Source organism: Salmo trutta, chromosome 1, assembly GCF_901001165.1.
Source record: "Salmo trutta chromosome 1, fSalTru1.1, whole genome shotgun sequence".
NCBI lineage: Eukaryota > Metazoa > Chordata > Actinopteri > Salmoniformes > Salmonidae > Salmo > Salmo trutta.
This window is the reverse complement of record NC_042957.1, coordinates 62,011,508-62,083,596: the sequence shown is the minus strand read 5'-3', so window position 1 is coordinate 62,083,596 and position 72,089 is coordinate 62,011,508. Positions and strand designations below refer to the sequence as shown.

General features: G+C 41.8%; 2 protein-coding genes and 1 pseudogene across 4 annotated transcripts; 1 reads left to right on the top strand and 2 right to left on the bottom strand.

Moving 5' to 3' along the window:
* Positions 1–20,924: 20,924 nt before the first annotated feature.
* On the bottom strand, positions 20,925–45,002 carry LOC115204463 (CD97 antigen). Its single transcript, XM_029770061.1, has 19 exons — positions 44,618–45,002; positions 37,736–37,813; positions 35,931–36,113; positions 34,790–34,942; positions 34,420–34,641; positions 33,975–34,103; positions 33,760–33,803; positions 33,489–33,593; positions 32,284–32,437; positions 31,865–31,984; positions 31,501–31,691; positions 31,121–31,285; positions 30,434–30,628; positions 29,872–30,089; positions 29,670–29,736; positions 29,480–29,571; positions 29,139–29,307; positions 28,197–28,298; positions 20,925–21,929 (listed from the first exon to the last, which is right to left on the bottom strand). Exons 1-19 carry the CDS (start codon positions 44,646–44,648, stop codon positions 21,888–21,890), a joined length of 2,460 nt encoding a protein of 819 aa, XP_029625921.1. The 5' UTR covers positions 44,649–45,002; the 3' UTR covers positions 20,925–21,887.
* Positions 45,003–61,739: 16,737 nt separating this feature from the next.
* LOC115196436 (alpha-(1,3)-fucosyltransferase 9-like) lies at positions 61,740–64,377 on the bottom strand (annotated as a pseudogene).
* Positions 64,378–67,830: 3,453 nt separating this feature from the next.
* Positions 67,831–71,696, top strand: LOC115204446 (alpha-(1,3)-fucosyltransferase 9). Of its 3 annotated transcripts, none has more exons than XM_029770048.1 (2): positions 67,831–67,898; positions 69,205–71,696. In XM_029770048.1, the coding sequence occupies exon 2, from the start codon at positions 69,210–69,212 to the stop codon at positions 70,254–70,256; it is 1,047 nt and encodes a 348-aa protein (XP_029625908.1). In that variant the 5' UTR covers positions 67,831–67,898; positions 69,205–69,209; the 3' UTR covers positions 70,257–71,696. The 3 variants fall into 3 exon arrangements, with proteins under 3 accessions (XP_029625908.1, XP_029625890.1, XP_029625899.1); XM_029770030.1 differs by lacking the exon at positions 67,831–67,898 and adding an exon at positions 68,036–68,148; XM_029770039.1 differs by lacking the exon at positions 67,831–67,898 and adding an exon at positions 68,036–68,148 and having other exon boundaries at positions 69,189–71,696.
* The last annotated feature ends 393 nt before the right edge of the window (positions 71,697–72,089 follow it).

Below are 72,089 nucleotides of genomic sequence, written 5' to 3'. Positions count from 1 at the left end.
ATAGCCCAAAAACCCTGGAAAACACTAACCAAACACCCCTTTACATAAACACACACCCCGAACCACATAAAACAAATACCCCCCTGCCACGTCCTGACCAAACTACAATAACAAATAACCCCTTTACTGGTCAGAACGTGACAATTACAGCAGCACCACCATATAGCTGATATACTGCATAGATTATTATGTTTTGATGACTTTCTTGATGGAAAATATCTTAAAATGAGAGCACCTTGCCTGTCCACAATGGAAAGTGGCACTCTAACACCAGTCTGATGTTGTTGACCACAGCTTCAGAACTTTCACTAGTGTGTGAACAACGTGGTACTGTATTTAAAAACAAACTTTTCAACAAAATCTTCTCATTGTATGAGAAGGCAAAGAGGCCTGTCCTATTTGTGGCTGAGCAAACTTTCCTTTTCGGAAATCATGATTTACATTCTTTTATTTATAGAATTTTAACAATTGCATTGAGTCTCTTTCACCCACTCTCTCCATCTAACCACTCACCCCTCCCTCCCTCCTCCTCCTCCTCCTCGTCTTTCTTTTCCCTTCAGCCTTCAACGTCATTGCAACGGTTGGAGTGGTAGGCCTCTATTAGAGTCCTGTCATTTGTTTTTATCTGCCAACACCGCTTCCCTCTGACACCATTTATAGGAGCCATAATGTATTCACTTGTCCAGGCATCTTGGTTAGACATTTACAAACCTCGCCATGTAACTCTGTGTTGTTGTTTTTGTCGCACTGCTTTGCTTTATCTTGGCCAGGTCACAGTTGTAAATGAGAACTTGTTCTCAACTGGCCTACCTGGTTAAATAAAGGTTGAATAAAAAAATTAAGTAAAATAAAAATGAGATGCGAAACCTGGGATATTTTGAAAGGATAGTATGAGGCAGTATGGCTATAGGTTACATATAGTAGGACAGGCAGTATGGCTATAGGTTACGTATAGTTTGACAGGCAGTATGGCTATAGGTTACGTATAATAGGACAGGCAGTATGGCTGTATGTTACGTATAGTATGGCAGGCAGTATGGCTATAGGTTACATATAGTAGGACAAGCAGTATGTCTATAGGTTATGCATAGCATGACAGACAGTATGGCTATAGGTTACTTATTTTATTATTATATATATATTTTTTTTTATTAGGCAAGTCAGTTAAGAACAAATTCTTATTTACAATGACGGCCTAACACAAGGAAAAGGCCTCCTGCGGGGACATGGGCCTGGGATTAAAAATAAATAAATAAATACAATATGAATATAGGACAAAACACACATCACAACAAGAGAGACACAACACTACATAAAGAGAGATCTAAGACAACAACATAGCAAGGAAGCAACACAACATGACAACACAGCATGGGAGCAACACAACAACAACATGGTAGCAACACAACATGACAACATGGTAGCAACACAATATGGTAGCAGCACAAAACATGGTACAAACATTATTGGGCACAGACAACAGCACAAAGGGCAAGAAGGTAGAGACAACAATACATCACACAAATCAGCCACAACTGTCAGTAAGTGTGTCCATGATTGAGTCTTTGAATGAAGAGATTGAGATAAAATTGTCCAGTTTGAGTGTTTGTTGCAGCTCGTTCCAGTCACTAGCTGCAGCGAACTGAAAAGAAGAGCGACCCAAGGATGTGTGTGCTTTGGGGATCTTTAACAGAATGTGACTGGTAGAACGGGTGTTGTATGTGGAGGATGAGGGCTGCAGTAGATATCTCAGATAGGGGGAAGTGAGGCTTAAGAGTTAAAAAAAGCATCAACCAGTGGGTCTGGTTGAGTGAGTTTATTAGCAAGTGCATCGGTGATGTTGTACCCACAGCGTCTATTAAAACATTCCCCAACCAGAAACCATTCACGCAAAACTGAAAGCGCGAACCACTGCTTTTAATCAGGGCAAGGTGACCGGAAACATGACCGAATACAAACAGTGTAGCTATTCCCTCCGCAACGCAATCAAACAAGCTAAGCGGCAGTATAGAGACAAAGTAGAGTCGCAATTCAACAGCTCAGACACGAGAGGTATGTGGCAGGGTCTACAGTCAATCACGGACTACAAAAGGAAAACCAGCCCCGTCGCGGACCACGATGTCTTCCTCCCAGACAAACTAAACAACTTCTTTGCTCGCTTTGAGGACAATACAGTGCCACTGACACGGCCCGCTACTAAAACCTGCGGGCTCTCCTTCACTGCAGCCAACGTGAGTAAAACATTTAAACGTGTTAACCCTCACAAGGCTGCCGGCCCAGACGGCATCCCCAGCCGCGTCCTCAGAGCATGCGCAGACCAGCTGGCTGGTGTGTTTACGGACATATTCAATCAATCCTTATCCCAGTCTGCTGTTCCCACATGCTTCAAAAGGACCATCATTGTTCCTGTTCCCAAGAAAGCTAAGGTAACTGAGCTAAATGACTATTGCCCCGTAGCACTTACTTCCGTCATCATGAAGTGCTTGAGAGACTAGTCAAGGACCATATCACCTCCACCCTACCTGACACCCTAGACCCACTCCAATTTGCTTACCGCCCCAATAGGTCCACAATCGCAATCACACGGCACACTGCCCTAACCCATCTGGACAAGAGGAATACCTATGTAAGAATGCTGGTCATCGACTACAGCTCAGCATTTAACACTGTAGTACCCTCCAAACTCGTCATTAAGCTCGAGACCCTAGGTCTCGACCCCGCCCTGTGCAACTGGGTCTTTGACTTCCTGACGGGCCGCCCCCAGGTGGTGAGAGTAGGTAACAACATCTCTACCCCACTGATCCTCAACACCCATGACTGCGTGGCCATGCACGCCTCCAACTCAATCATCAAGTTTGCAGACGACACTACAGTGGTAGGCTTGATTACCAACAAAGAACTGTGGCTTGTCAGCCAAAACCCTGACAAACTTTTACAGATGCACAATCAAAAGCATCCTGTCGGGCTGTATCACAGCCTGGTACGGCAACTGCACCGCCCTCAACAGCAAGGCTCTCCAGAGGGTGGTGCGGTCTGCACAACGCATCAACGGGGGCAAACTACCTGCCCTCCAGGACACCTACACCACCCGATGTCACAGGAAGGCCAAAAAGTTCATCAAGGACAACAACCACCCAAGCCACTGCCTGTTCACCCCACTATCATCCAGAAGGTGAGGTCAGTACAGGTGCATCAAAGCGGGGACCGAGAGACTGAAAAACAGCTTATATCTCAAGGCCATCAGACTGTTAAACAGCAATCACTAACATTGAGTGGCTGCTGCAACATACTGACTCATCTCTAGCCACTTTAGTAATGAAACATTTATGTAATAAATGTATCACTAGCCACTTTAAACAATGCCACTTTATATAATGTTTACATACCATACATTACTCATCTCATAGCCGAATGGTAAAGAACATCTAGCCGCTCGAGAGGTTACCTAGGTTACCTATAGTATGACAGGCAGTATATAGAACAACACCAGTGGCTGTTCACATTGAGATGTGAATTTAGAAGTACTGTATTCGGTAACTGACACAGACAGCTGTGTTTAAATCATAGGCACACACACACACAAACACGGTTTCCTCTTGGATTTTATCCACCCTCCTACACAGGAAATTGTGCTGAGAGATTGAGTGGGTCAGGTATTGTATCTCTCTGTCTGTTTCTGGACTCTGTCTCTGGATTGCAGAATTGCTTTTTTTACAAAGTGAGGCAGAAGATGAACTCAGAACATAACATGTGTCAGAACACAGAAAATGAGTCAGAACATCAAGTGTGGCAAATATTTATGAAGAACAATGATTGATGGTTAAAGTAGATAATTAGCTAAAATGCAAAAGTTGTCCTTGATGTGATTCGAACACGCAACCTTTGATTTGCTAGATGTTCGTGTTATACGCCCACCAATCCACTCCGAACAACCACCCTCCTTTCGATTTTGCCTCAAGTGACCTTCTGTCTGATATAACCATACCAAACATAACATATTGTACTAATTTGAGTTTCCTGGAGTGTTCATCACAAAGCCCTGACCCAAATCCCATAGAAAAATTGTGGGCAGAACTGAAAAAGCATGTGCGAGCAAGGAGGCCTACAAACCTGACTCAGAGACACCAGCTCTGTCAAGAGGAATGGGGCAAAATTAACCCAACTTATTGTGGGAAGCTTGTGGAAGGCTACCCGAAACGTTTGACCCAAGTTAAAAAATGTAAAGGCAATCTACCAAATACTAATTGAGTGTATGTAAACTTCTGACCCGCTGGGAATGTGATGAAAGAAATAAAAGCTGAAATAAATCAGTGATAACACTTTAAGTTGTTTTATAAATAGAACATATCTGACATTGTATTCCAATTTGAAGTTTGTTGTTATTTAAATGGTTGAAACCACATTGATAACAGATTTTGATGACAACTACACCAAAAATCAAACATTTTTTTCTATTGGAATTTTGTTGTGCTTTTAGATGGTTTTTAGATGGTTGATAACACATTGGGAATTCCACACACTTCTGGCTGTCTTTTTGAGTGGGTGAATATAGGTTGAAATCTCATGGATCAACGTTTCAACCAAATATTACACACATTTCCACGTTGAAATTACGAAGGTATGTCCAGTGGGGTGATTGTGTTCCATCTGAGCAGGTCTTAGGTCTTTGTCATTCAACAGTGTCATATTCAGTCTATCCTTATAGTATTTCAGTCACATATACATGGCCAGTACTGCCCATCCCCCACCAAAATTATTTGACCCTGACAGGCTTGTTTTGGTGGAAGATGCATTCAAGCAAGCAAGGGATGGCCTTATTCTGCTGGGTAGACACTTGTAAGTAGCAACATTGGATATGTTTATTGATTATTGGTGTTATTGTTACAGCTTGAATGTGTAGTTATTGCTATAAATGTTAGTTAATAGTGCATTCAGGATTCATAGAACGCCATTGTAGCCGGTAACATAAGACACATTATAATGCGAACACAAAGTTCAGATTGAAATATTTTAAATAACAAAAAGCGTCTGACATGTAAATATGGAATTCTGTCAGCTCTGTTTATTACATTTATTTTGGTCACAGAAAATGTATAACTTTATTGCCGGAGAAAATTGAACTCGAGATGCTAGTCTGCCAAGAGACTCAACTAGCAATTCCATCACTTCCTGTAAATTGCGCTTGCGCAATGAAGATTCAGGCAGAAGTCAATGGAAAATGGTCACATTCTAAGCTACAGGAAGTAATCTTATTTTGAGTAAAAGTTGAGTATCATGTTTTTCTATTTATTCTAGCTCGCACAAATCGGAGAATCTTCTATCAACTACTTTCCATTCCCTGTCCACTGTCATAAAAAACAAAAAACATGTTTATTTCAGCCTGTTCAATGTGAATTGTTCAATTGCATAAGCAGGTGGAAGCATATTTTATTGGAAACATGTTGCTGTGATAATGTTCGGCCTGTCTATCTGTCTTAGGGCTGGCTAAGGCTACCACACATTTTGGGGCTGTTTTTCTTCCGCTGGTACCAGAACATTTAAGCCAAAAACCTAGTTGCCTCTGCCAGCAGGCTGAAACTTGGTGGCAAGTGGATCTTCCAGAAGACGATGACCCCAAGCACACATCAAAATCTACAAAGAAATGGTTAATTGACCACAAAATCAACATTTTGCAATGGCCATTGTTGATGAACAGTTACTTGAGAAGGAGACCAAGTCAAGACGCTGGACCGGGTGGATTCAATTATCGTAAGGCAGCTTTATTAAGAGACAAAGATATTTGGCAAAACGTGCACGGACTCGTTCTTTTAGCTCTTATGGAACTAGCGGAAGCGAGCGCCTACACATAGTGTGCATCTATTTTATACAACATGATTGTAATGTAATGACGTATGTTGAGTCTTGTAGATTCGTCCTCCTGACTGGTCGATGAGTGGAGTGACGATCTGGTCTCGGGTCGGGATCGACTCCCCATTGGTCCATGAGTGTGTTCTTTGTTCCGCTGACCCAGCCCTCTGGGATGGGTTTGTGTGTGTGTGTGTACTTTGTGCTGAGTCCTTGTCTGTGTATCTCTGTAGTCACAAGATATTATTGCGAGACTGGACGTTGACCCCTGTGATCAGGTCATTTCCTGTTTTATCAGTGCTGTGTAAGGTCTAATTCGGCCAATCTGTTTCTGGGTGTGCGTGTATAGCTAGTATCAGTTCAACACAGAATGTGTCTTTTGTATCAGCAGATAAGTGTTGCGCAATAGACCAGCTTATCAAATATATTTATAACAAATCCCCCTCTTCACGTCTCCTAAGAGATGTGACAATTATATATATGAATAGGAAAACAAGGGCAAAATTTGCAAGAGGCAAATTTTGTGAGTCCCCTTCTTCACGTCTCACAAGAATATGTAAGTAGGTTCTGCTTCCTCAACAGTAAACCAAGGATCATTGCCCATAGCTGGATTCAGTGTCCTCCGGGGTCACTTCCATCAAAGGCATCATTCCAGTTGCCCATCTGCTCCGTTATCAATCTCTCCAGAATCCTGGAAATAAGACCTCTCGCACACGGGACCAAACAACAACCACACAACACAAACACTCTCATACCGGTGAAGGCAGGCCATAATACAGTTCCTACAACACTTTTCCATTTCCCAAACATGGGCTGTGTTATCAGGAATGTACGTACAGCAATGAACCTAATCATTCTACCTACACCATCCTCCTTTGCCAATAACATATCGAGAGTCAGTCTATTTTACCAGGTCATGAGGGGGGTGGCGGATAATTGGTCAGAGAACCTCTTTACTGCATCCCCGGTTTCATTCATGAATATATTTGATTCATAGCTTTGTATTCATCTGGAACTTCCCTGAGGATGCCACTAGCATCCATCTAGACAAAGCTACTCCCATCCTGGTCAAAACTCCTCCTGTACCTACTTTAGCCTCCTATAACTGGTCTCTTATCACTAATTCAAACTGGTTGGACCAATAACCCCAGGGCGCAAGTTCCTAACCACCCTTTGTGGTAATTCCTGTCGTATGCGTCCTTCGCTGGTACTAGCCCACCCTTCATCAGTTATAGGTGCTATGAGGTTACACATTTTCTCCTGTGCTTTCAAACCTAAGTCAGTCACATTAACGATTACCTTTCCAGCCATTAAAATCATCTTAATTCTCGGTGCCATTCTTGTATCTATTACACTGGTGCTCTTCAGGAATCCAGGTGAACCGAGGTGTGTTGGCTGAGCACTTCAATCTGGCCAACCCCCATTCCTATACAGTTGTCTTCTTTCCCAGGAAATTGTTTAATGTTTACCTTAAATCCTACATCTTGATCTTCTTTGACTCCTTATTCTGTAAGTCACTCATCAGTGTATTATATAGTTTATCCTCTACTTTTTCTCAATGACAACGGTATCGTATGATTTGTACCAGAAGGTGGTGGATCTGAATGTATCAGTCAGATTAGACTATGATGCAGCTCAGAGTCTAAACTCTTTCCAAAAACCGCCAACCCTCTCCTGCCCTTAGTCTCTCTGCTAGGTACCACCCCATACTCACACCTCTAGGAGCACACACAGTGATGAACGGTCGGGATAGGAAATCTTCGTTAAGGAGGTAACCCCCGGACCCTATTGGTATCGGTTCTTCTCCTAACTCTGTGTGTGATCAACAGTGTTCATATGTGTACATACCTCCTTGCAGTGGGTAACGTGGACCCAAGTGACTCTCTCAGCTTTTCTAATGGCAAAGGCAGTGGTTTAACAGAACCTGGTATGGGCCTTCCCAACTGTGTTGCTTCCAGTTTTTTCTCCTCAGGGACTGGATCCACACCCAGTCTCCTGGTTGGATTGAGTGAATCACCTTCTCCTGTAATTCACCTGTTGGACACAAATTCTTGGACATACGGGTTTGGTTAACAAACAGTCTTCTCATGTGCTCTGCTAGTATATCTTTAATTTCTATGTCTACCTGTTCTGGTATCTCTAACTCTGGCATTCTATAGGCTCTACCTGATTAGCTAAACTGTCATCCATCATTTAAAGAGATGGCTCCTAGTAAACCAACTCTAGGGATAATATCTTGACCTAGTATTCTAGCTACCATAATCATGTCCACCAAGTAAGTTGGGAACGCTTCTACCCATTTGCTATACTTATCAGTTATTGTTAAACACCCCTTCTTCCCCTCAATTCGGAATAGTTCAATAAGTCCATTTCCAAATGTTGGAATGGATATTCTACAAAAAATGTTTTTGTTTAAATAATTATCCTAACCTGTTCTATCACCTGCTCTACCATGCTCTCTACCATACTCCCCCTATTTATACATGGCTCAAGCCATGTATCAATTTTGCTGCATATCTAAACAGTGTCTTTGGTAAGGTTAGTAAATTATCCTTATGTCAGCCCTTCTCTTGTAGGATTGCCCCCTTTCATTTTACACATGTCCAATTCTCCCTGGGGCATTCCTCCTTAGCTACCCTGTAACAATTCTCTATCAAGTGTCTTATCTTCTTTAAGATTTAACTACTTTCCATTAAATTATCATATATTTTCCTAGCGAATTTTACCAAACATAAACTTCAAATCAAAACTAAAATACATGCCTGCCAATGGAGCCGATAGTCTCTCCATGAATTAATATCCTAAAGCTAAGTGAACCAAATTCTCTTCCTATCTACTCCTGCTGGCCCCCTTTCTTTCTTCCTGCTACTCCCCAACCCTCAAGGTTACAGCAGTGCAGGGGAGGATCTCTCTGTCTGCCCTTCTATCTGTCTCCAGCTTTTTCTCATAACAGTAAGTATCAAATCTGGGTTGTTTCCAAATATTGACTAAATGTCTCATTGTCTCCTTGGTTGCACTCCTGAACTTTAGAAAAATCAACCCGTCTAGATATTGCATATCTACTTAAATTTATCTCGATACCCTCAATAATCCTGGATCACCTAAAGATGTCATGTATCCCTGTCCTGTTGACATAAGTCTACCATTATTAAACTTATTCACAACAAAATATAGTAATACTAGTATATCAATTTCACAGCCTTGTTGTGTTAAATCTCTTACACTGAATTCAACAACAGCTGACTTCCTAAGGGAAAATAAACGTATCTAGATCATGTAAAAAATACCCCTGCTACTGGTCAAAATATTTTCAAATCACATAATCAGATCAAAATGACTCATCTGATTTACTCCACCCAGAAAAAATATTTTACCCTTATTGTTCTAGGAAAATAGACTTAAAGGAAGCCTACCCTTATTCTAAGGCTTTACCCTTTTAGTCCTATCATTGGTTCAAATTATCAATTGTGTCTAAGAGCTTTAACTCCATCATTATTATCAGTTCTACAAATTCCCTTAAAATCAATATCACCAATGCCCTTAAATTCACCATCCAAATGGCTTTTCAATGTGGCTGATCAGACCACACAGGAAAAGTCACCAGAGGGGTTAAAAAGTCATACCACCCTTTCAGAACCGTGTTTCTTACTACATTAAACAAATTAAAGCTAAGAACTTTATCTACATTTGTATCCCAGGTTCCCAGAACATCCCTTATCAAAAGAATTTTGTGTGTTTATTAAAACTCAGAAAACAAAACTTCCAAAATGCCATGTGTGTATACCCCTTTAAGATATCCTGTCCCTAGGATTTTTTCCAAAGACAGTTAAGCGCTCCTTTTTCCATAAAATAACCACTTTGTCAGCATTTCCTCATACTACACCTATTCAAAAACCCAAACGTTAACTACAAACCAAACCTAAAAATACTTTATAATTCCATTATACTCCCCCCGGTCATTAGTTTTAAACTTACTTGAACATGCGCTACCCTTGGATACAATACTGTACTTCAAACCTATTAAACTCCCCTACTTTAACATACTACTTAACTAATTTAACCCAAGATTGCTTAAAACCTTAAACCCCTTCAGTTTGTCTGCAAACCGGCCCATTCTGTTTGCTAAGAATACCTTGCCATTATACACAACTGTGTTTAATGTGCACCGTCCCTGTAAAAATAAAATTAACTCCACCTGCAATTCACTTTACTAACTTAATATTTTTCCATGCAATGTTCAAATCCCCACCAGTGAGAGTTCCTAAGGATACTCCGGCAATGATTATGAAAATAACAAACAGGGGAGCTGATATCCCCAGCCTCTCCCAGGGAGGGAGATAACCCGACCCTGGGCGTGGCGCCTTAGGTCGTGGAAACGGGAGCTGTGGTCCCATTTTCCCCAACTAAGGTTTCAGTGGTTGGAATCGAATTTTAGGGCGCGCAAATCGGCCCTGGTTTCAGTCAAAGTTCTGAAAGGGGTTGGGGCCGGAGTGCAGTGTGTAAGGTGGTGCCAAGGCGCGCCTGATTTGCCTTTGACCTGGACAGAGTGTGAAGTAACTTCCTTCACTTCGTACGGTCCAGTCCACCTGGGTTCTAGCCACTTTCTCTTGTGGACTTTGACCCTCACCCAGTCCCCAACTTTTACCTTCAGTGGTGGCGAGTCTCCCGACAGCTCCCCCTCTTGGACCTTGCGGATCTGTGTGGAGAGAGCTGCAGACAGTTCCGTCAGTTTTCTCACATAGTCAGACATTCCAATCCTCAGCACATCAAGAGGGGGCATATGACCTCCCTCCCTTGGTGGGCCAGGCATGACTCTCCCCGTCATTATCTCATGGGGAGAGAGATGGGTCCCCGCCCCTGGCGAGGCCCTCATGGCCATCAGTGCCAGTGGTAGGGCTTCCACCCAGGTTAGCTTCGAACCTGCACATACCTTAGCAATCTTAGCCTTAAGAGTTTGATTTGCATGTTCCGCTAGGCCCTGAGATTGTGGCCTGTACACTGACCCGAATTTGTGCACAATTCCAAACCTTTCCTCCACCTGTCTCAGGTGTTTATTGCTGAAATGGGATCCGTTATCGCAACGGATTTGTCTCGGAACCCCATACCTAGGTATGAGGTCTCTTTGCAGCCATTTGATGACTGATTTGGCATCTTCCCGTGCCGTTGGTATTGCCTCTACCCACCTAGAGAACCTGTCTACCATTACTAACAGGTACCTTTTTCCTCCCCCCACGTTATCTGCTCCCATGTCTGTGTAATCTATACTAATGTCTTGGAAACAGGCATTGGGTACTGGGTAAGCATATCTGGTTTTTTATATAGAAGCGCCCTTCTAGTCTCCTCTATAGCCCAAACTCCTATTCTCAATTCTGCTTCTGCCTTTTCTCTGTTCTTAGTCCCTTTTTTCTTAAACATATGCTTTCTGTTACCTTCTATCTCACCTTCTATTCCTTTCTGAACTGCCTCCTTCAAACCTTCCTCCATCACCATCAGCTGGCCTTTAGTGGGAGCTCCCCCGCTAAAATAGCCCGCCTGTGTCCATCTCAACTTCACTTCCTCCCACACTTTTCTTATTACTTTATATTGTTCCTCTCCTCCAGCTCTATCCTGTATTTTTTGTTCCAAATATTCACTGAATTTAAGTTTGGTGGGCGGAATAGCTGCCATGTTATTATTTGTATAAATGTCCCTCTATCTTTGTATACTTAGCTCGTCGTTGGTCAAGACCAGCGATGTATTCACGGTGCTGACTCAGACTTATCTCTGGTGCCCCACCCTCGTAAACAAAGTTTTTTTTTTGAAATATTAGGACTAATATTTTGAATAGGCTAATACATTAACCCGGTCAATACCAACTCCCCGGTGATTACCCCAATTTGGTGTTCAATGTTATTTAGGTCCCCCGCAGTACTTGCAAATCCTCACTCAGTTTTATAGACAGACAGATCGCACACCCGGGCTGAAACCCAAACTATTGGTATAGTTTCGGACCTTCGGGGTACGTACAAACAAGCACACTCAAACAGGGCTGGAAACAAATTCCAGACGCACTGGAGGCGCACAAATCCCTCCCTAAACAAAGTCAAAACCGGAACTATTTCTAGATCTCCGGGACGAAACTAAACACGTTATTACAATGTACGGGACTTCCGACCAAAATCGGTTTATCTACCTACTTGCTACTTCAATTATTCCCTAAGCAAAGTCAAAACCGGAACCAGAATAAATTCCAGATCTCCGGGACGAAACTAAATAATTTTACAATGTACGGGGCTTCCGACCAAAATCGGTTTATCTACCTACTTGTTATTTCAATTATTCCCTAAGCAAAGTCAAAACCGGAACCAGAATAAATTCCAGATCTCCGGGACGAAACTAAATAATTTTACAATGTACGGGGCTTCCGACCAAAATCGGTTTATCTACCTACTTGCTATTTCATTATTCCCTAAGCAAAGTCAAAACCGGAACCAGAATAAATTCCAGATCTCCGGGACGAAACTAAATAATTTTTAACAGGATTAATATGTTTTAGTTATATTTACTTTACTGAATCCGCTTGTTCTGAGTGTTCCCTTCTGGTCAGCTATTCCAGTAGGCCTTCTCTAGTTAGCAGATGTATACTATCAATATTTCTCCACACATGCTTTTAATTTAGCATGGGCGACCGACACACAATCTCTCTGTTCACTCTATTCACGATCTCTCTATTCCATTTTTATGTATCCGACTTTCTATTGATGTCCCTTATCCACACGCCACGGTGAATGGTCATAATCTCACGGTATACATTTGTACCAATCCCAGTTTCTACTGATGCTACTTGGTATCAAGCCTATTACCACAAATATCCTTGTACTCAGCCCTTACATTTCGTTATTACAATCCTATACAATATTAACAGTAATTCATACTCACGCCCGGTACTTCTGATCAAAATTTGGATATGACTATAATACAATATGCAGATTTTTGTTTTAACAGGCTCTGCTTACCTTTTATTAGTCGAGCTCGTTGATCAGTTTCCCGGGGCAAGTAGAATCACCGATGGCTCCTGCGGACAGGTCACCCGTCCTCACGAGATTGTCCTGGACTTGTCCCCTCTCACATCAACCATCTATGGACCGAATTCAGAAGTATGAAACCTTCCTCTGCTACCAAGTTTTGTTGATGAACAGTTACTTGAGAAGGAGACCAAGTCAAAACGCTGGACCGGGTGGATTCAATTATCGTAAGGCAGCTTTATTAAGAGACAAAGATATTTGGCAAAACGTGCACGGACTTGTTCTTTTAGCTCTTATGGAACTAGCGGAAGCGAGCGCCTACACATAGTGTGCATCTATTTTATACAACATGATTGTAATGTAATGACGTATGTTGAGTCTTGTAGATTCGTCCTCCTGACTGGTCGATGAGTGGAGTGACGATCTGGTCTCGGGTCGGGATCGACTCCCCATTGGTCCATGAGTGTGTTCTTTGTTCCGCTGACCCAGCCCTTTGGGATGGGTTTGTGTGTGTGTGTGTACTTTGTGCTGAGTCCTTGTCTGTGTATCTCTGTAGTCACAAGATATTATTGCGAGACTGGACGTTGACCCCTGTGATCAGGTCATTTCCTGTTTTATCAGTGCTGTGTAAGGTCTAATTCGGCCAATCTGTTTCTGGGTGTGCGTGTATAGCTAGTATCAGTTCAACACAGAATGTGTCTTTTGTATCAGCAGATAAGTGTTGCGCAATAGACCAGCTTATCAAATATATTTATAACACCATCTCAGTCTCCAGACTTGAACCCCATTGAACACCTGTGTTTTGAATTTAAGAGGGCAGTCCATAAGAGCAGACCGAAGGACATCAAGGATCTGGAAAGATTCTGTATGGAAGAATCTCATAAAACATTACAGAAAAAGGCTAAGTGCCATTATCCTCGCAAAGGGAATTTTTTATTTCACCTTTTGATAGCAAGTTGAACAAGTTCTCATTTACAACTGTGGCCTGGCCAAGATAAAGCAAAGCAGTGCGACACAAACAACAGAGTTACACATGGGATAAACAAATGTACAGTCAATAACACAATATAAAAATGTATATATAGTGTGTGCAAATGTAGTAAGATTAGGGAGGTAAGGTAATATATAGGCCATAGTGGCGAAATAATTACAATTTAGCATTAACACTGGAGTGATAGATGTGCAGAAGATGATGTGCAAGTAGAGACACTGGGGTGCAAAGGAGCAAAAATAAATAACAATATGGGGATGAGGTAGTTGGGTGGGCTATTTACAGATGGGCTGTGTACAGGTGCAATGATCGGTAAGCTGCTCTGACAGTTGGTGCTTAACGCTAGTGAGGGAGAAATAAGACTCCAGCTTCAGTGATTTTTGCAATTTGTTCCAGTCATTGGCAGCAGAGAACTGAGTTCATTTGCGTGTTTGTGTGGTAATATAAAAGGCTTTGTACATTGTATGGATTTTAGAGCTCTCATAAATAAAATTTTGACCATTGTAGGCTGGATCTCCGTCTGCTTCATTCAACCAGAATCTTACACACTCTGGGGGGGGGGGGGCAGACTGAGTAGTTTAATTGAAGTTCGGTTTAAGAACATTAACTTAATTCACGTAACAATTGGTCCTTTGAGCCGGAATCCAAAATCTGTCCCTGCCAGCACAGAAAAAAAACAAAAAACAAATGTATGCATTCACTACTGTAAGTCGCTCTGGATAAGAGCGTCTGCTAAATTACTAAAATGTAAAATGTAATGTAACACGCCGAAAACCGTGCACGGGCGGGTCATTGACTCGTAAATTAAAGACCTGTCCCCTGAAATTGGGGTTCCATAACAGGCCGGTAAATATCTAAGGTCGACAGAGACGGTGACGGAATCCAACCTACATTGCTTTTCCCAGCCTACAAGACGAAGGTCAGTAAATCTTTATTTATGCGGATTTGGGGGAATAATACCTGTATGATTGCATGTGATGGAGAAGGGAGTTAGTGTAGTCTAGGTGTTAAACGCCAAAATATCCATTGGGGCATTCTAACCTGGTGACCTATCTTTATAATGTTGTGTAGAGAAAAGTTTTAAAGGTAACAAAGTATTCTATGCAATTGGAAGATAGGAATTGGGTGTAGAGCCACCTAGGCAATGTGTGTGGGGGGGGGGGGGGGGGGGGGGGTCCGTAATGACCCTAGGTATCTGTGGCCACTACCAATGTAAACTATCTAATGTTGAGACCTAAAGGCTAAACTGCTCGATATACATTAGGCAAGCTAATGCGCTTAGATCTAAAGGATAACTGATCTAGAGTATATTAGCAGGGAGGGTAGTCAAGATCTAACATGGCGCAAAAATTGGTCCGACTATTCTATGGGAGGAGGAAGTACACACACATAGATTAAGGATAATAACAGATTATAGAAACACACGCATAGATTGTGCAACCTAATAACAAATAGTTATTGAATAACCATGGGTGGCAAATCCTCAAAGGAGGTGCAGGAATTAACGGGAGATGAACAATACATGGAATTAAAAGATAAAATAAATATTTACTTCGGTCCAAAGTGGAGGAAGAAGTATGAATTTAAGGATGTAGAAAAGTTGGGACTAATGGTAAGACAGATTCATAAGGCATGTGGAGAGGATGTGGACAAACAACGAGTAGAGGGGTTAGAGACAGCGAGGGTGTGGTTGGCCGAAGCGAGCAGAGGGTGAAAAGAAAAAGGAGGTTATTAAGGTAGAAGTAAGTTATAACAACTCCCACGGCCCCTCCGGAGGCACCCCATGTACCCAAATTATACCCCTCCCTGGCTGACCAGGCATGGAGAGAGAATCCTGATGACGAGGTGGTGGTGGTGGTGAGACGGAGGCAGCCTGACCAGGTGCAGCCCGTTCCGCTGCTACTACCCCCATATGCGGGACCTCAGGGGGCAGAGGGAGGTAGAGAGGAGGAGAAACAGGGAGAAGGACAGGATCTAGCAACCTTATTGAGAAAATGGATAGAGATGGAGAAAGGGAGAAAGCCAAGAAAGGTGAAAGGAGGGAGAAATGGAAGAGAGCGGGGTCGCGGGGTTGCACGATCTAGAGCTCTCAGCAGACTCGATTCCCATAATCAGAGTCCAGATAGAGGCAGTCAAGAGGAAAGTGAAGATGATTCTGAATGGATAGAGGAGAAGGAGGGAACAGACAGTCAGTATCCTTTAATAGCCTTACCGAATCCCCTAGCTGGAGGCGATGGCCAGGCGCCAATACTAGAAGTATATCGAGCATGGACGCATAGGGATGTAGTGAGAGCTGTAGAGGGAATGGTGCATCCCAAGACAGGCATGGATGGGTTCAGAAGGGATTTAGAAGGTTTGGCGGCCAATTTTAAGCTCAATACTGGGGAAGTAGAGAGAGCAGTCAGGCAACTGGTGGGAAAGGATTGGGCAGCAGTTCGGGGACAATGGGTACCAGGAGACAATGCTCTAGTGGTATTGCCGTGGGCTGCAGATGGCGCATATGCAGACAAGATAACCCAGCTGTGTAATAATCTGAGAGAGTACTACCACCGACATGCCGACTTCTCTTTGGTTCATGAGTGTAAACAGGGAGACAGTGAGACTATCAGTCAGTACCTAGAAAGACTCAAGGATGTATTTAATGCTAAAAGCGGAATGACGGAGCCACCCCCAAGGGAGGGCCCCGATATCCCGTACCACCAGCAGCTAAAGATAGCCTTCCTCAGTGGAATGCACCCTGAGATAAGCCGTACCATTAAGAAGACACTTGTGGGGTGGGAACTAGCAGAACTAGGAGAGGTAAAGAGATACGCAATTCATTATGAACAGCATGGTAAAAGCAAGGAGACTAAGAAGAAGTTGAAAGGGGCAGAGTACTTAATGGCCACTCTAGGTGAGATAGCAGGTACAGGTTCTGACAGAAAAGGGGGGAAATTTAACCTGTTAGGGCTAGGGGGCACCATTTTCACAACGTACCCGATTTAATCTGGTTACTAATCTTGCCCAGAAACTAGAATATGCATATAATTAGTATATTTGGATAGAAAACACTCTAAAGTTTCTAAAACTGTTTGAATGGTGTCTGTGAGTATAACAGAACTCATATGGCAGGTCAAAACCTGAGAAGATTCCATACAGGAAGTGGCCTGTCTGACAATTTCTGGTGCTTCTTTTGCCTCTCTATCGAAAATACAGTATCTCTGCTGTAACGTGACAATTTCTAAGGCTTCCATTGGCTCTCTAAAGCCTTCAGAAAGCAGATTGAGGTATTCCTGTCTCTGGGCAGAGTATAGGAGCTCGGTTTGTAAGTGGTCTGCCTGGAGACAAAGAGATTGGATATGCGCGTTCACGCGACCAGGCTGTTTTTTCTTTTCCTCTTTGAATGAATGCACTATTGTCCGGTTGGAATATTATCGCTATTTTACGAGAAAAATACCATTAAAAATTGATTTTAAACAGCGTTTGACATGCTTCTAAGTACGGTAATGGAACATTTGGAATTATTTTGTCTCGATATGCGCTCGCGCGTTACCCTTTGGATAGTGACCTGAACACACAAACAAAACGGAGGTATTTGCACATAACTATGGATTATTTGGAACAAAAACAACATTTCTTGTGGAAGTAGCAGTCCTGAGAGTGCATTCTGACGAAGAACAGCAAAGGTAATACAATATTTCTAATACTAATTCTGAGATTAGTGTGCCTCAAACTTGGCGGGTGTCTGAATAGCTCACCGTGATGGCTGAGCTATATACTCAGGATATTACAAAATGTGCTTTCGCCGAAAAGCTATTTTAAAATCTGACATAGCGATTGCATAACGGAGTTTTTTCCCCTCGTTCATGAAGTGAAGTCCGGCGGGCATAGATCGTGCTAACAACACGGAGCTTTTTGGACATAAATGATGAGCTTTTTCGAACAAAACTACATTCGTTATGGACCTGGAATTCCTGGAAGTGACATCTGATGAAGAGAATCAAAGGTAATGGATTATTTTCATAGTATTTTCGATTTTAGATCTCTCCAACATGGCGGTTAGTCTGTATCGCAAAGCGTATTTTTCTGGGTGCAGTGCTCAGATTATTGCAAAGTGTGATTTCCCAGTAAGGTTATTTTTAAATCTGGCAAGCCGGTTGCGTTCAAGAGATTTAAAACTGTAATTCTTTGAATGACAATATAATATTTTACCAATGTTTTCGAATAGTAATTTTTTAATTTGTTGTGCTGACTTGACTGGCGGTTATTGGAGGGAAACGATTTCCTGAACATCAACGCCATAGTAAAACGCTGTTTTTGGATATAAATATGAACTTGATAGAACTAAAAATGCATGTATTGTCTAACATAATGTCCTAGGAGTGTCATCTGATGGAGATTGTCAAAGGTTAGTGCATAGTTTTAGCTGGTTTTCTGCTTTTGGTGACGCCTGTCTTTGAATTGACAAAACATTACACACAGCTATTGTCAATGTACTCTCCTAACATAATCTAACTTTATGCTTTCGCCGTAAAGCCTTTTTGAAATCGGACAACGTGGTTAGATTAAGGAGATGTTTATCTTTCAAAGGGTGTAAGATAGTTTTATGTTTGAGAAATTTGAATTATGACATTTAATTGTTTTCAAATTTGGCGCCCTTGATATTTCACCTGCTGTTGATAGGGTGTACTAGGGGTGGCACGCTTGCGTCCCACATAGCCCCAAGAGGTTAATGTGACTGACTTAGGTTTGGAAGAACAGGAGAAAATTCTTAACCTCACAGCACCTATAACTGATGTATGGGGGGCTTGTACCAGCAAAGGACGCATACGACAGACAATACCAAAAGGGTGGTTAGGTACTTGCGCACCGGTGTTATTGGTCCAACCAGTTAGAATTAGTCATCAGAGGCCAGTTATAGGAGGCCAAAGTAGGCACAGGAGGAGTTTTGACCAGGATGAGAGTAGCCCTGTCTAGATGGATGCTATTGGCATCCCCAGGGGAGTTCCAGATGAATACAAAGCTATGAATCAAATAGGTGAAGGCTTTACCACTACGTTCTTTTGGTGGTTGACAATAAATAAAAATGTGGATTGAATTAATTACATCTATTATAATCAACAGAGATTCATGAATGAAACCGGGAATGCAGTAAAGGGGATCTCTGACCAATTATCCGCCACCTCCCTCATGACCTGGCAAAATAGGCTGGCTCTCGATATGTTATTGGCAGAAAAGGGCGGGGTCTGTAGGATGGTGGGGGGTCATTGCTGTACGTTTATTACAAGAGCTCTAGCAGGGTTAACGGCTCTAAGTGAAGAATAGGCTGAAAACTCAGGGGTTAATACATCTGTGACAGGGTGGTTTGATGAAATGTTTGGCAAATGGAAAACCATAGTAGCTACCATCTTGGGGGCTGCTATTGTTTGTATGGGTATGCTCGTATTATGTGGTTGTTGTCTTGTTCCCTGTGTCCGAGGGTTGGTGAGCAAGGCGTTGGAGAATGCTGTGACGCAGCAGATGGTGAGGTATGGACCCATACCTGACTCAGACCAGTGGGATGAATGCTACTTGCCTCCTGGAATGGTGAATGAAGCTGACCAATTCGACCCCGATGACCCACAATTACATAAAACTTTTCTTAGTTCTAACGTGTGAAGGTTATAGTGAAAATCTCAAAAGGAAGAGTTATAACTGGAAGTAGAAATATAACTATACCCAGGTGAGGTGAAATAGACCTTGTACATTCATTTATGGGTGTGATATTTAGTCAAAGGGTGGATTGATAGAATAGTTTGTATGTTTAAGATAATGACTAAAATATTCCACCCTGAAACCATATAATTGTATGAAATGTGTTAAGAGTCATAATTCAATAATGTGTGTGACTAGGCCATTGTGTTACTATTTCGCAATATGAGCTGGGTATAGTTGAGACATTCAAGGACAACTGAACTGTCGACTTGTGAAACTAATAACTGGAAAGAGACCTCCCCAACCTGGGGATGAGAAAAACTGTTAGAAATAGCTAGGCTTGCAGAAGATGAAACATGTTGCAGAAGGGTGATAAACAATGTATGTGAACTTTGGAAAAATACAGCCCACCTAAAGAGAGATGGAGTTTCTTCTGATGTGAGTTCATTTGTGTGTGCTATAAAAAGATTGTGTTCTCATTTTGAAGACAGAGCGCTCTTTGAATAAAGTATTGATCTATTGCAGAATCTGACACTTTGTCTAATTCTTCATTAACCAGATCCTTACAACCTCTGGGAATTGGCCAAAGCTTGAGTGATAGTTGAGTTCAACCATTGAGATAACACAATTCGTGTGACAGTGTGACTCTGACTCACAAACCCATTGAGGCTCTAAATAACCTGCTGAAATTGCCTTTGTCAATTTGCATCTTCTGAGATGAGAGACAATCTGATGGAGACTATCCCCACCCATTCAGAGTTTGACGTCTGTACTAAAACAAACAGTTCTGAACCAATCAGAAACCTTTTCAAAACAATTCCACATCAGATTCAGGTAGACTACACATACTGCAGTTGCCTTAATCTAAAACGGAGACAGAAAAACATTTTAGATACAGTATCTCAAACCACATTGTCGTTGGGAAAGGAGGACCAAAATGCAGCAGGATTGTGGATGCTCATCTTGACGTTTTATTTAACTAAAAAATACGAACACCAAAATAACAAACAACGAACTCACGATCAACACAACAGTCTTGTAAGGCTTACTCACGCTAAACAAGAAACAGGCAAAACAAGAAACAATCTCCCACAAATTACAAACACAAACACCCCCTAATATATAGGACTCTCAATCAAAAGCAAATAGACAACACCTGCCTTCAAGTGAGAGTCCCCACCCCAATTAACCAAACATAGAACCAGACTCACCAGACCAAACATAGAAATACATGAATACAAAAACAGTGCCCAAAAACCCCGGAATACACAAATCAAATGCCCCACTAAATAAAACACCACCCCGAACCACATAAAACAAATACTCGCTGCCACGTCCTGACCAAACTAAAATAACAATTAACCCTTATACTGGTCAGGACGTGACACACATTTAAAAAAATTAAATCAAGCTACACAGTTAAAATATTTTAATATTTTTTTCAATTAAAATATTGCATGGCAAATAAAGTCTAAAAACAAAGAAGTTACAGTACAGTGATAAAAGCATGCCATTTCCCAGTTAAAAAAACAGTCATATGATCTTTACAAAGAAAATATTTACAATGATTTTAATTTGTCCTTATTTGACAGGATGCACACCTTATTAGAAACAATGTAACAGTCATGATCATGATTCTTGTACATTTTTTTGGTTGATCCCTTTTAAAATTGAGATACAATTATAAAACTATATACACAAAATATACATTTCAATCTGACATGATTTCAATCTGACTCTCACAACTCGACCTTTGGTGGTTATTTTTTAAATAAAACCATTATAGCTTATGACTATTTTTTATAATTTGTTGCTTTTCATCTGTTATGTATTTTAAGATCAGAGAAAGTACCTGGATAATGTATAATGTAATAATCCATGATGAGTTTTCCCTAAACCATGTAGGACTGGTCCACTCTTCTACAGTAGGAGGGGGGTTTCTCATCAGCATTATATAATCCAAAGAATATCAAGGTTGGAAAAATACATGAAACTGTCAATAGGAAAATCAGTGTAAAACAATAAATAACTTTGTTATCGTTACTCTTTGGAGTTTTAGCTTAAAATAATATCCAGGCCAGCCCAACGAGAAAGTACAGTAAAATTTACAGAATCTTAAAAAAAATTGCACAATTCTGCTTAAAGCGAAATATAGTTGTCACAAACAAACGGACATCATTCATCCCATCAATCTATCCTGGTCCTTTTGTGCTCTTTTGGCAAGACAGCACAAACAGATCACGGACCAGGCAAGCATCAACTTATGCCTGTCATTAAATCAGGGTGATTATGGTTTTATAAAACTCCCAGGTGTTGCTAGGAGGTCACGAGGTCAGGCATCATGGGGTCATGTCCAGCAACCAACGTCCAGCCCCCTAGATCTGAGACTCTCCCGTGTTCTGGGCACTCTTGGATGTCTGGGGGACACAGACAGAGAGAGGGCAAAGACAGACAACACGTCAATCAGTTACTTTTTGATCAGACTCTGTCATCACAGTCCATTATTAATGTACAAGTGGCTCTGCTGTCTCTCTCTTTCACCCGCTAGACAAAATGCTTCACTTAACACCTTCCTCACCCACCTCATCTTTAGGGAGCGTCGGCTCTGGCCCAGAATCACACGTTTGCCTGTTTTATGGAAATCATCAAAAATGACAGTTCTTTTCCTCCTCTGTTGTGCTTTGAAAGGTTTTTAAAATTGCCTTTGAGCAATCTCACTTGAAGGAAATGACTAGACTGATCACACCTCTGCTCAGTTCTGAACATGATGTCCCAAACCATGGTCAGTAATGATTAACGATGAAATTAATGGACTGATTAATTAAAGATGTCTCTGGATGGGGAAAGAAGTGAGAATTTTACAATGCGCTGTAAAACAAATGTTCCAAATTGACCGTTAACCTGATAAGAGTGTGCCCTCAGAAATTGAAATTGAAGTACTCTGAAGTTTGGATGAATGCACATTTAACTTCTATCTAAATATTCTAATATGCTTATATCCTTTGTATAATACAGTAAATGTAATATTTTATGCAGAACTTTAACTTGCAGATCAGCCTTAATAATATTACAGATTCTGGGTTCTATCAAGCACATTTTTGTCTAGTTTCTAATCCCCCTATTATTATTATCTATTTTTTTTCAGCAGTATCAATCCTCCCCTGATTGGAGAAAACTAATGTCCAACAATACTTATTCTACTGCTACTCACATCTATCTACGCTCAGATATACAGTACACTTTAATCTTAAATACCAATACCCTCAGATGTCCACAAACTAACCCATCTTTCCTAGTACACTAACATTTTACTATTTCCTTTTGCAAAACATGTTTTACTGTGATGTCTTACGAGGGTCTTGAACCTCTATTTGTACCATTTCTACCAAGATTACCCTAAAGATAAACACTTTACCGAAAAGTAATCATATTTCCCATTGATTGATCGTAGTTTTTCACATCTCCTAACAGTACAGTTTGTAGGTCCATCTGAACAGAGATATGACTTAGTGGCTTGCGAAAGTATTCGCCCCCTGGCATTTTTTCTATTTTGTTGCCTTACAACCTGGAATTAAAATGGATTTGTTGGGGGTTTGTATCATTTGATTTACACATCGTGCCTAGCACTTTGATGATGCAAAATATTTTTTATTGTGAAACAAATAAGAAATAAGACAAAAAAAACTGAAAACTGGAGCATGCATAACTATTCAACCCCCCCCCCAAGTCAATACTATGTATGTCTCTATAAGCTTGGCACATCTAGCCACTGGGATTTTTGCCCATTCTTCAAGGCAAAACTGCACCCTCTCCTTCAAGTTGGATGTGTTCCACTGGTGTAGAGCAATCTTTAAGTCATACCACAGAATCTCAATTGGATTGAGGTCTGGGCTTTGACTAGGCCATTCCAAAACATTTAAATGTTTCCCCTTAAACCACTTGAGTGTTGCTTTAGCAGTATGCTTAGGGTCATTGTCCTGGTGGAAGGTGAACCTCCGTCCCAGTCTCAAATCTCTGGAAGACGAACAGGTTTCCTTCAAGAATTTCTGTAATTAGCGCCATCCATCATTCCTTCAATTCTGACCAGTCTCTGCCGATGAAAAACATCCCGACTGCTTTATTCTGCCACAACCATGCTTCACTGTGGGAATGGTGTTCTCGGGATGATGAGAGGTGTTGGGTTTGCACCAGACATAGCGTTATCCTTGATGGCCAAAAAGTTCAATTTTAGTCTGATCTGACCAGAGTACCTTCTTTCATATGTTTGGGGAGTCTCCCACATGCCTTTTGGCAAACACCAAACGTGTTGGCTTATGTTTTTCTTAAGCAATGTCTTTTTTCTGGCCACTCTTCCATAAAGCCCAGCTCTGTGGAGTGTACGGCTTAAAGTGGTCCTACGGACAGATACTCCAATCTCCGCTGTGGAGCTTGGCAGCACGGCAGGTTATCTTTCGTCTCTTTGTTGCCTCTGATTAATGCCCTCCTTGCCTGGTTTGTGAGTTTTGGTGAGCGGCCCCCTCTTGGCAGGTTTGTTGTGATGGCATATTACATTTTTTAATAATGGATTTAATGGTGCTCTGTGGGATGTTCAAAGTTTTTGATATTTTTTTATAACCCAACCCTGATCTGTACTTCTCCACAACCTTGTCCCTGACCTGTTTGAAGAGCTCCTTGGTCTTCATGGTGCCGCTTGCTTGGTGGTGGTGTAGTAGACTCTGGGGCCTTTTAGAACATGTGTATATATACTGAGATCATGTAACACTTAGTAAAATAAAGTCCACCTGTGTGCAATCTAATTATGATACTTCTGAAGGTAATTGGTTGCACCAGATCTTATTTAGGGGCTTCATAGCAAAGGGGGTGAATACATATACACGCACCACTTTTCCGTTTTTAATTTTTCAGAACTTTTTCATTTCACCAATTTGGACTATTTTGTGTATGTCCATTACCTGAAATCCAAATAAAAATCAATATAAATTGCAGGTTGTAATGCAACAAAATAGAAAAACGCCAAGGGGGATGAATACTTTTGCAAGGCACTGTAACAACCACTCCTGGACCTGACTCCAAAACCGAGCCACTGAAGGACAGTACCAAATGAAATCTGTTTATTGTGTTTCCTCATGACAGAGTCTGCACAGGGCTGACTGTTCATTGTGCCATATATTGAGGATTATGTTTGTGGCGAGAATTTTATATAGTAGTTTACATTGAAAAGATCGGATTGATGCGTCCATTTTTTGTTTTGTATATCAGTTCATAAACCTGATTCAATGGTATTGGGACATCAAAAACCTGTTCCCAATTATCTTGAATTTTATGCTGCATAGTTGTCAAACCTCTCAACCCTATATTGAAACTGGTACATTTCATGATTTATACCTGTCATTTTAAGCCATGCATGGTTTTTCATTGGAGGCCGACAAACCAATTAATTTGTTTCTGTTTTGAGTAATTGCCTCTTCCATTTTTTGTGGCAGAGCTGCAATGAGTTGGTTATACTTCTGTATTTATCTCCATACACATTTGTTCATTTCTTGTGTGACATAATTTTACCGTCCTTATTTACATTGTCATCCATAAACATGATACCTGCCTTCTACATTTCTTCCCCAAAAAATCTGTACATTGGAGTTTAGACATATTATTTGCTGTAATATTTGTTCTGCCTCTTCTGGAGTATGAAATTTGAATTTTGACCAGCTCTGTATGGCTTCATTTTAAAAGAAGAATACTTTAAACAGGGTTACGTTATCAATCCACTGGAAATGTTTTATTTTAATCAGTATAAAAGCAAAAAGCTCACTTTTGAAATTGGATGTGCCTCTTAGTATCCATCTGGAAAACCAGTTTGGAATTTTGATATAATTTTGGTATAACAGAGGCTTTAAGGGATAGGTTGAATGCCTTAATATCCAAACTCATGTTCGTTATATAAATATAACTTTATCTGGTTTGCCATTAAAATTAAATATTTTTTTCTCGCATGACTTGAAAAAGGATTCTCCTGAAGTCGGTAGAGCCATTAGTAAATATATAAACTGAGATATCAATAGAGAATGAATCAGGGTAACTTTCCTGTAAATGGACAGGTATTTCCCTCTCCATGATTTAAGGATCCTATCTATTTTGTTTTCTATCGAAGTTAATAGTTCCAAGGTCGTTAAACTTTTCTGGTATATGTACACCAAGCACAAACTTCACCGTCCACCCATTTAATCAGGAGGCTACATGGCAATTTAAAGTTGATATCTTTTAGAGACCCAATCCATAATATAATACAGTTATCATAGGTGGGTTTCGCCCAGAGAAACTATCCAGGTCCTCAATAAGGTTGAAGATTGAGGACTCAAGAAAAAACTTTAATCCTCAGCGTACATTGATACTTTTGTCTCTAATCCTTAAATGTTTTGCCCCTTAAAGCTGCAATATGTAACTTTTTGGGTGACAAAATTCACATAAAAAAGTGAGTTATAGATCTGTCATTATCATTAAAAGCAATTCTAAGAAGCGGTAGATCTGTTCTGTGAGCTATTTCTATGCTTCCCATTAAGTTTAGTTTTTGCGTCTTTTAATTTCAGTTTTGCACACCCGCTGAAAGTACAATATTTTTGGTTATGGAACATATATTTCACAGTGGTTTAGATGGTTCAAGGATGCCCTACACTATATGTGCTTGTTTTGTCACAAACTAAAATTAGAATTTTAGCAATCAGGAAATGGGGGAGCGATTTCTGCAGTGCAGCTTTAATGTAATCAGTAGATCAGATTTTTACAGCTAACAGTTCAATGGCTATAACAAATAAGTCTCGTGACAGCGGGCACATTGTTTTACTCCTCTTGACTATTCAACATTCTCAGAGAAATAACTGTTATTTATTATTTTACATAAAGTATTGTTCTCTTAGAGATTCTGCAAAAAAAAATAAAAAAATCCAGGCACTTACACAGATTCTAGACAGGATAAAAGGCTTTCTCAAAATCTGCTATATAGATTATACCTGGTTTCCCTGCATTCTCGTAGTTTTCAATTATTTCTAATAGTTGTGTAATGTTGTCTCCAAAATATATTCATTTTAAGAATCCCGTTTTATCGTGATGAATAATGTCTGGTAGGACATTTTTAATTCAAAAAGATTTTTTTTGCAATTAAAAAAAAAAGATGTTGGGTCTTTGTACTGCCTTCCTGGCTCCTGCTTCAGTAAGAGAGTGATCATTCACTCTTTGTGTGTCCGACAGGTGGCAATTAATATGTGATTAATTAAAACATAATAGTAATGGATCTTCCAGTAGAACATATATTCAACTTTTTATCTTTATTGGAATGCCATCAAGGTCAGAGGTTTTTCCCGTCTGAAAGAAGTCAAGTGCCAACTATAGATTGTCCTGTGTAATTAGGCCTTCACAATATATTTTTTTGGTGTCTGAAATAGTTTAACATGATTTTTTGGGAGAAGGATATCACAAAACTCACTGACAAATGAGGTTTGAGGAACTTGACGAGCTTGTTTAAAATATTTTTATCCTTTGGTGAGATAAGGATTTATCCATCTTTGTAACTATTTTCTGTAGGTTATTTTTGGTTGTGTTTCTATATTGAAGGTTTAGGAAAAACTTTTTTTGCCATTCTCCATCTAATTTGCTCTGTTTTTTAGATAAGTGAAACACGATTTTTTCATGAATAAGTTCCTCAAACTCCTTTTATATTGTGTATAGATTATTCAGTGCTTCTGCAGTACATTCATCAACACCATTGATGTCTGTTAGATTTTCTATTGCTGTTGTAAGCCTTTTCTCTGTTGACCAATTTTTGGGGATGAAGATTCAATTGATTGGCCTCCCATATGATAAATGGGTCTGCTGAACCTGTATTGTGCAAGAAAAGAAGTAGTATGTCCCTAGTTGTTGTTAAGAAAGTTCTGTCAGTCAATAAACCCAGGTAAAATTGTAAATATCCCTGTCCTCATGGAAGGTATGTCATAGTTATATGGAGGGATATAAGTTGATGATATAATCGCATTCGATCCTCAATCAATACATATTTCACTTTTGGCACCATAGAAAAGGACACCAGAAAAGAATCAATCCGACTAGCTTGATTAAGCCTCCTCCAAGTATATCTTACGAGATCCGGGTTTCTGAGCCAATGTCAGTCAATTCCAATGTGTCCATAATATTCATAATCTCTATGAGCACCAGAGGGTGATAGTTGGTAGTATGATTTCCTTTACGGTCTACTGACTTACTTAAAACTGTAATAGTGTTATTTGTATCTAATTAGATTATTATAAATATTGTCAAAGAAGTTTGGATCGTCATTATTCGGTCCATATAAATGTATGAGCAATGTGTTTATCATCAAGTAATATTATCAAAGCAATCCATATTCATTGAGCATTTAAAAGTATTGCACCTCAAGATCTAGAATTTCTTAGTACATGACAGAAATAGATTTTACCATCCCATTCTTTTTCCAAGGGCAATTCGTCAGAATATATTTAATGACTTTCCTGTAAACAATAAATATGGTATAACTTTTACTCGCAGAACTTTGCCTCGCAGACCTTTACCTAGTGTTCAGTGTCACTCAAACTTAACAGTGTTGGAGGGCATAAGTACATCATATTGAAAGCCTTTCTGCTCTTTTAGATATTGGCTACTCAATTAGTAAGAGTTAATACCTGTGATTTGCTGTTGCTTGACTGGTTGGAGGAAAACTCTGAGTACTTTGTCTTCTGTAGTGCACAGACGCTGTCCAGGATTTTGCCATACTCCTCTCTCACCTACAAGGTGCAAAAGAGAGCACTATGAGCAAAGACGATAGCGAAACCTGGCCGAGCAGGGGTGGGGGGAAGGGAATAAGTAGACCAGAACCAGCTATTCGTTCCTCCATTTTTCCTGTCTCTGTAAGTGGGCGTTCGTTCTCTAGTGTGACCATGTTTGAGCATGCGGTAAAGCATGCTCATGAGAGAGAGGGAACACTCATTTACATAGACAGAACCTTGACCATTTTTTTAAATGGTAAACAGCTCTTATGCATCATCTTTATTATCCACCACATTTGTTATGAGTCCAACAAGCACATATTCGCCTACCCTTAACTGTAGGCCCTACAGTAAACTAAAGCCAATCAGTATTATTTAAACACTTAACAACTCATTTGGAATTTAGCCAAAGTAGAATAACCCAAAGCCATGTATTTAGAGAGTTGGGCCTATGTGGTTCCTGCATTATGATGCATTTACATGACACTGTTAGCTCCTAAAAAATACTATATAGAATGAGCATAATGGTGCATGTACATGACACTACAACATTCTATGACAGCCATGTTATCTCCCCATTAACATTACATGGGGAATATTTAAACAATGCTGAATCCCTCCCCCTAGGCTTTTGTGAGGCCCAAAGGCCAAACTTGGTCCTTCACATTTGGTTTGGCCTGCCAGAAGCTTCCAGAATGATCTTATGTATTGATGAACAATGTTATTGGATGTTTTTTGGTTCAAGGCCCAATACTGAGATTACGTTTCATCCCACCAAGCCCAACAGTTTGGACTCATCTGTACGATGTCCATATTAGAACTGCTTCAAGGTCCCTGGTTGACAGAGTCTTGACGTACCTGTTTAGAGAGCAGGCAGTGCATGAGGAACACTAGGACCCCCTGCAGACTGTTGAGGAGGGTGAACAGGTACGACATGGCCAGCGTGCTTTCCTCAAACTGGAAACAGCCAAAGATCCACATCGTGCCCAGCACACACAGCTGAGCCACTGCAGTTATGGTGAATGCCCTGCAGGAGGTGACAAACACACAAAGTTAGATAGAAAGCATGGGTCACAACATGTCATCTTACAGTAAGGCCTGTTTTTTCCCCCACATGTTCTGGCCAGGAAAAACAGTGGTCCTTTGTTATGGGCTATAACACAGCCTGTGTGAGAACGTCCGTTTCTTTGCCGGCTCACTTGATTTTGCGGAGTTTGTCAAGGTCAGGGTTCAGGCTGGAGAACTTCTGGGCCAACTTCCACACCGTGATGAGGAAGAAAAACACGTTCACCTAGGAGGGGAGAGGGAGATAAGTAGAACTCTCACATGACACAAAACATTGTAAGTAGGAGTGATGAAACTATTCCACCTTTCATCTGTGATACGCACCATGATGATGATACAGACAGGGCCAAAGAAGCTCCAGATGAATCCATCCTCAAGGTTGAGCCAGCAGCTAAAACACACAATGCACACATGATTACCTGATCTCTATAGTACACAACAGAGAAGGACAGAGAGTCAGACAAATATATATAGGGAATCCAGTCAGGAGATGACACTGTCAGGGGTCGATGCAGTGGTCACTCACTGGCGCTCGGTTCCGTATCCTTTGGCGTTGGCGAGGGCAGAGATGGCGACGATGACAGCAGGAACGCCATAGCCCCCCGCCATCATGTAGAGGGGCCTGAAGGTGGTGTTGAAGACAAGGACCACCATCCTGAAGAGCTGCACTCCCTCCAGACACATCCAGCAGAACGCTGCCAGGAAGAAGAAGTGAAGCAGCCCAGCCACCACCGCACAAGCAGACTGAGGAAGAGAGGAGAGAGGGATGAAGAGAAAGGAAATAAAGGGCTGAGAGTGATCGACAAAACTAAATGTGAGTGAAATGACATATACTGTAGATAGTGATAAGGTTCACAATACAATACGTTACCCACAACTGAACACACAATCACTGCATACATTAACTTTTCTTCCTACTAAAATTTTTTCTCACCACCCACATAGACAGAGTACCTATGCCAAATGTAAATGTTACACATATTGTCACATCCTCTGACCTCCCACGCCCAGAAAAGCTCAGTGGAGTTTTCCTTATTCAATCTTGTTCCGAGGGCAGAGCGTATGTGATTGGTTGGATGCAAGCTTACCTGGCTCTCGGTGTGTGAGATGCCGACGAGGAAGACCAGGTTGGCAATGAAGAGGCTGAGACAGAGGTGGAGGTGGATGGTATTGCGGGTGCTCCGGATGGAGCGGATCAGGGAGAAGGTGAGGATGCAGAGGAAGAGACACAGCAGGGACAGGGACAGGCCCACCCAGGTGATCAGCTGCAGCTGGAATGTGTCCTGGAGGGAGGAATGGAGGCGAAGACACGTCACCATATAGTCACAGCAGTGGAGGCTGCTGAGGGGAGGATGGCTCATAATAATGGCTGGAACGGAGTAAATGGAATGGTACCAAACACATGGAAACCATATGTTTGATGTATTTGATACCATTCCACTTATTCCACTCTATTACCACGAGCCTCAGTTAATGTGTCACCAACCTCCTGTGAGTCACAGTGACTGACAACTTTCATGGATGTGTCTTATAGACAACATACCCCTGGAGAAATAATAATGGAGCCCTATCTAGCTAGACAAGACACAGAACAAATAAAATAAAAAATCTTTATGGATTCACTGTTCTCAAATGAATGCAAACTTTTTAAAAGCCAAACTATCTCATATTGCACAATTACATGTGCAAGTGAAATGAAACTATTAGAAAAGGCATTGTTCCTGCTCTATCTTTCAGCAGAAGTACAGCTAGACTAAAAGACAAATCCCCCTCACCTTGAACTCATAGAGAGCCATAAGAACAGCAAAACTGCTGAGATGGTAGCAGGAGCACACCGTGTGGGTGGCATTGGACTTCACCAGGAAACAGCCTCGATCAGACCAGGTCCCTTCTCCCGACTCAGCATCCCAGTACACACAGGTGTAGTTCCCTTCATCTGACTGGGAAACAACATTCACAATTACCATAGAAGAGAAGTAGAAAAACAATGTTACTCCAGGACACTTCACATAGTGACCATCCCAGAAAAGCAAAGCAGGTTCACTCAGATGTCTGCATAGATCTTGAAATATAGCGCAGCATATGAAGATTTGATACTGCCACATTCACATAGACCATCATAATGGGATAGAGGGGTAATGCTTTTGCTCCTCACCTCCTTCAAATGGGAGAAGGTGAATGTGACTGGCTCCTTGAGAAAGGATGTGTCCTTGTTACTAATGGTGGCCGTCACCACTTTGGAGTTGATCTGGAAGCTGTGGCCCTCCTGTGCCTTCAGCCCTGAGAAGGAATGGTTGGTGGATGTCTCCAGACCCTTATAGCTGAGCAGGGACACCGTTGCAAATCCTGAGAAAGCAAATGTTTAAGTCTAGGAGTTTGGACACTGTGTGCATTCATTTCACATTATATCATTACATTATAAAGATTGGTTCTGATGATTGTGATTCTGATGATTGTGGTGGGATTATGATGGCAGTATTGAAGTTGATCATGAAGATGAGGATGATGAAGATGGTAACCTGGGTAGGAGGTGTCTCCAGCAGCAGTCTCCCAGTGGCTGTCTAGCTGAGCGTGTGTAGAGGACAAGGTGAGTGGTCCCTGGGGTGAGGAGGCATTTCTCTGCACCAACAGCTCCACCTCTGGAAGCAAATGCATTCACATCTTCACAAACAGGCCTACAGTAGGTGAGATGTTACAACTCTGAGAATGGTTATGTGCTAGAAAGTCAGACTTGTTCCCAGGAAGTTATGCAATGAAATGTGACCCATTTAACTTAATGAACAATGTTGTAAGCTATTCAAAAATGGCCACAAATGAACATATTCTACAAAGGAAGTTATAACAACTTGTCTTCCGTTAGGTGGCTTCAAAAGCCAAAACAATCATGGCTGAGTTTATGTTGTCTGGACTAATGGCTGAGTTCAGGACGTTCTCCTACCGGTGTGAGTGTTGAACCTCCTGGTCTTGGGGTGTTTCAGCAGAGGTCCTATCATTCTCAGAGCAGTCTCTACCAGGTCCAGCAAGACACTCACTTCCTTGTTATTATTCAGAGGCCCGCCAGACAGGAGCCTGTCTATAGCAGACAACAGAGTCTACAGAGACACAGAGAGTGGTGGGGGAGGAGGGGTTACATAGACAGTCAGAGAGGCTGAGACTTTTATTTGTCACATGCACAAGTACAGTGAAATTCTTAACTTGCAAGCCCTACGCAATATTGCAGTATTCAATATCAAAATAGTAAAACTAATAAAATAAATAAATGAAATAAAAACACAAGAAATAAGAGAAGAAAAATAGAAGAATGTTATATACAGCAGGGTCAGGGCCAATTCCGAAATGTACATGACTATATATTTGGCATACACAAACCACAATGCTATGTTTAGAAGTCATACAGCAAAAGGAGGTCAGTTTCCATTATAAGAGTCCAGACAACAAACTCAACCTTCCCAAGTTCTCTCACGTCACCCCGCTCCTCCGCTCTCTCCACTGGCTTCCAGTTGAAGCTCGCATCTGCTACAAGACCATGGTGCTTGCCTACGGAGCCGTGAGGGGAACGGCACCTCCGTACCTTCAGGCTCTGATCAGTCCCTACACCCAAACGAGGGCACTGCACTCATCCACCTATGGCCTGCTGGCCCCCCTACCTCTGAGGAAGCACAGTTCCCGCTCAGCCCAGTCAAAACTGTTCGCTGCTCTGGCACCCCTATGGTGGAACAAGCTCCCTCACGACGCCAGGACAGCGGAGTCAATCACCACCTTCCGGAGACACCTGAAACCCCACCTCTTTAAGGAATACCTAGGATAGGATAAAGTAATCCTTCTAACCCCCCCCTTAAAAGATATAGATGTACTATTGTAAAGTGGTTGTTCCACTGGATATCATAAGGTGAATGCACCAATTTGTAAGTCGCTCTGGATAAGAGCGTCTGCTAAATGACTTAAATGGAAATGGAAATAAGCTAGATGTACCAACAGTGCTGGTCATCAGTTGTTGTTTCACTGCATGTATCCTTTCCTTAATGTGTTTGGGCTGAGTCTGAACCTGCGTATGTCAACCTCTTTATGATGGATGCCTGGGTTATAATGAGCCTCAAATATAAAAAGGGCCTCAAATATAAATATAGAAATAAGCAGTAGTACCTCTAGCAGGGCCTCTCCATCGACTTGTTCTGCCGTATTACTCTCACTCAACTCCAGACAACTGGTCCTCATCAGGGCCACAGCATCCTGCAGACCTGGGATGACCTGAGAACGAGGGATGAGGAGAGAAAGTGAGGAGAGAGAGAGAGAGAGAGAGAGAGAGAGCAGGTGGGGGGGGGTAGAGAGATGAGGAAGTTAGTCTATTTTGTTCTGCAGATACCTGTAGGTGTGAATCATTACTATATAATCACTGTATACTCATGTGGCTTACCATCTTAAGATGCTTCTCACTCACAAACGTGTTACAGTTCAACTCTGTAGAAAGAGAAGAGATGAGTGAATAAGGCATCTTAAATGAAAATATATTTTTTAATGAAATTATTGATGAAGTGATGACAACTTGATCATGCAGAGGAAGTATTGAAATTTGAATGTTGAAACAGCTCCATCTCAATGAGAATGATGATCTATAAATGTGATTCTCACCAGTACATCTCCCCTGCGGGTCTCCGTAGTTGGTGAATCCTGCATGGCACGCACACCGATGGCCACTGTTGGTGGCATTATGGCACGTTCCATTCCCTCCACAGATAAACATATTTATTTTACACAAGTCTACAAAGGAATGATAGAAAGCACAGGTGACATTTTCATAAGATGTTCAGATCTACCTAAAACCGATCAAGTCACATAATATCAATTACACATTCTGGTCATAAAGAAATGTGTATCTGGTGCTTCATGAGGAAGAGGAGCAATTGAGCAAAATACATCAAGGGGTATAGATAAAAAATGATTTAACTGTCTCAAAATGTCCAGGTTTTCCCCAAATCCCAGTTGGAAGATTCCTGGAAATAGCAGGAAATCTGGAGGCCTCCAACCAGGATTTCTAGAAAACCCATCCAGGGTGAAAATACAATTCCTCCCATACCTTTAGCACCTTGAGCATCCTCACTGTCTGTGGTTGCTGTCTGGTCTGTGGTGGCTTTCTGATCTGTTATTTCCTCACATGATTCTCCATTCCCTGTGGATTGAGCTTTGCCAGACTTCAGGCCAAACCCTGGATTGCAGACACAGGAGTAGCTGCCTCGTGTGTTGAAGCACTGTGTATGCTTCCCGCAAATTGTGATGTCATCCACACACTCGTTTCTATCTACATGTGGGTAAAAAAGACCATTAGGAAAAGGAAACTCACCATTTCATACATAATGACATCCTGTATATGCCTGATATGCTCTCTGGATGTACTGTACACATCTTTTGATAGTTAGTGTTAGCACCAGTTTTCTTTGGCATCTTACCTTCACATGTGACTCCTTGGCCAAATATAAATCTTTCCACTCCAGTACTGGACACAAACCCCTCATTGCAGATGCAGGAGTATGACCCTAACACATTGTGACACTCGGCATTGGGACCACAGGTGTTATTATTCTCCAAACACTCGTTGATGTCTTGAGGCACAGAGAAAGGAATAGTCAGTCACACCTCAAATGCAAACGTAGAATATACACTGAACAAAAATATAAACGCAACATGTAAAGTGTTGGTCCCATGTTTCATGAGCTGAAATGTTGTGTACAAACATCTACATCCTTGTTAGAGAGCATTTCTCCTTTGCCAAGATAATTCGGCATATCAAGAAGCTGATTATACAGCATGATCATTACACAGGTGCACCTTGTACTGAGGACAGTAAAAGGCCACTCTAAAATGTGCAGTTTTGTCACACAACGCCACAGATTTCTCAAATTGAGGGAGCATGCAATTAACTTCAGCAATGTCCACCAGAGCTATTGCCAGAGAATTGAATGTTAATTTCTCTAACAAAAGCCGCCTCCAATGTTGTTTTAGAGAATTTGCCAGTACTTCGAACCGGCCTTGCGATTGCAGACCACATGTATGGCGTTGTGTGGGAGAGCGGTTTGCTGATGTCAACGTTGTGAACAGAGTGACCCATGGTGGTGGTGGGGTTATTGTATGGGCAGGCATAAACTACGGACAACGAACATAATTGCATTTCATCTATGACAATTTGAATGCACAGTGATACCGTGACGAGATCCAACATTCCACAGGCCACAATCAACAGCCTGATCAACTCTATGCGAAAGAGATGTGTTGTGCTGCATGAGGCAAATGGTGGTCACACCAGATACTGACCGTTATCTGTGACCAAGAGATCATATCTGTATTCCTAGTCATGTGAAATCCATAGATAATGACCTAATTTATTTATTTAAATTGATTGATTTCCTTATATATAAACTGTAACTCAGTAAATTATTTTAAATTGTTGCATGTTGCGTTTATATTTTGTTCAGTACAGTATAGTCACTATATAAGTGTATGGATTCCAAAATTGCAGCAGTGCTGTGCTCTCTTGCCAGGACTGCAATGTATAGAAATGCTATAAGGTAACTAAAAAAGAGAGTTGTTTACCTAAACATTTTTCAGGTGAGTCAGCTGTGAAGTTCATCTGCTGTGATGATGATATGAACCCAAGAGCACATTGACAGTAGAAGCTTCCTTCAGTGTTGATGCATGCTGCATTCTCACCACAGATTTGTGGTGTTTCAGGGTCATCATTATACTCATCACTAGGAGGATTACACTCATTCTCATCTGGGGTCAAAAACAGGCATTGAGAAAGTGTGAAGAGAGGTAGAATGGTTGGGGAATGGGAATGGTCATTCAAAATATAAGAGAGATATACAGTTGAAGTCGGAAGTTTACATACACCTTAGCGAAATACATTTAAACTCAGTTTTTCACAATTCCTGACATTTAATCCAATTAAAAATTCCCTGTTTTAGGTCAGTTAGGATCACCAATTAATTTTAAGAATGTCAAAATAATAGTAGAGAGAATGTCAGAAGTTTACAAACACTCAATTAGTATTTGGTAGCGTTGCCTTTAAAATTGTTTAACTTGGGTCAAACGTTTCAGGTAGCCTTCCACAAGCTTCCCACAATAAGTTGGGTGAATTTTGGCCCATTCCTCCTGACAGAGCTGGTGTAACTGAGTCAGGTTTGTAGGCCTCCTTGCTCGCACACGCTTTTTCAATTCTGTCCACAAATGTTCTATGGATTGAGGTCAGGGCTTTGTGATGGCCACTCCAATACCTTGACTTTGTTGTCGTTAAGCCATTTTGACACAACTTTGGAAGTATGCTTGGGGTCATTGTCCATTTGGAAGACCCATTTGCAACCAAGCTTTAACTTCCTCACTGATGTCTTGAGATGTTGCTTCAATATATCCACATAACTTTCGTACCAAATGATGCCATCTATTTTGTGAAGTGCACCAGTCCCTCCTGCAGCAAAGCACCCCCACAGCATGATGCTGTCACCCCCGTTCTTCACGGTTGGGATGGTGATCTTCGGCTTACAAGCCTCCCCCTTTTTCCTCCAAACATAACGATGGTCATTATAGCCAAACAGTTCTATTTTTGTTTCATCAGACCAGAGGACATTTCTCCAAAAAGTACGATGTTTGTCCCCATGTAAAGTTGCAAACGGTAGTCTGGCTTTTTTATTTTTACTGTGGATATCGATACTTTTGTACCTGTTTCCTCCAGCATCGTCACAAGGTCCTTTGCTGTTGTTCTGGGATTGATTTGCACTTTTCGCACCAAAGTACATTCATCTCTAGGAGACAGAACGCGTCTCCTTCTTGAGCGGTACGACGGCTGTGTGGTCCCATGGTGTTTATACTTGCGTACTATTGTTTATACAGATGAACGTGGTACCTTCAGGCATTTGGAAATTGCTCCCAAGGATGAACCGGACTTGTGGAGGTCTACAATTTGTTTTCTGAGGTCTTGGCTTATTTCTTTTGATTTTCCCATGATGTCAAGCAAAGAGGCACTGAGTTTGAAGGTAGGCCTTGAAATACATCCACAGGTACACCTCCAATTGACTCAAATTATGTCAATTAGCCTATCAGAAGCTTCTAAATGCATGACATCATTTTCTGGAATTTTCCAAGCTATTTAAAGGCACAGTCAACTTAGTGTATGTAAACTTCTGACCCACTGGAATTGTGTCTGTAAACAATTGTTGGAAAAATGACTTGTGTAATGCACAAAGTAAATGTCCTAACCGACTTGCCAAAACAAAAGTTTGTTAACAAGAAATGTATGGAGTGGTTGAAAAACGAGTTTTAATGACTCCAACCTAAGTGTATGTGAACTTCCGACTTCAACTGTATATAGAAGATATAATACAAGACAGACATGTACATACCAATGCAATCGTTCCCCTTTGTATAGAATCCTTGGAGACAGCCTGATGCATGTACCATCAGCGGGGCAAGGTGAAGAGCTGCAGAGTAAGAAACAGGCAGATTCTCTAATAAGTTGTCCCATTATCGTATGGTCACTGCTATCCTGGATACTTGGAACATCCCTACCCTAAAGCTTATCCCTAACCTTAACCTTAACCTTAACCCTCACCTTACCTTAACCTTCACCCTTACCTTTTTACATTTCAAATTCAATATGGTAGGGACGTCCCAAGGGTACTGGATAGCACAGAACATTAATGGTATTGGGGGAGTGCCCTGAACATGTGTAATATTGACAAGTACATGACAAAACTACTTTTGTAGAACCAACCTTTGACTATGATTGTAAGGTTGTAACATTAATCAGTTGGAGAGGTTTCAGGCACAGAAACGTGCAGCAATAGTTTTTAAAGGTTTAAATATTTCTCTCTCTCTGTTCAAAAAGGTATACCCCCTATCTGGATTTCAGCAGATTGTTCCTACGGCATCTGTGCTCACAGGATATGCCCATAATAACTCCTGAATTGCACACGGCTGTCCGGAGGTGACCATTTCCTCTTTACCAGGAAGCCATCACCTGGCATGGGACTGTGTGATAATGACTGTAAACCTCCTCAGTCTGTATGATAGTGAATGGGTAGTCAGTCCATTGTGTTAATGAGTGGAGAGAAGAGGCAGCAGTAGTGTGGAATGTTGTGGTCACAGAGAGAGTCTTCTAAAACGATGTGTAGGCACTGTTTAAGCTCCACATTTCTGGTGCTTTCTGTTTTATTCTAACTAGTAAGAAATATTAAGAAAAAACATTTTTAAATAGTGGAACTTTTCATTGAGGAACCATCTGTCAAACATTGTTCTCTGATACAGTAGCTTTATTCTCTCCCTTCACAACCCTCCATGTCACGTGGAATGACGCTGGAGAGACGAAGCAGGTACGGGGAGTAAACATTTAATGAATAACGGACATATAACGAGACAGGAACAGCGTCAGAAACAAATACAAAGACAAAAACAATCAATGCAGCAGCGGGGAACAGAGCTGGGGAACTGACAAATATAGGGGAGGAAATAACAGGTGATAAATGAGTCCAGGTGAGTCCAATAACGCTGATGTGAGTGACGAGGGAAGGCAGGTGTGCATGATTGATGGCAGGAGCGTGTGATGCAGGGTAATCTGGCGCCCTCAAGCGCCAGGGGAAGGGAAGAGCGGGAGCAGAAGTGACAGTAGCCCTCCCTCTTGGAACGCCACCCGGCTTCCCACCTGGGCGAACCGGCCGAGGCATGGGCGCTGGGCAAGCCAGTTGGGGCGTAAAACCCTATGAACCGGCAGGAGCGTGAAAGCCTAGAGACCCGGCCGAAGCATGAGAGCCTGACGATCCAGCTGAGGCATGACGCCTGTCGATCCCGCTGAAGAGAAGCCCGATGAGTGTGATGTGGGGTGGGAAGCCGCCAAACCAGGAAAACCTCTCGAGCCAGCCAGGTCGTGAAAGCCCGACAGGCTGGCTTAGGCACCATGTTTTCCCTCCACAGATAACTGTTTTGCCAGAGTGTGACAGTTGACATCATGGCTTGTCATTATTCTACCCTTAGGTGCCTCTCAAGCCTTATAATCAATTTCCCCTTGCATAGCTTTCAAGATGGCGCTGATAGAGATGTTCGCCCTGTTCATGGCTCCTTTTTATGTTATTTCTCACCTTATTAGCTCAGAACGTCCTTTGCATTATTATATACAGCCAGAAAAAACTTTTGAATATTAGAGCGGCTGTAACTCACAACTCAGCATTTTTGCCAGATATACAACTTTCCTGAATTTGATCCTTTGTTCTTACCCCCAAGGCAATTCCACTTATCCCAGTGACTGCTCCAAGATGGCGCCGGTGGAGGTGTTAATTCCACCCACTGCTTCTGAGTATATTACTCGCTAATGTTCAGTTCCTGGACAATAAAGTAGACAAGTTCAGGGCGAGGATCTCCTTCCATACTGTCCCCATCCATACAGCCAACTGTACATCACGCAGACAGGAATAAAGAACTCCCCGGGAAAAAGAAAGGCAGAGGTGTATGATTAACTACTCATGGTATGATTGTGGTAATGTACAGGAACTCAAGTCCTTTTGTTCACCCAACCTAGAATTCCTGACAATCAAATGCAGTCTGCATTACCTCCAGAGAGAATTCTCTATGGTCATCATCACAGCCGTGAATATTCTCCCTCAAGCTGATACCATGATGGCTCTCAAGGAACTACACTGGACTTTGTGCAGACTGGAAACCGCATATCCTGAGGCTGCATTTATTGTAGCTGGGGACTTTAATAAAGCAAATCTGAGGAAAACACTACCGAAGTTCTATCAACACATCGTCTGCGTCACGCGAGCTTCAAAAACTCTCGACCAATGCTACTCTCCCTTCCGGGATGGCTGCAAGGCCCTCCCCCGCCCAAATCAGATCACGCCTCCAGCCTGTTCCTCCCTTCCTATAGGCAGAAACTAAAACAGTAAGTAGCCGTGGAAAGGACTATTCAATGCTGGTCTGACCAATCGGAATCCATGCTTCAAGATTGTTTTGATCACACGGACTAAGATATGTTCTGGGTTGCTTCTGAGAATAACATTGACGTATACACTGACACGGTGACTGAGTTCATCAGGAAGTGCATAGGGGATGTTGTTCCCACTGGGACTATTAAAACTGTGGATAGATGGCAGCATTCTTGCAAAACCACCGCATTTGACCACGGCAAGGTGACTGGGAATATGGCTGAGTACAAACAGTCCAGTTATGCCTTCCGTAAGGTATTCAAACAGGCAAAACGTCAGTACAGAAACAAAGTGAAGTCGCAATTGAACAGCTCAGACACGACACCTATGTGGCAGGGACTCCAGACAATCACGGATTATAAAGGGAAAACCAGCCACCGGACACCGACGTCTTGCTACCTGACAAGCTAAACACCTTTCCCACTTCAAGGGAAACACAGCGCCGTGGACTGTAAGCTCTCGCTCTCTGTGGCCTACGTGAGTAAGACATTTAAGCATGATAACCCTCGCAAGGCTGCCGGCCCAGACGGCATTCCTAGCCACATCCTCAGAGCATGCACAGACCAGCTGGCTGGAGTGTTTACGGACATATTCAACCTCTCCCTATCCCAGTCTGTTCTCCCCACTTGCTTCAAGATGTCCACAATTGTTCCTGTACCCAAGAAAGCGAAGGTAACTGAACTAAGTGACTATAGCCATGTAGCACTCACTTCTGTCATCATGAAGTGCTTTGAGAGGCTAGTTAAGGATCATACCTTACCCGACACCCTAGACCCACTGCAATTCGCATACCGCCTCAATAGCTCCACGGATGATACAATCGCCATCACACTGCACACTGCCCTATCCCATCTGGACAATGACTTATGTAAGAATGCTGTTCATTGACTACAGCGAAACCTTCAACACCATAGTACCCTCCAAGCTCATCATTAAGCTCGGGGCCCTGGGTCTGAACCCCACCCTGTGCAACTGGGTCCTGGACATCCTGATGGGCCGCCCCCAAGTGGAGAATGTAGGCAACAACACCTCCAGTACGCTGATCCTAAACACAGGGGCACGACAAGGGTGCGTGATCAGCCCCCTTGTGTACTCACTGTTCACCCATGACTGCGTGGCCACGTTCGTCACGTTCGTTTGCAGATGACAAAACAGTGGTAGGCCTGATTACCAACATTGACAAGACAGCCTACAGGGAAAGGGGTGAGGGCCCTGGGGGAGTGGTGCCAGGAAAATAACCTGTCCATCAACTTCAACAAAACAAAGGAGCTGATTGTGAACAGCAGAGGGAGCACGCCCCCATCCAGATTGACGGGACCTCAGTGGAGAAGGTGAAAAGCTTCAAGGTCCTTGGCACACACATCACTGACAATCTGAAATGGTCCACCCACACAGACAGTGTGGTGACAAAACGCGCAACAGCGCCTATTCAACCTCAGGAGGCTGAAGAAATTTGGCTTGGCCCATAAGACCCTCACAAACTTTTACAGATACACCATTGAGAGCATCCTGTCGGGCTGTATCACCGCTTGTTACGGCAACTGCACCGTCCGTAAAGACAGGGCTCTCCAGAGGGTAGTGTGGTCTGCCCAATGTATTACCCGGGGCATACTGCCTGCCTTCCAGGACATCTACAGTACCCGGTGTCACAGGAAGGAGAGGAAGACCATCATGGACCTCAGCCACCCGAGCCACGGCCTGTTCACCCCGTATCCATCCCGAAGGCGAGGTAAGTACAGGTGCATCAAAGCTGGAACCGAGAGACTTAAACAGCTTCTATCTTAAGGCCATCAGACTGTTAAATAGTCACCACTAGCTGGCCACCGCCCAATACCCTGTCCTGAACTTTAATCACTGTCACGAGACGGCTACCACCCGGTTACTCTACCATGCAACTTAGAGGCTGCTGCCCTATGTACATATTCATGGAACACTGGTCACTTTAATAATGGAACACTGGTCACTTTACATACTGTTTTATATACATATACTCCGTACTCCAACATTGCTCGTCCTAATATTTCTATATTTCTTAATTCCATTATTTTACTTTTTAGATTTGTGTGAATTGTTGTGTATTGTGAGATATTACTGCAAGCATTTCGCTACACCCCCAATAACATCTGCATAAAATATGTACGCGAACAAAAACATTTTATTTTATTTGATATTTCTAAATTCTAAAGAATTTGACAGAAAAGGTTTCAGCCATTGAGACAATTAACTAACCAAATGCACCTAAAGAGGGATAGTCACCTCACCTCAATTAGCCACCCCTTGCAAGGTGTTATCAAAGATTTCCTGTCTTCTTCACTGCAGCGAGAAATCACACTGAATGTTATAACCTTGCTGTGATGTCATGGCAACAAGGATTTTTTTTTTCTCTCAGAAAGTGCATGTGTGTTTTGTGTTTGTGAGTGTGTGTGTGCATGCACATGTGTGAGTTTCAAAGACAATATGGGTGAGGGGGAGTGGGTGTGAGTGTTATCAGACTGTGGGGTACTTCAGGGGAGATCACAGAGTATAAATACCACTGTTAAAGGCTGAGGAATAGAGGTTCTCTTTAGAGAGAGGGACCCAGAGTCTAGGATGAAGAATAGGGAGAGTGTCTCTCTCTCTGGCTGTCTCTCTGTCTACTGCTAATTCCTCTGAATGTGTTCCTTCAGGCTTTTAGTCCTCAGATTCCCATAAGTCATTCAGTGTTATGACAACGGTCTGTCCTTTAGGTTCCATTCAGTTCTGATGAGTGTCATTGTTTCCATATTAAGAGCTGTGTCCCTATTGCTCTGTCTTGCTCAATGAACCAGTAAAAAGTACTTGCTGATTTTCCACTTACTGGAAATAAGTTATAAACGCTAATGCCGTAAAAGGGATTCCACAAGGAAGCAAGACAGATCTATTAGCCACATGTAAAATAGTTGCAATAAACTGAACAACTCAACAATTTCAACAGGCTATTAACAGGATTTTAAATGGATTCCAACCTTGGCACACACAATGTCACGTTGTCGTCTCAAATATCTCAAAGGGACTTGCTGTGCTCTCCCCCCTACCTTATGTCTTAGAGATGTTCTCAAATGTTATGATTAAACCACTATATAATTAAACCTGCAATTACTGAGAAGAACGATTTACATTTCTGCTGTCATCTGACTCCTTTCAATACAAAGGATTAAAATAACTCACAGTGGTGTAAAGTAGTTAAGTAAAAATACTTTAAAGTACTACTTAAGTAGATTTTTGGTGTATCTGTACTTCACTATTTATATTTTTGACAACTTTTACTTTTAATTCACTACATTCCTAAAGAAAATAATGTACTTTTTACTCCACACATTTTCCTTGACACCCAAAAGAACTCGTTGCATTTTGAATGCTTAGCAGGACAGGAAAATGGTCCAATTTACACACTCATCACGAGAACACCCCTGGTCATCCCTACTGCCTGACGGACTCACTAAGCACAAATGCTTTGTTTGTACATGATGTCTGAGTGTTGGAGTGTGTCCCTGGCTAACCATACATTTTTAAAACAAGAAAATTGTGCTGTCTGGTTTGCATAATATAAGGAATATGAAAGGATATATACTTTTATTGTTGATACTTAAGTATATTTTTCAATTACATTTACTTTTGATACATAAGTACATTTAAAACCAAATACTTTTAGACTTTTACTCAAGTAGTATTTTACAGCGTAATTTTACTTGAGAAATATTCTATTTAGGTACCTTTCATTTTCCTTAAGTATGACAATTGGGTACTTTTTCCACCACTGATAACTCAACCATTCCGCTTTACTTAATAACATGTTTCAGTTGTTCCTAAATGTAGTTTCAGCTTATGTCAGAAATGATGTCTAACGCAATCTGAGAGTAGCCTGGTCCCAGATCTGTTTGTGTCTGGCATGTGACCATGACCATGGGGGTTGGCAAGACAGTAAGAACAGATCTTGGAGCAGGCTAAGCTGAGAGGTGTTCAACCCTGTAGTGACCTCCTGTGGGACCCTGATCATAATGACCTGCCAATGAATTTGCACATTAGCATTTCAGGCAAATCCTAATTTAAGTCAAATGATCACTTAGTTATGCTTTGATATCAATGGGAGACTAAGTGAAAATTCAATTCAAGTTAGGATTTGCCTCTTCAAGTTCAACATCCACGTCTTTTACTTTACTTTACTCTTCATCTAACCATCCCCGATCAAACATAAACACTCTCTGATTTAGTGCTTTCTCTCCCAAACACACAACCTTCTCCATGGCAACATGACTTCTGTGTAAACAGTTTACAAAAATGACTCACCCAGAATCAGGAGATGCACTCTGCCTGTCATGGTGAAGAAGAATCTCACTATCTCTTCTATGAGAATCACAACGCACAAGATTAGACCAGGGCTGAAACTCTATTCAAAAGTGTGATAAAGATCCGTCTTCTCTTCTTCTCAGGAGTTTCTCCAAACTTCTCAGGGTTGTTTTACTGAAGATAAATGGCACCCGTATCCATCAACTCAGTCAAGCTTCTGTCTAGTAGACTGAGTTCTGCTGACATCACCAAATGAGAGATACAATGACAAGTAGTCACTGTGCTCTCATCACTTGCCTAGAACTCTCTGTCTCTGACTCACTCTCCTTCTCTTCCACCCTGTGTGGTGGTCTGGGCTGTGTCTGGCTCACTGACATACTAAGAGGTTTCTGGGCAGTTTCAGTTGAGCCGCTGCTGTTGAGTCACGCCCCTGAGACAGTGAGGGAGGGCAATGCGGTTGGAGGACGAGGAGGGGGGTTTAGCAACGGCTGCTGTTTAATTATAATTTTTTTGATCTCTGCTCTTTAGGGTTACATGACAACAACACGACCTAAACTGGCCTCTCTCTCTTTCTCTCTTTCTCTCTCTCTTTCTCCAATTTAAGGGGCTTTATTGGCAAGGGAAACATTTGTTTACATTGCCAAAGCAAGTGAAATAAGTGTGTACTCTCTGTTTAGGGCCAAATAGCATTCTAGTTGGCTCTGTTTTTTTGGTCATTCTTTCCAATGTGTCAAGTAATTATATTTTTGTTGTCTCATGATTTGGTTGGGTCTAATTGTGTTGCTGTCCTGGGGCTCTGTGGGGTCTGTTTATGTTTGTGAACAGAGCCCCAGGACCAGTTTGCTTAGGGGACTCTTCTCCAGGTTCATCTCTCTGTAGGTGATGGCTTTGTTATGGAAGGTTTGGGAATTGCTTCCTTTTAGGTGGTTCTCTCTCTCTCTCTCTCTCTCTCTCTCTCTGTCTCTCTCTCTCTCTCTCTCTCTCTCTCTCTCTCTCTCTCTCTCTCTCTCTCCCTCCCCCCCCAAAGGAATAGATACATTTCAAATGTCATATTATGGACATATACTGTGTTGTAATGATGTGCAAATAGTTTCCTCCCCCTCTCTATGTCTTTCTTTCTATCTACAACCTTGTTTTCCACTTCACTCTATCAAACTGTATGGCCTAAATTGAATCAGACATTAAGGAGTCTGGGTTGTGAGACTGTTCATTGTTATACAGAACACTGCTTGGACACACTCCCATAGGCTGTGGTTGTCTATTAATGGTGGTGATGACAAATATATGGTTGTCTCCTTTTCGTCTTTGAGCAGATGGCATCTGTTCATACTGATAACAATGTAACAATGTAGTGTAATATACAAAACTCCCAGTGGAATGCACTAACAATGGAAATGAAAAACAAGTCATTTTCTTTCTGGGAACTGTGCGTAAATCAAATCTTTCGATTTAAAGTAAAAAAAATATTTATATATTATATATTTTAAAGTTTTTTTTTTTAAAGTATAGGACTGCAGAATTTAGCTTTTGAATGACAGAAAACTGAATAGTCATCCACCCAAGCCACAGGATAACCACAGGTTTAGAACGTGTGGTTTATTTGGTCCACACAGAAAATGCACATTCAACATTTTACTCAAAGGAACAATATCATCATCGTTGCTTTTGTGTCACAATCATAATCAATTTCTTTAGGATTTTAACTTTTAATGCCACTATTCTATTTCTTAAACATTCGTTGTCATACTGTAACACATCGTCAACAGTATATCAATTGTACTTCTGCTACTCTTGCTAGTACAGTTATTATTTGTCTTAGAAGAGGAAGAAGGAGTGCTGAGAGCAAAGAAGCCGAGTGCAACGTGGCGTTTCTGACAACGTTATAGAGACACGGTGTTCTTTTTGGTTATGGTGTTGTCAACACCTTCTTAGTGGCAGACGTCACCACTGTAGGCACTTAATTTGATCACAGGAAATGCGGTTGAGGAAATACAGATGAGCTTTGTAATTTACATAAATTCATTGAAAACCCACACTAACACACGGTTATATTAACAGTATTCCACTTTCATGTAGCCTCATTTTGACCAACCTATAAGGGCACAGGGCAAGACCCAGATGCAGACACGGGAGGCAGATGGTTCGAGTCTCAGATTTCTATTAGTTTCCAAGGAGCAGGCAAGAGAATGGTCGTGGACTGGCAAAAATATCACAACAAGGTCAGAGTCCAGGAGGTACAGAGTGGCAGGCAGGCTCGAGGTCAGGGCAGGCAGTATGATCAGGCAGGCGGGTTCAGAGTCAGGGCATGCAAGGGTCAAAACCGGGAGGACTAGCAAAAGGGAGAATAGAAAAAGCAGGAGCACGGGAAATACACGCTGGTTGACTTGACAAGACGAACTGGCACAGAGAGGCAGGAAACACTGGGATAAATACACTGGGGAAAATAAGCGACACTTGGAGGGGGTGGAGACAATCACAGATCAGGGTGTGACAGCCTAACCACCAATCAAGCAACATAATGGACTAAATCCTGTTGCTACAGGATTATTTAACATCTTATCCAGAGCAATTTACAGTAGTGAGTGGATCATTTTTTTTACTCTTATCCAGTACTGGTCCCCGTGCGAATCGAACACACAACACTGGCATGGCAAACACCATGCTCTACCAGCTGAGCCAGAGCCTCACAATACAGGTCAAATGAAGATCCTAAACCTGTAAGAAGGGTTTTACAAATGTAATTATTCTTATTTTGACATTGAATTATACACTGAGTTTAGTACGATACGCAAAAACACTTGATATAGATTTATCAATAATGGCTGGTGATGCCAGAAAGGCTTTTGACCTTCTTGAATGGCCTTTTCTATTCACAACTTTAGAAGCTTTGAACTTTCCAGCTAAAATAATACATTTAATAAAAAATATTATATAAATGTCCTAATGCGAAAATATACACAAATAATACATAATTGGATGAAATTGCTTTAGAAAGGGGCACAAAACAGGGATGTCCTCTTATTTGCAGACGATATCCTGATATATTGAAAAATTCAAAGTTTTTCATCTTCCAGTCTGTGAGAGAGAGAGATAGAGAGAGAGGCCATGACAGCATTAAAAGCAATTTTGGATTGACCAATGTAGATACTTTCAAATACATGCAACTTAAAACATTTATATTACAAAATCTTTTGGACATCAGAGTAATGTTGAGGGAATCCTATTTGTGTGAGAGAACTATATTTATATGATATACAAAACCTTGCAGAGAGCCTATCCAATCTCTTAAAAAAAAAGTTAACTATTGAAACGAAGACTTAAAAAGAACTGATATTGGCACAAGATGGAGGAAATATTGAAACATAACTAACAAAATTACAGTTAACAAAAATGTATGCTTAATCCAGTATAAACTAACATATAGAATGTATTATACAAGAGACAACTTTCACAAATTCTACAGCTCAATGGCAGAGTCATGTAAAACTAACAAGGACTCAATAATACATGCCTTCTGGGAATGCTCTAAAGTCCAAAAGTTTTCCGTCTGTCTACATATTTCAAGACATGGCATATGAGGGTACAATGAGATACCCAATGGGTTGGACTATATTTTTTTTGTCAATCATCTTGAAAAAAAACGTATATTTAAAAACTGGAAATCAACCAATCCTCCATTGTTAACACAATGGAAAGGTCAAATGCTTTATTATTTAAATGTTGAAAGTGCGTGGGCAACGGAGAGAAACAAAGTGGTGCAGTTTGAGGCCATGTGGCAGAGAGTGATGCGGCGCTGGAGATGGGGGTGTGAGCATGTTTGTCTGGGCAGGTGTGATGTAGTTGATGTTTTGTAATGTTGTTGTTTGTATGTGTATGTTTTGTATTGTAAAAAATGTAAAAACGTACCAAAAAAATATTTTACATACCTTCCTAATCTTGAGGTAAACCCCGTTTTGCTCTCAGAACAGCCTCAATTCGTCAGGGCATGGACTCTACGATGTGTTGAAAGCTTTCGACAGGGATGCTGGCCAATCTTGACCCAATGCTTGGCCCACAGTTGGGTCAAGTTGGCTGGATGTCCTTTGGGTGGTGGACCATTCTTGATACACACAGGAAACGAATCAACTGGTGCACCTGGCACCTACTACCGTACCCCATTCAAAGGCACTTAAATCTTTTGTCTTGCCAATTCACCTTCTGAATGACACACATATACAATCCATGTCTCAATTGTTTCAAGGCCTTAAATCATTCATGAACCTGTCTCCTCCCCTTCATCTACACTGATTGAAGTGGATTTAACAGGTGGCATCAATAAGGGAGCATAGCTTTCACCTGGATTCACCTGGTCAGTCTATGTCATAGAAAGAGCAGGTGTTCCTAATGTATTGTACATTCAGTGTATATACTAACTAATGCTAATGGGTCCTTACCTCCCATTTTATAATCCTTAGCTCCCAATAGATGTATACAGGGTCTGTTCATACAAGTATAGCTCTGTCTTATTTGGGTCAGAAGCCCAGAAGACAGCTGCACCAATGTGTCGGAGGAAACACTGTACACCTGGCAACCTGGTCAGCTTGCACTGAGCCCAGCCCGCCACAGGAGTCGCTAGTGCGCGATGAGACAAGGATATCCCTGCCGGCCAAACCCTCCCTAACCCGGACGATGCTGGGCCAATTGTGCGCCGCCCCACGGGCCTCCCGGTCGCGGCCGGCTGCGACAGAGCCTGGGCTCAAACCCAGAATATCTGGGGGCACAGCTAGCACTGCGATGCAGTGCCTTAGACCACTGCGCCACCCGGGAGGCCCTCAACCACACATTTCACCCTGGTTAAAAGATAGGTGAAAAAAATACAAAATTCCCTTCCGTTGATTAATCTTTGCAAACCTAATCAGTTTTTTTGGTTGAAATGACATGGAAACAGCATTGATTCAACCAGTTTTTGCACAGTGGGTAAGTGGTTTGTCACTGATCTTGGAGTGGTTTTTATGGGTCAATGTACATTCACTTCACAGACCAGTTTATTCTGTCCCAAAGTTCCTCCTCTAGCCATTCAACACACACAATTCCACACAGTCCCGTTATATGCTAGCGAGCCAATCACAGGCCAATAGATATGATCTTGGCACGGTTCCAGCTCATCCTGTTGTCTCCTCACCCCTTCTCCTGTTCATGCAGATGATGAATATATTAGACAAATGTTTGGGCTTTATTTCGGATCTATTTGTTTTTTATTGTGTTTCTTCTGAAGGCTGAAACAATCGAGACAGCCGTCAAACATGGGCTGCCTGCCTCAACTACTTCCTGACCTGGACTAGACCAGAGGCCTGACTGGAGCCGGCGCAGCATGTGGAGAGGAAAGGGTTGTGTTCACTAGGGCACACCCCATGAAAACTTTTTGCGATCGGAAAATGAAAACAAGTGTTTTTGACCCACATAGTCACATAAAATATAAAGAATATGACATACTGTTCGAATAACATAACATACGCAAACTGTTTTAGATTGAACAGAATCAATCAAAAGTCATTACAAGATAACAAAATGATCTAATATCTAGTGTAGATCATATCTCCACAGCTCGCTCTGTGACTTCCTTGCTCTCTTACTCTACGCCAGCCTTTTATAAAGCAGAATATATTTAACTCAACCCTGAAAACCCCCCTCTCATAACCACATCCCCTTTTAAAACACAAGCTGTTGCTCTGCAACCAATAAACTGTTGCGTTGCGAACATAAACAGAACTGTTGCATCATGTCAAGCATTATAGCACCACAGCCATATATCTGATATACTGCACTGCGTAGATTATTATGTTTTGATGACTTTCTTGATGGAAAATATCTTAAAATGAGAGCACCATGCCTGTCCACAATGGAAAGTGGCACTCTAACACCAGTCTGATGTTGTTGACCACAGCTTCAGAACTTTCACTAGTGTGTGAACAATGTGGTACTGTTGGCTATACAGTATGTAGGCAAAAGGGTACCGACCCTGTTAACCAGCCCCTGAATAGATAGCCTGATCCCAGATCTGTTTGTGCCAATAGCGTGACAATGACCATAGGGGTTGGCAAGACAGCGCAAGCAGATCTGGGACCTGGCTATTGAATAGATACCCTGATGGTGACATCATAGGTTCCATTTCCTGGCAGCTGTTTTAGGAACGCTGTAAAAGCTGCTGCTTCCTGTGTCAGGGTATGGATAGTGAGGTAGAGAGATGTTGGTGAGGTATTTAAAAACAAACTTTTCAACAAAATCTTCACATTGTATGAGAAGGCAAAGAGGCCTGTCCTATTTGTGGCTGAGCAAACTTTTCTGTTCGGAAATCATGATTTACATTTTTTTATTTATAGAATTTTAACAATTGCATTGAGTCTCTTTCACCCACTCTCCCCATCTAACCACTCACCCCTCCCTCCTCCTCCTCCTCCTCGTCTCTCTTTTCCATTCAGCCTTCAACGTCATTGCAACGGTTGGAGTGGTAGGCCTCTATTAGAGTCCTGTCATTTGTTTTTATCTGCCAACACCGCTTCCCTCTGACACCATTTATAGGAGCCATAATGTATTCACTTGTCCAGGCATCTTGGTTAGACATTTACAAACCTCGCCATGTAACTCCGTGTTGTTGTTTTTGTCGCACTGCGTTGCTTTATCTTGGCCAGGCCGCGGTTGTAAATAAGAACTTGTTCTCAACTGGCCTACCTGGTTAAATAAAGGTTAAATAAAAAATGTAAAAATGAGATGGGAAACCTGGGATATTTTGAAAGGATAGTATGAGGCAGTATGGCTATAGGTTACATATGGTATGACAAGCAGTATGGCTATAGTTTACGTAGAGTAGGACAGGCAGTATGGCTATAGGTTACATATGGTATGACAAGCAGTATGGCTATAGTTTACATATGGTATGACAGGCAGTATGGCTATAGTTTACGTATAATAGGACAGGCAGTATGGCTATAGGTTACATATAGTATGGCAAGCAGTATGGCTATAGTTTACGTATAGTATGACAGGCAGTATGGCTATAGGTTACATATAGTATGACAAACAGTATGGCTATAGTTTACGTAGAGTAGGACAGGCAGTATGGCTATAGGTTAAAAATTGAATTTTATTTGTCACATACACATGGTTAGCAGATGTTAATGCAAGTGTAGCGAAATGCTTGTGCTTCTAGTTCCGACAATGCAGTAATATCCAACGAGTAATCTAACCTAACAATTTCACAATTACCTTTTACACACAAGTGTAAAGGAATGAATAAGAATATGTACATAAAAAAAATATATGAATGAGTGATGGTGTAGAACGGCATAGGCAAGATGCAGTGGATGGTATAGAGTACAGTATATACATATGAGATGAGTAATGTAGGATATGTAAACATATAAAAGTGCATTGTTTAAAGTGGCTAGTGATACATTACATCAAGATGGCAAGATGCAGTGGATGGTATAGAGTACAGTATATACATATGAGATGAGTAATGTAGGGTATGTAAACATTATATGAAGTGGCATTGTTTAAAGTGGCTAGTGATACATTTATTACATCCAATTTTTCCATTATTAAAGTGGCTGGAGTTGAGCCAGTATGTTGGCAGCAGCCACTCAATGTTAGTGAGGGCTGTTTATCAGTCTGATGGCCTTGAGATAGAAGCTGTTTTTCAGTCTCTCGGTCCCCGCTTTGATGCACCTGTACTGACCTCGCCTTCTGGATGGCAGCGGGGTGAACAGGCAGTGGCTTGGGTGGTTGTTGTCCTTGATGATCTTTTTGGCCTTCCTGTGACATCGGGTGGTGTAGGTGTCCTGGAGGGCAGGTAGTTTGCCCCCGGTGATGCGTTGTGCAGACCTCACTACCCTCTGGAGAGCCTTACGGTTATGGGTGGAAAAGTTGCCGTACCAGGCTGTGATACAGCCCGACAGGATGCTCTCGATTGTGCATCTGTAAAAGTTTGTGAGTGTTTTTGGCCTCCTGCGGGGACATGGGGCCTGGGATTAAAAATAAAATAAATAAGTAAATACAATATGAATATAGGACAAAACACACATCACAACAAGAGACAACACAACACTACATAAAGAGAGATTTAAGACAACAACAGAGCAAGGCAACAACACAACATAACAACACAGCATGGTAGCAACACAACAACAACATGGTAGCAACACAACATGATAACATGGTAGCAACACAGCATGTTAGCAGCACAAAATATGGTGCAAACATTATTCGGCACAGACAACAGCACAAAGGGCAAGAAGGTAGAGACAACAATACATCACACAAAGCAGCCACAACTGTCACTAAGAGTGTCCATTATTGAGTCTTTGAATGAAGAGATTGAGATTAAACTGTCCAGTTTGAGTGTTTGTTGCAGCTCGTTCCAGTCACTAGATGCAGCGAACTGAAAAGAGGAGCGACCCAGGGATGTGTGTGCTTTGGGGACCTTCAACAGAATGTGACTGGCAGAACAGGTGTTGTATGTGGAGGATGAGGGCTGCAGTAGGTATCTCAGATAGGGGGGAGTGAGGCTTAAGAGAGTTTTATAAATAAGCATCAACCAGTGGGTCTTGCAACAGGTATACAGAGATGACCAGTTTACAGAGGGTATAGAGTGCAGTGATGTGTCCTATAAGGAGCATTGGTGACAAATCTGATGGCCGAATGGTAAAGAACATCTAGTCGTTCGAGAGCACCCTTAACTGCCGATCTATAAATTATGTCTCTGTAATCTAGCATGGGAAGGATGGTCATCTGAATCAGGGTTAGTTTGGCAGCTGGGGTGAAAGAGGAGTGATTACGATAGAGGAAACCAAGATTTAACTTTAGCCTGCAGCTTTGATACAGTGCCTTGCGAAAGTATTCGGCCCCCTTGAACTTTTCGACCTTTTGCCACATTTCAGGCTTCAAACATAAAGATATAAAACTGTAATTTTTTGTGAAGAATCAACAACAAGTGGGACACAATTATGAAGTGGAACGAAATTTATTGGATATTTCAAACTTTTTTAACAAATAAAAAACGGAAAAATTGGCCGTGCAAAATTATTCATTTCTCGTCCCCAACCACATTACCTTTGTTTTGGAGGTGTTCAGAACAAGGTAAGGGTAGAGAAAGCTTGTTGGACACTAAGAAAGCTTAGTGCATTTAACACAAAATCTGGGGAGGGGCCAGCTGAGTACAAGACTATCATCTGCATATAAATGGATGAGAGAGCTTCCTACTGCCTGGGCTATGTTGTTGATGTAAATTTAGAAGAGCGTGGGGCCTAGGATCGAGCCTTGGGGTTATACTTATAGTATAACAGGCAGTATGGCTATAGGTTACTTATAGTATGTCAGGCAGTATATAGAACAACACAAGTGTCTGTTCACATTGAGCTGTGAGTTTAGAAGTACTGGATTCGGTAACTGACACAGACAGCTGTGTTTAAACAATAGGCACACACACACACACAAACATGGTTTTCTCTTGGACTTTATCCACCCTCCCACACAGGAAAGTGTGCTGAGAGATTAAGTGGGTCAACTATTGTATCTCTCTGTCTGTTTCTGGACTTTTTTTTACAAAGTGAGACAGAAGAGGAACTCAGAACATATCATGTGTCAGAACACAGAAAATGAGTCAGAACATAAAGTGTGGCAAACATTCATGAAGAACAATGACTGATGGTTAAAGTAGATAATTAGCTAAAATGCTAAAGTTGTCCTTGATGTGATTCGAACACGCAATCTTTGATTTGCTAGATGTTCGTGTTATACGCCCACCAATCCACTCCGAACAAACACCCTCCTTTCAATTTTGCCTCAAGTGACCTTCTGTCTTATATAACCATACGGAACATAACATATTATACTAATTTGAGTTTCCCGGATTTACTTTTACCATGTTATACGTCTAGTCTATGAGACCAGGCTGGAATTCATGGTTACTAGTTGGCACAGCCCAGTCCTAGCTCAGACTGCAATGTTGACTGGTTTTATGGATGAGCATGCTCTGTAAAACAAACAATATTGTAGCAAGTTTGCTTGAGGATTGTGGGTAATTGAGAATTCCTGTACATTATTTCACTAAGCTTTGTACCTGTAATGTTGGTCCTTTTTTATTCTGACTGTATTACTTTCTAAAATCCATATATGAAATATAGTATTAATCTTCCTTATGAATTCATTTTTCTCTGCTCAATAAGTGTCAGAGGACATTTCCTAGTGTGGGGACTTTCTATGTGGACTTCAACAGAACTGTCACGTCCTGACCAGTAAAAGGGGTTGTTTGTTATTGTAGTTTGGTCAGGGTGTGGCAGGGGGTGTTTGTTTAGAGTGTTTTGGGGTTTGTTGGGCTATGTTCTATGTTAGAATATTTCTATGTTTATCTAGTATGTCTAGTTCTATGTTTAGTTAATTGGGTTGACCTTCAATTGCAAGCAGCTGCTCCTCGTTGCTTCTAATTGAAGGTCCTATTTAAGAGGGGTGTTTTATTCTATGGGATTTGTGGGTAGTTGTTCCGTGTGTAGCTATGTGCCTCACAGGACTGGTTTTCATCGTTGTTTTTGTGTTAAGTTTTGGTTTTCTTCAATATTAAAGATGATGAGCATACACATTCCCGCTGCGTTTTGGTCCATTCCTTACGACGAATGTGTCACGTCCTGACCAGCAGATGGAGCTAGTGTTTTAGTTTTGGGGTCAGGACGTGGCATGTTTGTGTTGGGAATGTTTGTGTGGATGATTGGGACTTCCAATTGAAGGCAGGTGTGTATAGTTGCCTTTGATTGGAAGTCCTATATAGGTGTGTGTGTTTTTCTTTGGGGTTGTGGGTGGTTGTTTTGCACTGTGTTTTCAAGCCTGCAAACTGTTGCTGCTGCTGTCGTGGTTTTTGTTTCCTGTGGATGCTTTACACTTTTTTTTGTTAATTAAAATATAAGTATCCACACTTCCGCTGCGCCTTGGTCCTCCTTCCAACAGCACAAAGTATTTCGTGACAGAATGTGACAAGAACAGAGGCCAGTAACTTACAGGAAGTTGACCTTCTGAAGGTGTTGATGGGAGGATGTGAATTCTCTACGTGTGAGATTCTGTAAATTTAAACCAATAACCTACGACCGGGTTAATGGAAACATGAAATGCTGCAACAATTTTATAAATGCTGACAGACAATTTGACAATTTGTTCGTCTGACAAGGTGGAATCTTTTTGTGTCTGTAAAACAAATTTTGCGAGAAATGGCAGTGTAAATGCCTTTGTGCGCAAATATTGATATAATAACCATCTCAAAGTAAATTTGTAGTCACACAATGATACAGTATGTTGTGTGGTCCTCCCACTACGACTTGAAAAAGCATACAGTTTATTAGGCTACAGATAAAGTAAGTTATGAACTTCACAGGGGGGTGAAAGTAGAAGGTGATGAGCTTGATGCTCCTTTCCAATAGATATCCAGGGTATTATTCTAATGACATGATCGATGCTTAGCTGCCGTTTGACAGATAAAATATTGGTTTTACCATTATAATCTCATAATGTAGGTACCTTATCCACACTGTATCTGCGAGCTGTTCACTAGAGCGCATGTGTTTTGCATTCGTCACATGGGAATTTATTTTTATGTGCGCTACGTCATCACGCACAGCCTTTTATCCACAAAAAGTCTGTTGGATGGAAACTCATCTCTGGAAAATGGCATGTTGGTTTATGAAGATTTCAGAATAGTTGCATGACAATCTGTTGCAAATTGGATGGAAACCTAGCTACTGTCACACTCTTTTGGCAACTTCCTCATCTTCATGCAGCCTTTTTTAAATCACTAACACCTCACCATCATCATCAGCTCTGCCATACCAACACTCCCAAAGCTCTGCGTGATTGAGTAATGATTGATTGTGTAATGTTTCTTTGCTCATAACGCAATCTGTCTGCCTCTGGAAGTTGTGCATCACCAACAATATGAACAACATGGGGTAACACTTCAATTTAAAGGGTCCTTGTTACAGTGTAATTACATGTCTAATTACACTAACAGTGTTGCTAACTGTAACAACTCATAGTTACAGTGTAATAACATGTAACTGGTAGTAATTGAGGTATGTTATTACCAAGGTGTAACAATGAATGCGTGTTACAAATGGGCAGGTTTCCACTAAATTCACCAACTTAGTGTTTCGCTTCTTCTCAGCTGCATACAGTTACAACTGTCACAAAGGTTGTGATCCATCGTGGATGCGCTGGGTGTCTGAGAGATTATAGCCTATGCTCAATAGGCTCTAATTACTTATCCTTGAATGCGCACTGTTCAAACGATATCTCCACACAGTGTTGTTGCTAGCACTTGCTCCCAAAATAAAGTGTACCAATTGGGTTAACTTGGTTGAGCTGACAAAAACAGATCCGTAGGTCAACCTCACTGACTGGGATCTAATATGGGTGGCATCCCAGATGTGGAAAAATACACTATTTCAAAGCATAGTACATGCTTTGGGCGGCAGGGTAGCCTAGAGTGTTAGACTAGTAATCGAAAGGTTGCAAGTTCAAATCCCCGAGCTGGTACAAATCTGTTGTTCTGCCCCTGAACAAGGCAGTTAACCCACTGTTCCTAGGCCGTCATTGAAAATAAGAATTTGTTCTTAACTGACCTGCCTAGTTAAATAAAGGTGGAAAAAATGTAATATTTGCCTAAGTACAATGTAATTACTAGTTGTTACACAGGATATAGCTAGTTAAAAGTGTAAAAGTGTATCTTGAGGGTTACTTGTAGTTAATGTGCACTTATACAGTACATAACCCATCTTGACAACCTGGCCCTCATTTTAAAGCTTCTGGTAGTTTCACTTTATTTCGCAATAAGGTACAGAAATTAAGTGAAACTTCCAGAAGCTGTAAAATGAGGGCCAAGTTGTCAGAATGCAGTGACATTTGAAATGTGTTTTTCCTCATCCGGGATGACCAAGTTAGTTAACCCAGTTGGTACACTTTATTTTGGTGGCAAGTGCTAGCAATAACATTGCGTGGAGATATTTTTTCAACATTGCACATTCATGGGTAAGTAATTGGAGCCTATTTAGCATAATCTCCCGGACACCCAGCACATCCACGAGGGGTCACAACCTTTGTGACAGTTGTTAAGAATCGGATGCAGCTGAGAAGAAACAAAACACTAAGTTGGTGAATTTAGTGGAAACCTGTCCATTTGTAACAAGCATGGTAACACGCATTCATTGTTACACCTCTATAATTACAGACCGCAGTTACTGCCAGTCACATGTTATTACAGTGTAACTTTGTTGTTACAGTTAACTACAAAACTTGTTACAGTGTAATTTCACATGTAATTACACTCTAATAAGGACCCCATAAAAGGAAATGTTACCCAACATGACCATCTAATGAAACAGGCGCACATCTGTCAAACTCAATTTCCTCCTCCTCCACATTGGTGGAAAAAGTACTCAATTGTCATACTTGAGTAAAAGTAAAGACACCTTAATTAAAAAGACTCAAGTAAAACTGAAAGTCACCCAGTAAAATACTACTTTAAGTATCTTGTTTTAAAAGACACCCAACCCATGTGACAACCAGCTCCATCTCCTATACAGCACAATTCATACTGTCGCCTGCACAGTTATAGCAGTGACAGGCCTGTAAACTGGGAAGGCCAGATTGTTATTTCAATCAACGCAGTAACCGAGAGAGCAGAGCAGGTTCCAGATAGGGTATGAAACTCTTATCTGTGGTGTTCACACAGGATGCTACTGCCAGTGTACAAGTAGGGAGGGGAGGGTTTGGCCCAAACGTTGTACTACTACTACTGAATCTGATGCCATAAATAAGTGCCGTATACAATAGTCAATGTTCCCACTTCTCGTTTGTAAATTCCTCCTGTTGTCCTGTAGTGTAAATTAGTCAATGCGATGACTGAAGGCTGTGAGAAAGTTGTCCAGGTCATATGTGGATCAGAGGTGATACGGTGGAGAGGACAGGACACACAACACAATCAACCCTATTAGCATTCGCTTTATTAAAGAATTTTAGGACCATCAAGCAGTCATTTAGCAAACAGTGTTATTTAAATAGGTAGATTATCAGCATACCAGTAGCTGTGATCTGAAGTGTTGAGTGATTTACACAGGGATGTAGCGACATCTTGTGGACACAAAGATTTTATAAAATAAAGTATTGTACATTTTTCACCTTTACATTCGTTCACCGAAAATCTTTCCATTTCCCAACGGAATACAAAAAACGGTAACTGTAATCTCTTACCAGCAGATTACAGACTACTTTTAAAAACCAGATGATTACTTCTTGGATTACGTTTCAATTCAGAAGGATGTTTGCACTTTTCTATATTCTCAATGACATTTAAATCAGCATTGAAAAAAGTTTAAATTTTTCTGTCTGAATCTGACCTGAAGTCAGAGACCACTATGATAATGCATTTGTTTGAACGATCGCGAGAAAATAGTAGGAACAGGCTTTTATAGGCTACAGTCCAAACTATGTCTTCCAATGGTGTGAGTGTTGTCAGCATCCAAAGATTATCCAATTTGAATAAACGCTTGGAGGATGACAGCAGTGGTGTAGCCTACGGGCGTACAGATATAACTTATTATTGATATCTACATAGAGCATTGATGTGAATCACACTGTTGCTCTCTTATTTAGCTATTAGCTTTTTGCATATTATGGATAGTGGTTGTTGTGGATGGCTTCTCACAAATGTATACAGTACCAGTCAAAAAATTGGACACACCTACTCATTGCAGGGTTTTTCTTGATTTTTATTATTTTCTACATTGGAGAATAATAGTGAAGACATCACAACTATGAAATAACACATATTGAATCATGAAGTAACCAAAAAAGTGTTAAACAAATCAAAATATATTTTAGATTTGAGATTCTTCAAAGTAGCCACCCTTTGCCTTGATGACGGCTTTGCACACTCTTGGTATTCTCTCAACCAGCTTCACCTGGAATGCTTTACCAACAGTCTTGAAGGAGTTTCCACATATGTTGAACACTTGTTGGCTGCTTTTCCTTCACCCTGTGGTCCAACTCATCCCAACCATCTCAATTGGGTTGAGGTCGGGTGATTGTGGAGGCCAGGTCATCTGATGCAGCACTCCATCACTCTCCTTCTTGGTCAAATAGCCCTTACACAGCCTGAAGGTGTGTTGGGTCATTGTCCTGTTGAAAAACAAATGATTGTCCCACTAAGCGCTAACCAGATGTGATGGCGTATCGCTGCAGAATGCTGTGGTAGCCATGCTGGTTAAGTGTGCCTTGAATTCTAAATAAATCCCCGACAGTGTCACCAGCAAAGCACCCCCACACAATTACACCTTCTCTTCCATGCTTCACGGTGGGAACCACACATGCGGAGATAATCCGTTCACCTACTCTGCATCTCACAAAGACACGGCGTTGGGAACCAAAAATCTCAAATTTGAACTCAGACCAATGGACAGATTTCCACCGGTCTAATGTCCAATGCTTGTGTTTTTTGGCCCAACAAATCTCTTCTTCTTATTGGTGTCCTTTAGTAGTGGTTTCTTTGCAATTCGAATTGCAATTGCAATCTCCTCTGAACAGCTGATGTTGAGATGTGTCTGTTACTTGAACTCTGTGAAGCATTTATTTGGCTTGAAATCTGAGAAAATATAGAAAATAATAAAAATAAAGAAAAATCTTGCAATGAGTAGGTGTGTCCAAAGTTTTTACTGGTACTGTATGTGTATTTTAACCCAATAATGGTTGAATTGAAGAAGTTTAAACTGCCTATCAATCATTGTTTAAGCAATCAGTGGACAGCCAGGGAAAAATGTCTCTTGCAATGGCTGCACAGTGCGGATCCAGGGCCTGATTAATGCACGGGCTTACAGGGTCTGAATCCATGGGGCCCAAGCCCGTAGGGGGCCCTTGATACAGAGTGTAGATAGCCTGCTTCCGCACTTCTAATCATCAAATGGGGGGAGGTTGCCCTCCTTTCCCCCACTGCCCTTCGCCAGAGCGAGAGGCCACAGTTCATGGAGCAAAAAGATTTGCGGTTAAAACGACAGCGTCCGGGCACAGACCCAAGCGCTGGATCTGGGAGACCGAGGCAGGAAGACCCGGTTCACCGACAACCCCTGATCCCCCTCGGACAAGGCCGACGCACCTGCAACATCCATTAATGGCCATCTATGTAAACTCTAAAATTGATTTATCCTGCAGTTCAATTGGTAATATAAATTGTGGTCTAATGGGAAAGTAATCCCAAAGTAACTGAAAGTAATCAGATTACGTTACTGAGTTTGGGTAATCCAAATGTTATGTCACTGATTACAATTTTGGACCGGTAACTAGCAACTGTAACGGATTGCATTTAGAAAGTAACCTACCCAAACCTGCTCCCAACACATTCTCAACTTATTTCCACAACAGAATGCTTTCAAACACATATTAAATAAAGAAAGTTGCATACATAAAATAAAAAGGTATACACAATAATGTTATTTCAATACAAAGCAAACCCACAATACTGCCCTACAAAGGCAAAGCAGTAGCTATGTAAAAAAGTAACTGGAAAATCTGACTTCTTTTTCTGTCTAGACAGAGAGCAATTTCGGGTACTTCATGATATATTCTGATCGACTTGCTTGTTCTTGTGTCAGGAAACTAAATATCACATTAATCAGATAATATACCTGGCCATTACAACAGATCAAATATATTTGACAAATTTGTAGTTACTGCACTTTGCCTTTGTAGGGCAGAATAGCCTAACATTTGTAGGCAATCACCTTTGACCTAATATTGAGTTTCTTGGCTCTAGATATGCTTATCATAGACATTATGTCATATTACAATGTCCAAGCAAAATAAGCACTAGTCTACTGCAAAATGAAGGGTTTCCACCACTATTTACACACGTCTGTTAGAAATGATTAATTCCAATTTAGCGTAGGCTTCACAGGCCGTAGCCTAAAGTGGATCAGGCAGATATCTGCTCATTTGCGGAAACAATTCATGCACCTAACCCCAGTACCATTTGGATCAGATTGGTTGTGACCTGGTATTGCTGTTTCTGATGGACAAATTGGCACGCTCTACAGGCATGATTATTAGGAAAGACACATCAATTAACTTTGAAGAACTTCCTCCACCTGAACAACTTAGAGTATTCATCCTCACTCATGCTCTGTAGATACTGAGCCAACTTCTCCAGTTTGGAGAAATCATCCACATGGACAAAGGCATCACCTGGGATGAACTTCTCATAAACCTGCTTGGGCGGTCCTAGGGCAACTGGCACAGAGCCCAACTTCATGGCATTGAACAGTTTCTCAGTCATATAGTCAGGGTGTTCTCTCGTATTGTCAAATGACAAGTAGAACTTACAGCTGGCCACTGTGCTTGTGTATTCCTCATGACTAATTTGCTTGTTATTAAAGTGGGCTCCATATGTGTTGAAAGTGATGAACTTGCTCAGGAGTTGGTAATATTTGACCCTATAGTGGTTCTCGTTCCAGTTGCTTACAATCCAGCAGTTTGTAACCTTCTTCTGAATGGGTAGGTCTTCCTCAATCTCACTGTTCTTGAAGACTAATCTGTTGCGCACTTTAATGTCAGCATTCCAACAGTAGTTCAACGTCACGTTGAAGAGTTTCCCCAGTCCAGATGTCTTACGTGTGTTCATTGGTGACTCAAAATTCATCCACACCCATTTGTGGAAGGTGGGCCTGGGGTTCTTGGGGCAGGTTGGATAAATTCTCTTCGATCTCGCTGTGGTTGGATGAGAACGGCGTCCCCTTGACTGTACAGCTCCCTGTCCACTGTCAGATGACAGCCTTCGATGTTGAACGTTTGACCTGCAGGATGTGAGGTCGAAGTGATATTTGAAGTGCCAGAACCAGACCAGTAGTATGGTGTCTTTGTCTTTTGACCTGGGTTGAACTGGAGAGAGATCTTTCAATGCCTCTGACTGTACCTTTGTATGGCATGGTGACAGCCCATGGTAGAACAAAGTTAGGGCACAACCAATCACAATGCCGATGAAGACATAATGATGTGCGTTGACAGTTGGCTTCATCAGACATTGGAAAATAAAATAAGACATTGATGACTTTATAGATAATGTAAATATACAAAACTAAGCCTTTCAGGGTTTCCTTCTGAGGAAATAAGGTCACTTCTATCTACAGTCTAATCAATTCACAAATTGGACCCGAATCTTATGGAGGAATTCCATGTCCAATTCAACAGTCAGGAATTTAAAGGGATTTGACCCTAAACTCAAATTGCATTAAATCAAACTTTTCATTTAAAATCGCAGCACACTTCACAGTAAAAAAATGAAAGCGATAAAAAAACAAAGTAAAAGGCAATAAAGGAGATGAATAACCGAACATAAAGGAAGTGCATATTCAACCAGCAGAATGAAAACTTAAGGTTAGGCATAGCGGTCTATATTATTTAAGGTTAGGCATAGTATCAGGAATGAAGGTAAGACCCAGATGCAGACAACGTCGAATTAACAATGGTTTAATAATCCAACAAGGGCAGGCAATAGACAGGTCAAGGCAGGCAGGGGTCAGTAAACCAGAGGTGGGGCAAAGGTACAGGACGGCAGGCAGGCTCAGGTAGAGTGGTCAGGTAGGCGGGCTCAGAGTCAGGACAGGCAAGGGTCAAAACCAGGAGGGCGAGAAAAAGAGAGACTGGGAAAAGCAGGAGCTGAGACAAAAAATGCTGGTTGACTTGACAAACAAGAAGAACTGGCAACCGACAAACAGAGAACACAGGTATAAATACACAGGGGATAATGGGGAAGATGGGCGACACCTGGAAGGGGGTGGATACAATCACAAAGACAGTTGAAACAGATCAGGATGTGTCACATAGGCATCTAAATTATTTAAGGTTAGGCATAGGGGTATAAATTATTTAAGGTTAGGCATAGGGGTCTAAATTATTTAAGCTTAGGCATAGGGGTCTAAATTATTTACGGTTAGGCATAGGGGACAAAATTATTTATGGTTAGGCATAGGGGTCGAAATGATTTAAGGTTAGGTTTAGGGGTTTAAATTATTTCATGGTTAGGTTTAGGAATGAAGGTTATTGTTTCAGTGAGGTTAGGAAAAGGCATAAACATTTATATTGGCTTAGCGTACCGCTGTCCTCCATTTATTTTCTGCCGGTTCAGTATACACTACCAAAACAAAAAGGATGACTTAAATACTGTAACAATAGGCCCAGTCCTCAATTGTGTCTCTTACCTGACAATGCATGTCATTTCCTAGCAATGGTGGTCAGAAATACAATGCTCCGCTAATGTACTGTATCACCACAATGAGATGTGCTTGTTTTTAAGCTGATACAACTGGTTCCACAATAAGGGCAGTTTGGTAACCAGCTGAGCGGTGGGGCTGAGAAATGTAACCAATGTCAGGACCAGCCATGAAATCAAAATTATAGTTTTATCTATGTTTTGAAGCTATGCAGTGTAATGATCTAATTATGTAATTATTCATTTTAATTATATAATATAATTGCATTGTTTACAAACAATGGAGTAAAAAAAGCATATGTTTTTGGTTATGATATTCTCAGCTCACGAGACATTTTACAAGTAATATTCTTCAAGAATGAATGCCTAAATCGCAATGCAATTTTATTAACAACTGTAAAATAGGGGTTAAAGGCACAAGGCCAGCATTCAACATGATAGAGTAGATGTAGGTAATCCTACTTTACCTCATGTGTCCATAATCAGTCATTTCGGCACAGGAGTCATATTGATGGATTGTGTGGATTGTGTGTATTAATATGATGAGATGTAGGGTGTTTTAATGCCGTATAGCAGGGGTGTCAAACTCATTCCATGGAGGGCCTACTGTCTACAGGTTTTTGTTTTTTCCTTTCAGTTAAGCCCTGGACAACCAGTTAAACCGGGTATGATTCCCAAACAGAGGCAGCTGTTTATCGTTGTCTCTGATTGGGGATCATACTTAGGCAGCCCTTTTCCCACCTGTGATTGTGGGATCTTGTTTTTTGGTTAGTTGCCTGTGAGCACGCCAGTTGCTTCACGTTTCGTTTGTGCTTTTTTGTTTGGTGAGTTTCATTTATTAAAAAATGTGGAACTCTACGTATGCTGCGCCTTGGTCTCCTCATTCAATCAACGAGCATGACAGAAGATCCCACCTCAACTGGACCAAGCAGCGTGCCCGGGAGGAGATGGCATCCGGGTCTTTGGAGGAGGTTGAGGAGAGAATAGCCTGGACTTGGGAGGAAGTATTGGAGAGATACAAAAGCCTGCCGGGGAACAAGGGGGAAGCAGCGAGGGAGGAACGGCGACGAGACCGGGAGTCACGGCAACAACGGAAGTCCGAGAGGCAGCTCCAAAAAAAGTTTTTGGGGGGGCACATGGGGAGATTGTCAGAGCGAGGTTTCAGACCAGAGCCAACTCCCCGCACTCGCTGTAAGGAGCGTGTGACCGTGCAGGCACCATGCTTTGCAGTTACACGTACTGTGTCTCCGGTACGCATCCACAGCCCGGTGCGCTCTGTGCCAGCTCCCCGCATTTGCCGTGCTAGAGTGGGCATCCAGCCAGGACGGATTGTGCCGGCTCAGCGCTCCTGGTCTCTGGTGCGTCTCTTTGGACCAGGATATCCTGCGCCGGCTCTGCGCACGGTGTCTCCGGGACGCCTTCACAGCCCAGTGCGTCCTGTGCCAGCGCCCCACATTTGCCGGGCGAAAGTAAGCATCCAGCCAGGACGGGTTGTGCCAGCTCTCTGCTCGAGACCGCCAGTGCGCCTCCACGGCCCAGTGTATCCAGTGCCTGCTCCACGCACCAGGCTTCCAGTGCATCTCCCCAGTCCAGTGAGACCTGTTCTGGCTCCACGTACCAGGCCTCCAGTGTGTCTCACCAGCCTGGTAAGCCCTGTGGCAGCTCTACGCACCAGGCTGTCAGTACGTCTCCTCAGTCCGGTGAGACCTGTTCCGGCTCCACGTACGAAGCCTCCAGTGATGATCCATGGCACGAAGCCTCCAGTGATGATCCATGGCACAAAGCCTCCAGTGATGATCCATGGCCCGGAGCCTGTAGTGATGATCCATGGTGCGAAGCCTCCAGTGATAATCCATGGCCCGGAGCCTCCAGTGATAATCCATGGCCCAGAGCCTCCAGTGATAATCCATGGCACGAAGCCTCCGGTGATGATCCATGGCCCGGCACCTCTAGTGATGATCCATGGCACGAAGCCTTCAGCGATGATCCATGGTGCGGAGCCTGTAGCGATGATCCATGGCACGGAGCCTTTAGCGATGATCCATGGCACGGAGCCTACAGTGACAGTCCCCGGTCCGGAGCCGACGGTCCCTGGTCCGGAGCCTCCAGCGACGGTCCCCGGTCCAGAGCCGACGGTTGGAGCCGACGGTCCCCAGTCCAAAGCCTCAAGCGGGGATCGGCAGTTCGGAGCCTCCGGCGACGATCCACGGTCCGGTTCCACAGAAGTGGGGGAAGCCGCAAGTGGAGCCGGGTCTACGTCCCGCACCAGAGCCGCCACCAAGGCTAGATGCCCACCCGGACCCTCCCCTATAGAGCCAGGTTTTGCGGCCGGAGTCCGCACCTTTGGGGTGGTACTGTCACGCCCTGACCTTAGAGAGCCTTTTTAAATCTCTATTTTGGTTAGGTCAGGGTGTGATTTGGGTGGGCATTCTAGATTTTCTATTTCTTTGTTGGCCGGGTATGATTCCCAATTAGAGGCAGCTGTCTATCATTGTCTCTGATTGGGGATCATACTTAGGCAGCCCTTTTCCCACCTCTGATTGTGGGATCTTGTTTTTTTGGTTAGTTGCCTGTGAGCACGCCAGTTGCTTCACGTTTTGTTTGTGCTTTCTTGTTTTTGTTTGAGTTTCATTTATTAAAAAATGTGGAACTCTACGCACGCTGTGCCTTGGTCTCCTCATTCAATCAACGAGTGTAACACTAGCTCTATCCATCATAAACATAGAGGGCTTCCATAGTTTACAGAAGGCTTGTGAGATTAACAAGAACTGAAGGATGTTTGACTCATCACAGGTGGTGAAAGTTTGTACTAAAGCTGTTTAATGGCAAGCAGTTTTTAGCCATAATATGTGAACACTACCTTTCAAAAAAATTGCAGTAATTTAGAAATGTCCTTTTTAGAAAGAAAATCATTTGTCCATTAAAATCACATCAAATTGATCAGAAATACAGTGTAGACATTGTTAATATTGTAAATGACTATTGTAGCTGAAAATGGCAGATTTTTTATGGATATCTACATAGGCATAGAGAGGCCCATTATCAGCAACCATCACTCCTGTGTTGCAATGGCACGTTGTGTTAGCTAATCCAAGTTTATAATTTTAAAAGGCTAATTTATCATTAGAAAGCCCTTTTGCAATTACGTTAGCACAGCTGAAAACGGTTGTACTAATTAAAGAAGAAATAAAACTGGCCTTCTTTAGACTAGTTGAGTACCTGGAGCATGAGCATTTGTGGGTTCGATTACAGGCTCACAATGGCCAGAAACAAAGAACTTTCTTCTGAAACTCATCAGTCTATTATTGTTCTGAGAAATGAAGGCTATTCCATGCAAGAAATGGCCAAGAAACTAAAGATCTCGTACAACGTTGTGTACTTCTCCCTTCACAGAACAGTGCAAACTGGCTCTAACCAGAATAGAAAGAGGAGTGGGAGGCCCCGGTGCACAACTGTGCAAGAGGACAAGTACATTAGAGTGTCTAGTTTGAGAAACAGATGCCTCACAAGTCTGAAAAAGAGCTGATGTTAAACAATCTGATGTGATTGGTCAAAAGACCAATTAGTGGAAAAATATCAGAATTGGGCTGCCTGTGTAAACGCAGCCATAGAAGAATCAAATTAATATCTGGCTTCAAAAGGACTCCTACCAAAGAGCAAATCTTTTCTGTATGATGACAAGTTTAATCTTTACCTTACGATTAATATTTTGAGTACTTACTTCCTCCTTCTCTGATATTTACACTGCATTACACGTATGCACTGTCTTTTAAAACATTATTTACATTTCATAACACTACTTACACATCATATACTAGAGCTCTCCAACCCTGTTCCTCGAGAGCTACCATCCTGTAGGTTTTCACTCCAACCCTAATCTAGCGCACCTGGTTCTAATAATTAGTTGGTTGATAAGATGCACCAGGTTATTTACAACACGGGGCCTGGAGTGAAAACCTACAGGAGGGTCGCTCTCCAACTCACATTGCCTTAACTAAGCACATTATGAAGGTGTGTATTTCTTTGACAAATTGCACACGGCAGGGAAGTGGGCAGTGCGTGTAAGGTGTGACATGAAGGGCAAAGGCTAGAGAGGCTGTCCCTCTGCCTGCAGTTGCACACCGGTTCTAGGCTTATCCTCCCTCAAGGATGTGGAGGCACATGAGTGCAATGTGACTCAGCTAAGTGTCAGGTGTGCCTTTAAGTCAAAGCCAGCAACGTCATTCTGTTTAAGTTCAAAGTCAAATATCAGAGCTAGCAGGTAAGCACCCCTCACCCAGTATATAATTTCCTTGAAGAGCAGTGTGGAATGTGGTGTAGATATGAATTATTGGATGTAACTGCTGTTCTCTATGTTTGAATGGAGTCTCTGTCTGTCTGATTTAGTGCTGAGTTTCCTATGTGTGTGTCTTTTATCAAGTCTGTGTAAAATTGGTTGTGTTAGAAAAAATAATTTGTTTCTTTTAACAGACAAGTCGAACTAGAAAGATCAACGTAGTTAAAGTTTTGTCAAATACCGTGTGTGTGTATAGATCCTACATAGCTATATTCATGTATTTAAATATTAGCTGGCTTTAAGGAAACTTGTTGGTATCAAACAGTCACACAGGTTTGTTATTACCATGTAGTTTATTGCCTACTCTGGTATTTCCCGTTGTATAACATGCTGTCTTTATTTGACTGCGAAGTATGTTTACTTAAAACCTGTCCTCTCATTAGTAACCCTTTAGGTTACATATCCTGCAACCTGAAGTTAATTACCCCGGGCAAGGGTGAAATCACAGCCCCCAACACTTTGGGTCCCATGACTCCTTAGTTCAATAGTCTTACTGTATCCTCAATAGTTATTGATATATCCTATATTCTGGTTCAGAGGGTGGACTCTATACACACAATAGCCCGGATAAGTAGCCGGAGTATATGTTTAGTTTGACCACATGGCTAATTTGTTTCTCTGGATGGACAGCATGTCCTGTGAACTCAGGATCTTAGTGACAACCACTGCCTCAGTCACTTCAGAAGTCACTAACCTAACAGAAACCTGAGCTTGTCTTATTGACTTTGATTACTGTTATGACAACCACATAATATGCATGACTAGTGAACCAATGAAATGGTCCGCTGATAGAGAACTAGCCTCGTCAGCAGATGTCTGCCCTCACCCTAAAACCTGTCTGTGGTCTGAGTTTATGATTGACCAGTATTCCTCGTGCTAAAATAATCATTGTCAACTTTACGAATACATGCAATAATAGTGATTAGATGTGTTTGCCTGTTCTTAATAAACTTATAAACAAACAGCCTTTCCTTTTGACAGACCAAATGACGTGTCTTGGACCAAATTGTAGAATTGGGCACCGGAGCCTGATGGGCATTCTCCTGCTGGGCTGCTTGCTGACCTGTCTACTGTACCGACCTGCTATCACCTGGCTCCCTGTCCTGGCCAAGCAATTCCAGGCGGAGCACAAACAGGACGTTACCGTGTTGGTCTGGCACTGGCCCTTTGACCATCCTTTCAAACTGAACTCCTGCAGGTCCTTGTACAACATCGAAGGCTGTCACCTGACAGCGGACAGGGAGCTGTACAGTCAAGCGGATGCCGTTCTCATCCACCACAGAGAGATCGAAGAGGATTTATCCAACCTGCCCCAAGAACCACGGCCCTCCTTCCAGAAATGGGTGTGGATGAATTTCGAATCGCCGGCACACACGAATAGAATACCTGGCTTGGAAGATCTGTTTAATGTGACTTTAAACTACAGGCAGGATGCAGACATCAACATGCCTTATGGATCTCTCGTCCCTCGGACTAAAGAGAGGGAGGAGTTTGTCCCGCATAAAAACCGACTGGTCTGTTGGATCGTTAGCAACTGGAACCCAGAACACAAGAGGACTTGGTACTACATGGAGCTGCGCAAATTCATCGGGATTCACACCTACGGGGACCCTTTCAACAAAAAGGTATCTCTTAGTGAATACAGAATGATCGTGGCCAGCTGTAAATTCTACCTGTCTTTTGAGAACTCCGTCCATAAGGACTACATCACAGAAAAACTATATAACGCTCTCAAGTTGGGCGCTGTTCCTGTGGTCATGGGCCCGACAAGAGGGAACTATGAGAAGTTCATCCCTGGAGATTCCTTCATCCATGTGGATGACTTCCGCTCGCCCAGAGCCCTGGCCAAACACCTCCTCTTCTTAGACGAGAATGAGGAGATGTACCGTAAATACTTCAAGTGGCAGAGGATCCACACAGTCCGTATCAACAGCTTCCCCATTCAGAATGCCTGCAACAGCTGTGAATACATCAGAGGCCACCCTGAGAATCGGATGGTTACTGAGCTCTATAAATGGTTCTGGGAGGAATGATGCTGAGACACTTGGAGCAAATCTACTACAAATAAACAATATCCACTTCTCCATAGTCAGGGATGGGGGGAACTGAGCAAAATGTATCTTTTACACAACGGCAGAAGTGCCAAAAATGATATTTCATTAAAATACATTCACTGAACTTCCCCCACTTGAACAATTAATGGGGTGTTACAAGTCATTTTTATATAATTTTTACTTCTGTGCTCTTTCGCTACTGCTCTACCACATGTTAACTGATGAAAACAGTGTGATGGTGACATACCCCACCACTATCTGTTTGTTTACTATTGGGTCGTTCCACTAAGAGTGCCTTTCGTATCCCTTTTATATTGGTGCACAATGTAGAAGTTCTGCACCAATATTACATTTTAAAAGCCTGTTATATTAAACAAAGTGCCCTTTTCAATATAGACCAAATGGAGAATTCAATAAATCAGATATCTATGAAGGCTTGCTAAAGTGCCAAAATGGAGCATTTTGACATGTCCCTCCATCAACCCTGTGTCACTTCTAGGAAGATTTTAACCCACTTAATCCCTACATTTCTCCAAGTTTCAACATTATAAAGCCGTAGTTATTTTACTTTGACAAAGTAATCTCTGAAGATTTATTTATTTCATGTGATTAGTGATTCATTTACATCTGTCCCTCATTTTAAGGTCAACCCTGTTATGTGAACTGGACTCTCGTTTTTAATATGGTGAAACTATTCGAGCAGAACACGTCTACCCTGTTACTCATAGATAGACAGGCTTTCATTCAATTGCCACTCCCTTTTGCAACAACCTTCCATTCCCCTGTCACAAGTGAATGTATGGCTTATTTAAGAAAAAATCATCAACCCTGTTACTTTTTTGGGCATTTTAATAGGCCCTTAATATAGTCTTAAAAAAAAATTGAGATGGGGGAAAATGTTTTTTTTTTTTACATGTGCTCTTTTAGACACTGTTAAAATTAGGTGAAATCAAAAGTTATTTTTGACCAATTTACACTTCTCAAAAGGCACCAAATTGGTGGAAAGACCCTATTAACATTACTGTGAGAAAGATTTGGTTTTGAACTGTAATACCTGTTGAGAAAGTCTGGTTACTGTTGAAGGTACTATAGCTCTCCTCCCTCTGGTCCCTGGAATAGACTCTGTGAGAGACTCCACTGCGATCAGTCCTGCTGTTTCTAAACCACGTGATTGGAAAAGTGATAAAGGGTAATATACGGTAGGTCTCACTCATGTACAGGCAGTACTCCCTGTACTGTCAACAGTTGTTAGGCAATTGCCTTTTACTGTACTATGGTTGCTAGGTTGTCACAATGAATGTGTCATGTATTTTCACACGTTAATGGACCTTGTTCGCTCCACTGTAAGGCAACAGGGATTGATCACAGAAGACTCAGAGATTCAGTGTATGAATTAGGAAAATAAAGATTGATGTAGTACAGTGGTCTCCAGCACAATGACATTACTAAACCCAGTTTACACATCTGTTCCAATACAATGGGGTAGTTTGAGACAACACTCTTTACTGCCACCCAAGGGAGTTTTAAAGAGGTAAATTAATATATGTTGCAGTACACCTGGCGACCACTAGACAGCACTGCAACCCCACTGTACGCTCGCACGGTACACTGTTGAAAAACCATTTGCATCAGTGTGAATATGAATATTTATATATGTGAGAAAATGAATACCATTTGTCAAATGAATGAATATCTGAGCTCAAATGAGAGGTTGGAGAAATGGTGGAGATTAGCTTGTTGCTTAATGGTTTAATTGAAACGTACCACTAATTAGCTATGGCTATAATCACCCAAACTTATGAACAACTCCAT

Bases quoted from the DNA above. Each gene is read 5' to 3' on its own strand.
- LOC115204463 (XM_029770061.1), bottom strand. From the start codon at position 44,648: ATGACAGGCAGAGTGCATCTCCTGATTCTGG. The intron at 33,804-33,974 runs GTGAGAATCACA...CTCTTTCTACAG, and splicing joins CCCGCAGGGGAGATGTACTG to AGTTGAACTGTAACACGTTT. The intron at 31,692-31,864 runs GTTACCATCTTC...TTGCTTTCTCAG, and splicing joins TGGAGACACCTCCTACCCAG to GATTTGCAACGGTGTCCCTG.
- LOC115204446 (XM_029770048.1), top strand. From the start codon at position 69,210: ATGACGTGTCTTGGACCAAATTGTAGAATTGGGCACCGGAGCCTGATG.